Genomic DNA, 72,033 nt, shown 5'->3' with positions numbered 1-72,033 from the left:
GCTTGCCGTCCCGGTTAGCTCAATTGGTAGAGCGACTGCTCCGGTGTGGCGGTGGTTCCGGGTTCGAACCCCGGACCAGGACGAATTTTTCTTTAACTACGAAGTTTCTGAGAAAGCTGTATAGCTTTCCTTTGTAGCCGTATGGCTGCGCTTGGGTGGATGCCAATGAGTAATTACTCCCTTATTACAAATCTACTCCACCTTGGGGGATTCCCCTAAAAAAAAAACATTTGACCAACACTCTTCCCACTTCGAGTTACTGATCAATTCGCTCTCGCCCTACCATAAGCTTGCCGTCCCGGTTAGCTCAATTGGTAGAGCGACTGCTCCGGTGTGGCGGTGGTTCCGGGTTCGAACCCCGGACCAGGACGAATTTTTCTTTAACTACGAAGTTTCTGAGAAAGCTGTATAGCTTTCCTTTGTAGCCGTATGGCTGCGCTTGGGTGGATGCCAATGAGTAATTACTCCCTTATTACAAATCTACTCCACCTTGGGGGATTCCCCTAAAAAAAAAAACATTTGACCAGCGCAGAAAAGACATGAGTGAGAAAAACACCGCGATGACATAGGCGCTCGCAGCACTTCCTAACTAACATTTCTAAGAGAGGCGAAATTGTTTGTACCTTCCACATAAATAATTCTGGCTGGTTTTAAATAAAATATTTCAATCAAAATTTTTGCTGGTTTGTACGAAGTCTTTGACTGTTATAATTTACTGTACTATTGGGAAAGAGCCTGTATAGGGCACAGCATTGCAATATTGCATGGCATCGTACTGGATCCGCAAACAAGTTCTTGTCGTAAACTCACACACAAAAAACTAATAAATCGTTTCAAAAGGTGCTCTCCTCAACACCGAGAGATTCACCTCTCGTGGGGCATATTCCTACTTAACAGGGTTTTATGAAACTGAATTTTGAGGGTGAAACTGAGGGGGAGGGTGAGGCTGAAACTGATAGTTGTCTTTTGCTTTCCCATATTTCAAAAGTGAGTTTCTTCGGACCTTTGCCTGGCGTCATTACTCGCACTCCGAGTTCACAAAACAATATGCTGTCTATGAAGCATTCTGGAACATTAGCCACTTTACTCTGTCCTATTGTATACTAGGGCTAGAGTATGTGTTCGAGTCGCTAAAGTACTTTTTGAACTCACCGATGTTAATTGTGTGCGACCAAAAACGAAGGTGACCGGTATATTAAAAATATTGGAATGTGCGCGTTGCTCCCACATGCTGTTTGCAATTTATTAGACACGGGTTCGATCCCGGCCGACGCGGTCGTATTTTGATGTAGGCCAAATTGTAGAGGCCCGTGTGTAATGTGCGATGTCAGGGCAGGTTAAAGAACTCCAGGGGGTCGAAATTTGCGGAGCCTTTCACAATGGCGTTCCTGATAGCCCGAGTCGCTTTGGGAAGTTAAAACCTCCTAAACTAAACTAGACTGTTTGTGATATGCTTATTTGCAGTCAAGTGTTTCCACGACTTCAATGTAAATTGAAGTTTTTTGTCAGTGTCTGTATTCTTCAATTTCAATGCAATTACACTGGTGATTTTTGAAGTTTACAATTTTTTATGAAATCTGAAATATACGCCGGTGGGACCTCTACAGGAGGACACTACAACAAGGCCGATGGAATATATGCAGTAGAGCTCCTTAACTAGACGAATATTGAAGTAAAATAAGTAGCCAAATTCTTTTATCTCAGGTGGTGAGATTAGGTAATTTATTTATTGCTGAGGAAAGTGGTAAATAGGAAAAATAAAAATGAATTGCTTGCAGGAAGGGATAACCCTTGGAGGAAAAAATTATACGCAGGACCGCGGCAAAATGAAAGGTAACTAAAAGAAATACGTCAGTCTAAACGCTTAAACATCAGAATAAATACATATACCAAAAAGGGAAAGTTCACACGAAAAAAAATTGGATAAATTGCGATAAACGCGGAAAATTTGGAACAGAAAAAGTATTAATATTAGGGCAAATAATAAACACACTACTGGGCGTGATGAAGAAGGCTATAAATACAACAGAGCGCATTGTTAAAGGGAAATGAAATTCACAGAAAAACATTTTTAACACAGCTATGGCAAGCAATATCATAGTGAGAACTCTTCTTAATCGGCAATGTGCTTCGAAATATCTGAAGTAAAAAAACTACATATCTCAAGACTCGTTTCGTTTCTCTTCTAACGCTTCTTATTTATCGAACTGTATCATTAAGCTTTATTACCGTGGCTGAAATCGTGTGAACTGCTTCTGCATAAAGAAATCACAGTCTGTTTATTAAAGGCGAGCAACGGAGTTTTTTAGACATGTGGTTAAAAAACTACCTCAACGCGCTTTAAAACGAGAATATGTTACTTGCATTATTTCGCACCGAATGGACGATTAGGTACATGAAGAAATGGGCCCACCTTCGGTATTAGCGGTCCTCAATTTCGCAATATACTCTCGGCCCCTCAAATATTATATAAAAAGTTTATTAGGTAATTTAAGTGATACAACTGGTGATTATTGAAATATAGAGCATACATAATGTCCGCGTTAGGCCAGAAAAACGAATGTTTACATGCCGCACCACCACATCTCACGTTTCTTTTTTCATCCAACACATTTTCAACCTTAAGGAAAATCGCCCCAGCACGTCATTGAACCATGTTTCCTGGCCTAGTCCTGCAAGCTATCCTACAGCCTTTCACAGGCTTGGTTTCAAGAAGGATGTAAATTTATTACAATCATCGTCATGAAAGCGCCTTCGGACAACAACACTGCCAAATTTAAACAGTGTGGGCGCTCCACGCCGTCCATTGATCCCATGCGTGCTTGCACAATATTTCGCCCTTGCATCGACCCCCTATCATCTCTCAGGAAGCTCACTAATGGTCCTCGACACGCTCAGACATTGCATCATAGAGAGCACTTTCTCGCACGTCCTCGGCCAGTGGCTCCTCGTCGCCAAAGCCGCTTTATTCCGCAGCCACCCTGTGCTCGGCGTGCCTGAAAGCAGCAGGTGCTTCCTCTCTACCCGAGTGGCCGGGTGGGTCCACTCAACGGGAGGTGCAAGCGCTTAAGCAGCCTTTGCGCGCATCTAGGGCAAAAGCCATTCTTTAGATAATGAGCCTTTTTTAGTTCGTCCCATTTTCACCGCTAGAGCCGAGGCATACTCGGCGTGGCCAATCAAAATTTCATTAGCGCTGTGGTTTGTAGGGGAAACCTATAGAACCTTTCTACTATCCTAAAACGCTGATCGAAAGAAATCAGTTTTTATTGCTGTGTGTCACAGAACTTTTTTCTTCCTTGTATTTCCGTTTTATTTTTCTTTGGACCTTCTTTGCAACTAGCTAAAATAAAGTATAAAAGCAGGTGTGTGTGTGTGTGTGTGTGTGTGTGTGTGTGTGTGTGTGTGTGTGTGTGTGTGTGTGTGTGTGTGTGTGTGTGTGTGTGTGTGTGTGTGTGTGTGTGCGTGTGCGTGTGCGTGTGTGTGTGTGTGTGTGTGTGTTTGAAATACTGTACTGAAGTACACTGAAATAAAAAAGAAATTGTTGTCACCTGCGTGGCACATTTTCTGTGAGTTGTTGTAGAATATACCTTTTAATTATTACAAGCATCACAGGAAGAGGTCAGGTGTTTCCAGCGTAACTGTTTGTTCAGAAGGAGAACCAGTAGAACACCACTCCTGGAACTGACACGTTGAGCGCTCGGTTCAGTGGCTATTTACTGATGTCAGGTTTTAGCAGTCAAGGTCGTTTGGGGTGCTAGTCTCAAAAAGCACTACACATCCGGCAGTAATGGAAGTATAAGTGAAGGGAGCAGAGACGGTCGGTGGTAAGCCGGAAGGGGGTTCATGTTTGACTGGGCTGGTTTTTACATAGCTGAGAATTCATGATCATGAGAAATGGATTAACATTATGTTTGTAGAAGTTAAAAGTAGAAAGATGCGCTCACAAGACTGTCTGAAGAAACTGCCTCTAGACATGTTTCATAATGCACTAAGCTTTATAGCCTGTATCGCGTTTTTGGAGCGACTTATACAGTTACGTGACCTCTAGCCGAGCAACTTTTTTGCCTTTATGGCTGCCTCATTAATGCTAGAACCAATATTCGTTCATCTGAGACGAGAAAATATACCATTCTTCCGCAACCTCCTCCAATATCTCGATGGCCACTTCCGCAATGCAAGGAAATAAAGCAAGCTATGTAATTAGCATGCTGGCGTACTGTACAATATATTGTTGTGCTTTTCATCGGTATTCAAGCCGTAACGAAAAAGTGCCGCTGCGATGGCAGTCGCTGCCACCAGTTGTGTTTGTGCGACCCAGGTTGTTCTCGCCGAGCGACCTCAAGCGACCTATCGTTATTTTAACTGCTACCTGCCATGCTGTGCAATTGCTATACAATTCATTGGTCAGGTTGTGAGGAATCCAGAAGGTGGCTCCACCTAGGTGGCGTACCTGCTTCGTAGTTTGCTTCTCACGGTATTTTTCGTGGATATTTAACTCCCAGTCACCGCCGCCGACGACGCAGGATTTTCTGTGACACAAGCTTCATGACGCTATCCCATTAGTATCTGCATAGTTAGTTTATTGTGTAATGACTATTCACAGACAGAAGTTTTTCCATGGCCTACTTCGGAACCAATTTAAACCAGAACAAGGAAAAACCACTTTTATACAGAGAATATCTTAAATCATGTTAGCCGCCAGCTCATCAAAATTCCAACCAGTCTCATGCATACCGTAATTCCGGAGTTTTAACTATGCGTGCCTTTTTATTTGTTAAATGTAAAACGTAATACATCACCCAGTTGTCGGCTGAAGCACTATTATCAACATCTTTTATTATTCTGGCATGCTTCGGAAACCATTCTGAATTTTTAGCTTCGTCCTATACACAGTGCCTAAACATCACGCACGTAGCCCATTTACCTTGGGTGGATTCTTAGGAACGTCAAACACTACAACACGCAGAGATTTTAGGATTTTGATTAAATTAATGCATGGGTGATGAGAGCTTCCCATGCCTCCTATATATGCGATCATCTGCGCTGTGCTCTTTCACGCCTCACATTGCCAGGTTCTGCTTCAAGTCTTCACTAGTTCTCAGCGCCTCTCGCCGTAAAAATGCAGGTGTTCTCTGCGCCATGTAGGCTCGGAACAAGAAACAACACACAGGGGCTTTTGGCTCCGCATCGTTTGTCCGCTTTGCGCTCAATCTGCTTCTCACGGCTTTCTCCGGAAAAGAACACAAGAAGCGGCAAACTAGAGCCTACATTGTTTTTTGCGCGCTGGAAAGCACAGCACGGTTCCAGATCACTGTTATCAGCGCTTCACAGGACACGGCGGCACAACTCCCCGAGAACCGACCAATCCGAGCCGAGCTGCTATGTTGTTCTAGCATCCACTTTACCGTTTTGCGAGCACGGCGACTAGGCTGCTGGAAAGCGCTGGGCATCATCTGCGCAGGTCGAGGGTAATGCTTTCTCTCTAGTCTCGTATGGTAAAGTTTTTTTTTCTTCTGCTAGCTTTGCCCTATTGTGCGGTGTCTGCCTTTCCAAGAGTACCCATTGTTTAGAGAACCTAAAGAAAGCAATGTTTACGCACACCACGGAGGAAAACGGCCGCTCTCGCATAAAGGCTATCTAGAAGAAAGCCGGCTTTATTGTCTTGTTTTCTGCACAGTTACTTTATTCCGGGTTTTTATTTCTTCTTGCCGCTGGCCATTTCAGCAAGCAGAGCTCTCCCGAGGCGCACTTCGTCCGAGCAGAGAACGCCTTTCACCATTCAGCTTTGCCTTCGTCTTTTAGTTTGGTTCTTGGCCCTATAACACCACAGGAAAGAAGCCTTGCAGTTATCCTGCGACCTTCATTCTTTCATTTTTATTACAAACTGATTTCTTATTTTTGTTTATCTATATTCTGTCTGCCGGGATCATTGTAACGAAGGGGATAAGGAATGGATCAGCGCACCCCTCTTTTTTATTACCTCTTGCGTGCGCCTCAACTTTTTTTCGACCGGTAGAGGATAATTCCTTTCTAAATAACCCCTCTTCACGACTCCTGAGAGCAAAATCTGAAAATGACGTCCACGGCTCCCGGCTCCAAAGACTGAGGAGGATTTTGAGGTGTGTCTCCACAGCCTGAACCCGAGATCACTACTGCCTCTGTCATTTCTCACTTGCCTTGTTCTTTCTTCTACACTCGGAGGAAGCAATTACTCCTCTCCGAACCCTCCCTCCGCTCCCCTTTTCATACTTGTCCCAAGTCGTTTGAAATGAACAGCCACGCCCACGATGACAGAGGCGTCGTTCAAAATAGGTGCTGTCCTTGGCTTGGCTCGGCTCGGCTCGGGGCGGGCCCGGCTTCAAGACGGCCGCGAGAAAAAAACGAAGACGAAAATAGGAGAAGGACCGACAGATATTAATTTCGTGCCGCTGACATTCCATATCGAGCGCTGAGAACAGCCTCCTGCGCTAGACGGGCGGTGTAGTGCCCCGGCTGAGTGGCGCCGGCAAGAAAGCGACCGTACGTGAGATGGTGCGAATGGGACGACGGACTGAGGGGGCACAGGGAGGTTTCGAGACGGAAGGGGGAAGTAAAGGGGAAGGAAGGGGGGATATAGAGGGCTTTTGTTCCGAGTGCCCCTTAGTGGCCTGCTAGGTGCGGCGATGGGAAAAGCCGGATCGATATGTAATAACGTGGATCGATAACCGCCCAGGTTTTGTCCCGCAATCTTTATGCAAAAATATAGAGTGCGACCGTACGGGCGAGCGCGGAGAGTTATTGAAGGAGTGATTGGAGTTTGGAAAGAGAATACACGCAGGATTGTTCTCAGTGACTGTGCGAATGCGCGATAAACGTTTCGGGGTATTGAGAAAGATGGGAAAATTAGGGTCCTCACAATCGAGTAAGATGTAGCAGGTCGATCCGCGGACTCCTATGTCATGAGCGCGCGTTTTCATTTCAAAACAGAACATTACAGTGTGCAAATGAAGGGCGAATAATGGAATCATGCATAGTGCGTCATTTATTTTAGTAAATTTTCTGTGCAGTGCAAGTGCAAAAAAAAAAAGGAACGGCATGTCGGTGAGCCAGTGAATAAATAAGCAGGTGATATGATTGCAAGCGAACTCATTGCGGCATTAAAAGAGTTGACTGCTGCGCTGGTTCGTATTTCGACCTTACATGCATCTTAACACTACCGACAGGCCAAGAGGAAAAGAACGAAATAAAAACGGGCGCTACTCAGAACAGATTTACTGAAAGTCCCCCGGCCTGTGGGAATTGCATATCGGCCAGATGGAGTGTTGCGTCCATAATTGAGTGAGGGAGCGTGCAAAAAAATGTGGCTATTAGAGAGGGCATGCACACTGTTGACGAAAACATTGCATGGCGGGCACTGATTTTAAACCGCGTTTCCATGGTGTGAGAATCTTATAGATAAGTAAGCAAAGTACCACTTGTCAAACCTTTTGCTGTTTTTTATCAAAACAGCAGGGTAAGATGGCGGAACACACCTTTTTGCTGTACGGTGGCAGTGACACATCTTTTGTACTGTACAGCGCACAGATAGGAATTTGCATTTACGCCTGGTCTGGTGACTTCCCGCTTCCTAGTTTATAAAAATTAATTTGAGCGGTTGCCCCTCTGCAGGCCTTTTGATGTATGTATGCATGCTTCAGCCTTCAATAAATCAGCTGAAAAAAGCTAATTTATTGGCCTTTTTTTTCTGTTGGCCGATAATTCGCCCTAAATAAGATCGCTGGGACGTTTTTGATGTGTCCCGGAGATAGCGGCGTAAAAATTTCAAAACAATGAGTGAAATGAGTGAGCTTGTCAGTTATATCTGTACTTTGTTATTAGTTGTTTACTGTTAAAGCACTTTGTTAAATCTGATACATGTAATGTCCACCAGCAATGGTCTCATCTAGAGATTGGCAGTATTCCAAATAAATAAATAAATAAATAATAACCTGGCAATCTTCTATCCAATGCAGCGTATGTGAATGATGCAAAATCAGGTATTCAAATTCGACGCGTTTGGTTCTGAAGAATTGGCAGTTCTGGAATAGTATATTCTTGCAGGTAGCATTCCTTAGAAACAAAATGATATTTCGTGGCCCTCGTTGTCTATTGCTGCTAACACATCATCGCTAGTAGAACGTTCACTCACCGAAACATTTCTGTATTAAAAGAATGTTTTATTCGAATTTAGGTTTGAGGTGTTGACAGGCCCTTCCTATCTCATATGTCTCGGGAACAATTATATTTTGAAGCTGTCTTATTGAACAACCCTACGTTCTTTCTAATCGCTACAGTTGCCTGATGTGCACAACCCTACAATGAAGTGTACATTAGTGCGCTCCACCTCCTTTTTTATTTACCACTGTTCTGTCAGCTTTGCTTCATTTCAACAAAGGAATACTTTAAAATAAAAGCTCTTCTCTGCACGCAAACCCCCCATATTTCAGCCTTCTCCGTCTCAAATACATTGTTCTAACACGACGACTTTGTCTTTCAACTTCCACGACTAAAGGTACTTAAAGCATGTGTTTTTACTTACGTTCCTTTGATTTCCAACTCTGAAAATTTCCTGCGGTCAGCATCAGTGAACATACTGTGCTACCTTAATGCGTGCAGCAAACAGGAAATTTGTTAGAAAACTGAGTCTTTTTTCGTAAAGTATTATTTATGAAGATTGTTCTTTTTCTCTGAATTAATATTTTCACTTCTGACAGTATCGCTTCCACATTTACAATGGATACGAGCTGTCGGCCACCTTGTGTTGGAGGAGACGTGCTGAGCAATTGATACCAAGGAAGATAAAGTAATCTCAAAGAGAACACGGCAAGAGGAAACAGAAAATAGCTTTGACGCTCGATCTTTGTAAATAGAGACTGCGAGCCTAAAGGAAATGCCGATTTGTTAACCGGCGGCATAGAACCCAATTTGCTGTCCTTAACACGGGGTGGGGGATAACTGAAGGGTAGAGGAGAGAGAAAATAATTTTCATCATACTGTTCATATGAACTTGCGATTGGGATTGACGCACCAATCAATTCTGATTCACATACGGCTTGGACTATGTGGGACCGCATCATCGTTCACTCCACGGCTTCATTTGATCAGCGAACCTTTTTCATATATTTAAGCAACCTCGCCTTCCATCATTACATACCTTTTTATGCCCTGGGGCAATAAATAAAAAAAGACGAAGTGGTCAGTCATAGAAAGCATAAACAACAGCAAAAACAAAGACCGGAGCTTTCATGTCTGTGGCTGCCGCGAAGAACACTTCGTAAGGCTTTGGTTTTCGAAAAGTACCAAAGTACCAATGCTCCAGTTTCTGTCCAAAGTGCAATGGCTGCACCAGCATGTGTGGCTTCCTGTAGACTTCTAAGCCCACAAGCATAAGTTTCAGTGAGGCCATTGCCATCCGTTCACAATAGTGCTTCCCTGCGAATGCAACATTTATGGGGACCATTTATACCACCTAAGAAGTGGCTCCATAATCTTACAGCTACAGGTTACACAGAGCTCGGACTGCCCCATCCTGCTACCTCTCCGAGAGCATCTGCCCGCCGGTTTCGTCTCGCTCGCCTGGACGCCCTGCCGAAAATCCGCAACACTGATGCGCGTGCACAGGCCTCCTCCCAGGCGACTCGCCCTGCTCCTTCTTTCCTGACTAGCGAGCTCTTCCTTGTCCACAGAACCATCCGTGCAGGACGTGCCGCCAAGCTCTTCCCTCGGTACAGGGGCCCTTGCCGTGTCGCTTCTCCGCTCGGACCCGTGACATACCGTCTCGAATACTTGCCTGAGCATCGCCAGTGCGACGAAGAACGAATCTTCCCGGAGCATATTTCGTATCTCAAACGATATGTCTCCGGTACCCACGATTCCGAGACACTGAGGGGTTATAGGACGTAGCTGCTCAACCGTTACGCTATTGCTGCCTGCATCTACGCGTATGTGGAAGAGCAGACCACAAGCAGCTCTCAACTTTGCCTGGATGGTTCGGCGCCCAACCGAACTTTGACGTCATTAACACAGGTCAATACCTAGAGCGCACCAAGCTACGTGCCGGCGCCGGACCTAAACCCAGAATGCCTCATCTTGGACGTGAAAGATCGCGGTGTTTTCCTCAGCAAATGCAACGCCATAATTAAAATACTGCGGAAATTCCACGCTGGCTGCAGGGGAACCTGCGACAATTGCCCTCGGACGCATCACCCGAGGCGGCCATGCCCACCGCTTGCCTCCCAAGACTAGGAATGGCCTTACGTTGTCCATTATTTTTTCCCGCCTCCTCGTTTGAAAGATGTTACAGGTTACAGCGCACGGCATACGCCGTCCAAGAGAGCACTGCGCCCAAAAAAGACAGAGCACGAAGCGAACCCATGGTGCGAGCGCTAGAGAGATCTTAGAGAAGCGCCGCCGCGGGTCGAGTTTTATCGCCGGTTCTGCATTCGTGGGTGACTTATGCTGGGCGGCCCCGTGAGCCCGTAATAACAGATGCTCGAAAGCGTCCACTGCACTAGGCTTGAATGACACACTCGTAAAGTGTGTGATCAGTAACTGGCTGTTGAAAGCAATTTGAAGTAGAGCGTGTTCGTCTGTATTCGGTCAAACAAGAGATGCCATGCTGAGGCTGTAAAAAACTTGTGCGCATAAAACAGCGTTCGTCAAAGCCCTTGTATCAATACATCGTTATTGGGATAGCACTTGTGGACTTGCACTGCGTGGTTCTGTTAAGACCCCGTAGGCTTATACAGTCGTGCCTAGTTAATATTGACAGTTTGGTTCCCTAGCAAAAGTTTCGATAAAGCTAGTCGTCCGTACGGCCGAATAACGAAGAAAAACAATGAACAATATTTAGAGCCAAAAAAAGAAACGCTTTATGATTACGGGCTGCTTCTGTCCATAGTCAGTGAAGTGGAAATCGGGTAATCTTGAAAGCTTCAGTGTATTATTCGGGTCGCCATTATCTTTAAATCATGCAGTGCAGGTATTAACATATTTGGAGCGCCTAGTGGTCTATGACACGCTTGACAGCTCCTCTTGCTGTGATGAAGCGTCTTCTATTACGTCGATTGCACTCATCCTAAGAACTCCGCACTCAATCGGCTGTCAGCTGCCTAATGTGGTTTTTAAGTAGTTCACAGAAAGCATTTTTTCGCAGCTATCTACACAGTTCGGTAGAGGATAAGACGTGTCTACTGGGCAGCTTGCCACTGTAAAGCATGAAACCACTGCCTACAAAATCGCCATCATTACGGCATCTGCACTTTCTCACGGACTTCGCTGGTGTTCGCTGAACATAGAATGCGGGGGAGATCTGCCAGAGGAACTATGGATTTTTTCCTCATCGCTGGTCATATTAAGGGGACAGAAAAACAGAGGTCCTGATGGGCTCCATGTATTTGCACTTCGTCCATTTTCCTCAAAAAGAGTTTCTGCACTAACGACGCTTAAATGCATTGGAAAAGTCTGGTGCCCAGAAAAATGGACATAATTCGAGTCGTCCATATTAATGGAGAACGGCTGTATGTTCTTTTTCTGGCTGATCATAAGATTCTGCTTATGTGAACAATTGTCCTGTGCGCTGTTTTTACTCGTTACTTCGTTTTGTTGGCGCTTCAATTTTGTACATGAAACATCGCATATTTATTAATTTTTCGACGCTGATGCGTGCACCTTGCGGCCACGTCAGTTTTTCCGAAGCAAGAGCACTCAACAGGTTTTACTCTCTTGTGCTTCATTGCAACCATGCATTGAAAATTTCTTTTTTTTCCATTTGCCATTGAAACACTTGCATGATTGCATTCTATCTCGTAACTCGTTTTTCTTATCTATGTCAATCAGCAATGTTCAGGCGCAACAATCCACCCACTATAGTACCGTCGAGATACACATCGCTGTAGAGCACCTTCACACTTAACACGACAGAGAGAATATAAATGTTACCACGGCTTCTATTTCAGCACGCGATTTACCGTTTTTTATCTTGAACAAGTGTCAATTTAAACTTTCCGTGTCATATCGTCAGCCTGGAGCACAGCCGCTATCAGAATCAAAGTCTTAATTTACTCTCCTCTATTCGACTCCAGGGCGTTTATTTTTCAGACAGCTATGTCTCATGATTATGACGGTTGATTTTAAAGAATAATTACAAAATGTAGTGTGAATTCTTGCATATTTGATGGAAGTTCAATACCGCATGTTATATCTTAAGAGACTTCGCTTATTTACTGTGCACTCTTAGCTTTATACCATCGGAATTAAAAACGTTCACTTTCCTGTCATCCTACTGCCTTTTCCTTCGGGGAAGTCAACCTAATTTGCATACGAATTTCGGCGAGATTGAACTTGCATGTTGTAGCAGTTCAAGGAAACTTTTTCACCGCCCCATCTAGAGGAAATCTGCCGAAAGATACCTATAGAAAGCCTAAATGAAAAAAAGTCGCACTGAAGCTTTACCCACGCTTTACGTATAGTTGGACCTAATGGAAATAATACATTGTGATGGCACGTTCTCAAATTCAAAGTAGAGTCAGAATGAAAAGCTTCCTTCAGCCGCGGTGTTGACGCCTTTGGGTGTGTTTTTTAATGATACTTTTCCGAAGGCATTAAATCGCCGCAAGTTGATGTAAAGTTCGCTTTATTTTTCGTAAAATTCTAATGCAGGCATAATAAAATTTGACCGCTTGTTTCCGGCGCTGTGGTTTTACGGAGAAATGAATTATAAATAATTGAACATGCATTCTTTACATGTATATTTACTAAAAAGAACTCCAATATCCTTTAAACCTAACGCAACACCAGTAAGACGTTCCCTTCACGTGTAGGCTGTCCCGAAGAGCCGAATTTTCCTGCCTATGATCTCTGTTTTTACTTGTGAAACATTACGACCGCACATACTTGTCCACGCACGTTACATAATCATAATACTCGGGGTCTTCTCGAGATCCCAAAAAGAAAAATTTGGCTAATTACTTTTAAAAAATTTCTTAACAGTAAGCCATTCACACATCTTTGTGACTGACTAGCGGATTACAATGCATATGTGGCTTGGCACCTACAAGCGACGGAAGGCCTTCTACTAGATTCATGAACTTGTACATATCGACGAAAAAATAATAACTCCTACCAGGTTAGGGCGAGTACATGACAGGCTTTTAAAGGGGGCAGATAGCGCAATGATTGAGGAAGGAGGAGGTTCATATAGTGAACGAATTCCTTCAGTATTGAGCAGTAAAAACGGGGGTCAATGAAAGTTTTAATTGGAAATATTCTTGCTTATGGTTAGCAAGTTACACATCCTCCTCCCCTTAGCTGCCTGCACTTTAGTCTGGTTTGGCCTTTAAAAACCATGTTAGTGAAAGAGAGAAAGCAGGACTGTAATGGCAGAAACAATTTATAGCACAAATTGAATGCATGAATACGCTTTTATCAACAAAGTGCAAAATTGAAAATTTAGGCATCGGCTATGCCACTGAAAAGGGTGAAAATTTGGGCGTTGGTATCGAGGATCTATGACAAATGGAGCGCTGTGAAAATCTTTAGCGCTGTGAAATCCCTATATGACAACAGCCTCCTCGGCTTTACCATTGATGTCAAAGACTTACATTATTCTTTACCCCATGATAACCTGCCCAGTATTGTTGAAAAATCCATCGATCATCATGGTGCGGCCGCTTTTCAGTATGATCCATATGTATCAGCAGCGCGAACACCACACAGGAAGAAGAAGGAGAAGAAGGTAAAGAGCGCTGACGAACACCACACAGGAAGAAGAAGGAGAAGAAGGTAAAGAGCTTCTCCTTCTTCTTCCTGTGTGGTGTTCGCGCTGCTGATACATATGGATCGCAACCAACTAGCCCGACAGATGGTGTTTTTCAGTATGAATCTGGCTTCTCTGTCCATAGATTTTAGAACTGCCCCTGTTTTATCTCCGCTCAGCCTTTATAACTTGGCAAGGCGCTGCTGATAGCCACACAGAGGGAGTGTGCGTTGGGTCCTGCTTGACCCCAGTACTCAGCGACCTATACCTTGCAGACTGGGACAGGATTCTTCAGTATCGACTTGCCACTTCTTGCCTGGTTAAAATTTTTAGATATGTTGATTATTTTCTCGTCCTTATTGACTGTAGACCTTCTCTCCTTGAGAAAGTTCCATCGGACATTTTTTCAATGTTGAAGGGTGCTTTCTTCCACTAGTGTTGACTAGTGAAGTGCCCTCTGACTCAGAGATCCGGTTTCTCGATATTCGTGTTAAGTTCATGGACGACGATGTTTCCTGCTGTTAATCACCTTGCGCTAACAATCCCCTTCTGCCGTACAATTCAGCCCATTTTAGGCCCGTAAAACGAGGCATCATTAACCCATGCATGCAAATAGCCCCCACCTTAGCAGCTTCAGCTTTCAAGAACAACTTTGAAGATTCGACGAAGCAGGGGATCCTAATGACATCAGTGTTTCAGGGGCCGAAAGCTTGCTCAGAAAGAAACGTCAAAAAGAAGGTAAGGTTGTAGATGAAACGCAAGGAAAGACATCTGTCGTCCCTTACATCCATGGTTTTTCGCACAATCTAAAGAAAATAGGAAAGAATGAGAATGTTCATGTGGTTTTTTCAGCCCCACAGAAACTAGGTGTCATATGCTGAAAAACCTTGCCCACCGACAAACGTCCCCAAAAGGCCGCAGTGTAACACCCGCCACAGGAAAATAAATGTTAAATACACAGACGGCGTCGTGTACAGCATCCCGCTGTCTTCTGGGTAGCAGTATATAGGTCAACCTGGTAGGTGCCCCAAAGAAAGGCTTCATGAACACAATAACAGCACGAAGTCGTTAACGGGCAGTAATCTAGCTTTGCATTGCAAGGAGTGCGGGCGCGTGCTCTTTCGAGATAAATGCGCTCTCGTGGCCAGATGCAGAGATAAACAACTCACGAAATCGTTGAAGCTACACAGGTAGCTGCTGTATGATCAATGTGTTAGCGAGCCTTCTATATTCTTATCCAAACGAGAAATGGAATTCTTACGTTTGTAATGTCTTATCTTTTCAAGTGCCTCTCTCCTATTTCTCTTTTCTTTCCTTTTTGTCTCCCTGTTTTTTGGGGTTTCGGTTGAATTCTGCGGCTTCCTCAGCTTTAACGCATGTTCTCGCCTATCGGCTAAGGTCTCGCTCTCCATTGTCTTGTTGATTCCTTCAGTCGGAAGTTAGCGCTCGTGGTGCGTGTTCTGTCTTTGTCCGTCTCATTGTTTTCGTGCTGCTTTTGTCATGGATGCCACTGAAGTTTTTCTTCCTTTCGTCAGCTAGCTTCCACGCTCAGCGATGGCAAGGACATTTTCTCCATGGTTTTCTGCTAGAAATTTATTAAAACACTTATGTGGGCCCGAAGGCATAGATTAAGTCGCGAAATTTGGACTTTCCCCTAAGGTAACCTCGAGCATTTTCTTTGACACTTTTCTTACCGCGCACTACGAAACCTCTCCTTGCGTGAAAATCACTGTAGCAAAAAACGCACTGCTAAAGTGATTCAGTCTGCGCGCAGCGGAAAGCATAGAGGCACAACTATGATTCTACAGTATATTTCAGGTTTTCCTTCTGACGTTAACCCATTCAAATAAAAAGTGCCCTTACTTCCTACACCATGTTGGAAGAAGCGACATTTTAAAAGACTGCTATCGGCGGCGGCCTCTTTTTACTGTCAAGGTGATTTTTAGAAACTGCATCTACGGTGCAAGCAACATGCTCTTCTTACAGAATCGGCCATAATATATCTTCATGAGCCCTGAGCGCCGAGTGACCACTTGCCGCAGGAGGTGAGTTACGGAGTGGCAGGTGGTGACAGCATGGTGGAGGGCTTGCACGTTCTTGGCTGCATGCAAAGGAAAGCCAAGAACTTTGCACTGCGTGACGACAGGAATGGGAGAGCCAGAAAGGTGGAGAGAGACGAAGTGGTTGTGTGAGCGCTGGTATGAGGAATGGTTGAGAAGGAGGAGCTCGGATTTTTCAGAAGCAGGAGAGAGGCCAGCGTTGATGAGAAAGGAGTCGATGAGATTTAGGCCACGTTGCACGGTGTCCTGTACGTGACCGGAAGAGCCCGACGAACACCAGAGAGTGATGTCATCGGCGTAAAATATATGATGCAGGTCGGGAATTTCAGCTAGCTGGGAGGCGAGAGGGGCCATAGCAAGATTGAAAAGGGTAGGAGAGAGAACAGCACCTTGAGGAGTGCCGCGGGTGAGGTTGTGGGTGTCGGACAAATAGCTGTCGACTCGAAAACGAGCGTCACGTTTAGAGAGGAATGAGCGGATATAAGAGTACATGCGAGAGCCACAGTCTAGGGAGGCGAGTTGGGAAAGGATGTGGGCGTGGCAAACACCGTCGAAGGCCTTGCGAACATTGACGGTCACAAGTGCGTAAATTTGAGTGGGGGTAGGTGACAGAAACATGTGCTGGAGAACCAGAAACATGTCCTGTGCACAGCCGTGGCGTCGGAAGCCGATGAGAGAATGGGGGAGGACTCCCTCGCCTCGAGAAAATTAGAGAGGCGAGTCAGGGACATTCGCTCAAGGGTCTTACCAACACATGATGTCAGGGAGATTGCCAGAGGTTAGAGAGAGATGGAGGCTTGCCCGGCTTTGGAATCATAGAATTGAGGGAGGAGGTCCAGGAGCTTGGCAGGCAGCCGCTGTCCCATGCCACATTGTAGGTGTTAAGGAGGAATTCTTTGGCGCAGTCAGGATGGTTACGAAGTGTGGTATATGTAATGGCATCCTCACCGGGAGCCGAGCGTGTAGCATTAGCAGTCAGAGCCGATTCGAGCTCCCGGAGAGTGAAGGATTGGTCCAGATTGGGGTTAGGTCCACCTGAGTACACTGGGTAGGAGGGTGCCAGAGGGGGCGGGAGATAGAGAGAGGCGAGGTGATCAAAAACATCGGAGGGAGTCCCTTAAGTGCGGGCTTTAGCTAGAATGGGAGCAAGGGCAGGTGTAGTGCCAAGGAGGGATTTGAAGAGAGACCATGTGGAACGCGAGTGCAATGCAGAGTCAAGACGGTCACAAAGAGCACTCCAACGAGAGTGCTCGAATGAGGCGCAGTGGGCGACGATCTCAGCCCGCAGAGCAGTGATCCGGGAGGAAAGTTGGGCATTGTGGGGTTGGCAGCAGACGTAGCGTTGAAGACGTTTACTGCGACGCCATAAACGGATTAAGTGAGAATCTGGGTCTGGAACTAGGTGACAAGAGCGAACACGACGACTACTGGACGTGAGCGCTGCAGTGATGCGCGACGTCCAGACGTCGTAGGATTGAAAGGAGTCAGAGGCGAGATTAGCGCGGAAGGCGTACCAGTCAGTATGAGTGACCGGATGACATCGAGGGATGTGGGAGAGAGAGGTTGACATATGGACAAGAAAGTGGTCACTGAGAAGAGTTTCGGCCGTCACTTGCCAGTGAAAGGAAAGTGAACCCCGAGATAAAGTGAGATCGGGTGTCGTGGGGCGCTGTGAGGCAGTGCCCGCTGGAGTAGGGGTGCCAGGAGTATTGAGAAGTGTGAGGTGGCGTTCCTGGGCCAGACAGTGGAGGAGGACGCCGGGTTTTTGGTTTGAGGGTAGCCCCAGAGTGTGTGAGGGGCAATAAAGTCACCACCAAATAGGAGATGGGAGTTAAAAGGAAGTGAGTGAAGGAACTTGCCCAGGGCGGAAAATAAAGAGGATGAGACAGAGGGGTTGTAGAAAGACAAAAGGGTGAGTGAGACGCGGGAAGAAGGGTGGTAACAGACCACACCAGCTAAATATTTAAGGAGGATGGAGGGTATGTCAAGAGGCTCCACGAGCACGTCGCTACGTACATAAATAGACGCAAGTGGTGTGGCCGTAGTGGCATGGTAGGCGCGGTAGCCTGGGACAGTGCGGGCCGTCCGGGTCTCCTGAAGAAGGAGAAAATGGGGCAGGGAGGGCGGGCGAGTAGATACTGGTGGAGGGGGGTCTTATTATGGCACAGATTTCGGCAGTTCCACTGCACAATCTCAAGGTCCTCGTCGAAAGCCATTATGATAGTGTAGAGGTAGAAGCTCGTGAGGATACGTGTTCCTTCTTTTTGGCCGGGGGCAGTGACTCATGCAGGGATTGGAGCGTAGAAGTGAAGAATTCCAGTTGTTTGAATTGTGCTTGAAGGGTGGTAAGAATATGCAGAACCGATGTCTCTAGCTCAACCAAGCGAGTGTGGTGGGCCTGTGTGGTGGTTCCGAGAAGATCAGCTCTCTCTCCATCATGACTCGCAGCTTGCCCGGCTTTCCCTTACCCGTCAGGGTCAGTGGTTACTGACTCAAGCGGGTATCTCGCCCATTCCCTGCGCCCCGTTTACCTCTCCTATTCCCACCCCGGCTCCCAATCTTCGTATCCTCCCCCTTCCGTCCAACATGTCCCCCGTTTTGCACGCCGGCCGTCGTCATGCGGCCGCACAGCGCCATTCCCCTCTCTTTGATACCCAGAGTGTAGCTTACACAGATGCCTCCTTCGTGGCTCCTCGAGGTTATTGCGGCTACGCCCTGTACCACCCCCACCTCCCCGCTCCTGAAACTCACACCAGCGGGCCGTTTCTACGTCTCCGGATGCATTGTCCCTCGAGGTCCTCGCCATTGCGCATGCCCTCCAGTCATTTGCCCTCCTTCCCTCTCTTCAAGAGTACACAGTCTATTCAGACTCACAAGCCGCAATACACCACATACAGAAACGCTCCCTAACCCCGTCTCTTCAACAGGAGGTCGAACGAGCGGTCCCCGCATTGCAGCCTTCCATCGTTTTCCTCCGCTGGGTCCCTGGGCATTCAGGGATTGACGGCAATGAACTGGCTCATCAGCTCGCCCGCGACACACTTTTCCGGGCACCGTTGGTCCCCTGGCCGAAGCCCTCGGAGGACGGTGCGAGACTCACCCTTCGCCGCACCATAAAAGAGGTCTACCTTGAGCTCCGCCTCGACAAAGCCTTCACCCTCTCCCTCATCCATCACTCACGGTGCCGGAGGCTCGCCTTCTTCGGCACGTTTAAATTAATGCAGTCATCACTCCGTCTCGCCTCTTTCTCTATCGCTATCGATCGGACCCTTCCTGTCCCAACTGCCCCTGTATCTATGCGGACCTTGCCCATTGCCTCTTCTATTTCCCGGCTGCTCAGCAGTCGGGTTCCTACCCCCCACTTTCTTTATTCATCACCACCTGGTTCGACTGGCTTGGCGCTGAAGGGGAGGAAGAACAGCGACTTCTGGTCGCCCAGGCGGTCGACATGCTCAGCCTGTAAATTTTGGCCGAATAAAGGTCTTCTACTACTACTACTATCTTCATGCTGTCGGAGTTCTCTTCTTTTTGGTTTAAATTGGCAGCTGGGAAAATAAGAAGATAGAGAACTCTTGCGGAAGAAAAAAAGATTGGTAAGATTTGCAAGCATCATTCAAAGCATTTTCTGCCTGAACTTTAATAATTCCGCTACTTCTTGCCAAATAAACGGCTATAGAAACTATATCCAAATAAAAATTTACTCTGTCTGGTAAGTCTTTCATGATGAATATGTGTTGTGATAAATTTTGATCCTCGACGGCAACGTGTTGCGGTAATAGAAACAACTCATAATAGAAAGAAGTGGAGATTGTGCAGAGAAGGCAATTTTCTGCTTCGAGAAGTTTTCCAAGTGAGCGCTTCCAAAATCTCCAGAGGCTCAGTCGGCATGGGTAGGGCTCTCCCTTAGTCTGTCCCTTCGTTCCGCGTGCTCTGGCTAGCTGCGCGTTACTACAGCGAAACCACTGTCGTCTTTTATCGTGATATGAGTAGCGTGCTTCCTGCAGTTGGCGGCGTGCAGAGTGGCTTGTGTAGCTAGTATAGTCAACTCTCTAGAAGCTTCGCTCCTCGCTCTCCACATCTTGTTTGTGTTGCGCGCTAACGCAGTGCGGTCACGCATCTAGCTTAATAGGAGTGTCCTTCATAAATCCGGAACCGATGCATTTCTCGACAAGAAAAAGTCGAGAATTAGGACACCGTAGATAAAGTAAGGAGGGCAGGCAAAACACAGTACAGTCAGGGGCCCTACCTCAAAATCGTCGAGCGAACATCCACAACATCATACAGAAGCTATGTTTGGCGTTAGGCTCAGTGCTAACAATTAGAAGTGAGCGTACCATGTTTCAAGCACTCAGCTGACAGCCCGGGTATCAGCGGCGCCACACAGTGGAAAGCCGATCATTTTATGTATACTCGTAGATGAGCGCGATTCCTACCAATTTCGGTCGCTCAGGCGCCGCAGCAACGTTAAAATATAGTTGTGCTGTTTCTTTGTTTTTTGTTCCCATTCCTTTACGTTCCTAAATGCCCAAAGCAACGTTAGAGTAACATTTTCATGAAACCAAAAAAATAAAAAAGACAGCCAACTAACTTGAGGATTTCGCCTGAGCGGTTATGTATTCGTGCAGGATTTGACGAAAAAAATAAGAGCGCGCATTTCCCATCAACACTGTGCAAGATAAGAAAAAGCAGCAATGCAGTATGGTATCCGCCTTCCCGACTCAACGTCACATGCAAATATCTGCGTGGGAGCAGGCTCTTCAAGCAAAACATAAACATGCCGAACTGCCTCTTGAATCGCATCCGCAATAAGCGGACAAGATGCTCGCCTCTTTTTTTGTCTTTGTATCTCTTGGGACTCGTTCGAAGTTCGCGGGTAAATTTGTGCAGCTTCTTAGGCGAACCATGCAGCCGTGGGCCCCAGTCTCCTAATTGCGCTGTGCCTGGAAGGCTTCAGCGTCAAGACAGCGTCCTTTTGTGGATGCATTCAACTTTTGCTTACTGCCTGTCTAAGAAGATTGCAGAGTTTCGTTCCTTGGTACACGGGTACTGATTACAATTCTGCTTGTTCTTCTTTTCAGTTTATTGCTTTCGCCACATGCTCCTTTTCTGTGGTGACGTCAGTTTATATTGATACTTTTCTCTAGTGTGCTGTGTTGCTGTCTGTCCTTCCTAAAGAAGTGACGCCAACTTTGCGCAATGTTGTCTCGTCAAATCAGCTCGCCATGAAAAGAATCGTTGAGAAGACTTCGGGGGTGATGTAATGCAGCATTATTTTATTGCAGCTCTTTTGGGTTCTTTGCAGCGGCCGTTCTAGGTGTCCGGCCCGCTAACAGCGTGGCTTCGACGTTGTTTTAGCTAAGCACGAGTCGAAGCTAAAAATAGCGAGATAAGACGCGTTCTTCCATGCTTTGACGACAAAAAGACAAATTTTTTTTATTAGCATGGGAGTGAGCTCAACATTTTGTCCTATCTACCGCTTTAGCCAGCGGACAAAACACATCTCTTTACTTCTAAAGGTTTTAGCTTTTTAAGGGTAAACTCTCAGTACCTCTCTCATGCATGTACAGTAAACCAAAAATGGAAATGCCAATGCTCATGCTGCCCATCATCAGTTGCGTTTCTTCCGCACAAAGTTTTTTGGTGTTGGTGCCTGGGGTTCACTGCCACGTCTAGTTTATTTAATACCAGCAGTTCCTTTAATACGGATTTCTCTATGTATCGCAAGTTTTTCGGTGCACACTTTGTGTTGACTTCTGGATAAAAAAGTGGAATAAAAGAGAAGCGTAAATATTTCCACTATACCGTCCTGGTTCTCCGCGTGCCTCCTGCATCGTTTGTGTTTCTGTATTACACAGCTACTAAACATTTATTAAAGGCAACCTAAGGTGTCATGAAACGAAGCTATCAGCCAAGTCAGCCTAGATAAATAACTCCCTTTGTATAAAGACGCAGGGCTATCTTTACGTACGCAGGAACCATGGATAATAATCGGAGTGAAAACCGCAAAATAAACCGTACTAAAGACGAGACAGAACTCATCCTGCAAGGTTAAGTTTTATTTATTTATTTACAGAATTCTTCAGGCTTTTTTGTGCGTTTGCACGATGTGCAGAACTGTGGATTTTACTGCCAGCAACAGCAATCATGCATCAGATGGTTATGGTTTATGGTTTATGGGGTTTAACGTCCCAAAGCGACTCAGGCTATGAGAGACGCCGTAGTGAAGGGCTCCGGAAATTTCGACCACCTGGGGTTCTTTAACGTGCACTGACATCGCACAGTACACGGGCCTCTAGGATTTTTCCTCCAAAGAAATTCCAGCCGCCGCGGCCGGGATCGAACCCGCGTCTTTCGGGTCAGCAGCCGAGCACCATAACCACTGAGCCACCGCGGCGGCCAATAATGCATCAGAGTTAATATATTTTCCCAAAGTCTCCAGAAATGCTAACTTGTACAATCAAAATCATTTTTGTCTCAACAAATTTCAGCACACTGCTTCTTTCAATTTATGCATTGCTTGTGAACAATCCAATTCCTGCTTTTTGCATGTAAGCATCCACAGTTTCGGCAGACACGCAGGTGTATTTGCCCGATAAATTGCGGACAGTACAATTGTGATACTCCGCAGCTTGCCGGATTGGAGGGCAGCATATCTGTTTAGGGTTGGTTCGGCTAAGTAGGTGGCTCTGGCGCAGCAGCAGAAGTGAGCGGAAATTAAAAACAAATAGTTGTGTGACTTCAAACGTTAAGACATTTCAGACCGTGGAGGTGTACCTATAGAAGCAAATGGGCCACAAAGAATAAACAGACTCGCTTCGTTCACAATGCTCCCAGTATTGAAGGCTGAAGTTCAGCCTGCAATTACAGCATGGGATCAAAACCTGGAGTACGTGTATATAAGTTGAGATTTCTGTACGAAGTAACAAATGGTTTTGGCAAAAATTTCAATACTTTATACTTATTTCGGTTATCAAAATACGGGACTAGATGTTCATATAAATTCGTAAACTTTCACTGGAACTAATATGTATTTACAGCAGCGCAGATTTTCGTTCTACTGGTATTCCGCTGTAGCTTGTTCGACCTTAAAGAGACCATGCTAAAAATGTAAAACAAAAGCACTGTCATCGCATACAAGAGCTATGTTTTTGTTTTACAAGCCTGAGTACAAAAACAAACATGCTTATAAATTAATGGGGCCAATCAGCACAAAAAGTGTTGATTTTTTTCGCCGTCCAATTTGTCGTAGAAACATATCAACCCTTTCAGCTTTTCTTTTTATGCCACATCACACTTTCATGCAGCACAGCACCAATTTACTCCTGTATTGTGAATTGTTTTTTACTATGGCGCCTGCAAGCTTGCTGTTTAGCGTTGACCGTCTCCTGTTGCATTTTCTCATTTTGATTCTTTTTTTGTGTGTTTTGCGACATCCTTTCCTGTTAACAGCTCATTTTCAGGGACAAGTTTTTCTACAATGTCCCCCCTGCCAACCTGTCATAACGAACTTGTGGTGCTGCAGGTGCTTGAATAAAAAAAAACTGCTGCAGTAGCTGTGGGTTCGTTCTTCTTTACTGCCTGAGGTGTAACCAAGTTCCCGCCGTTCCCGTAATCGGTTTCAGCGCAGTGCACGGGGCTTCTGTGGCACAGGAGTTATACCCCTGTCACACGGGCATTTCGAAGGCCCTCGAATCGATAGTCTATCGACTCGAAGGCGATCGAGCGCTGCTACACGGTCAGTTTGAATGGCCATCGAGTCAATAGTCTATCGAGTCGACGGAGCAGCCCGGAACTCTATCGAGATTTCGAGGGCCTTCGAGCGTTGCCCAAGGTTGCTAGCATTGCTTCGAACGACAACAAACATGGCGGCGCCCTTCAAAGCCGGACCCCTCGCTTCGGACTGAATTCTCGTTGTTGCTGCATTTTTCTATCCGTTTACTGGTCATAAATGGTGCACCGGTCTTTCGCTTCGTCTCATCTTGCCTACAAGAAAACGTATAAGTGATAAATTTGCTTTATTTTTTATTTAGAGTGACGATTCTGCCGCTGCTAGGCCTAAGAGAGTCGGTTTGTTGACAGTAGTGGTTCCCGTTTTCACCACCAGATGGCGCCACTAGACGCTGAGTTTATTTTTGCGTCTCTGCTAGCATACGCTGAACTAAATGTGGGAATGCGCCTGCGTTTAGCGTACGTAAGCGTGTATACGCTTGTGGTACATAGACAGCATAAATTTATGCTCTTTTCTCACTGTATCTGTGTACGCCGCGAGCGGCGACGTGGTGCGCAGAGCGAGAAGCAGCAGAGGCGCGGCCGTTTCAACTCGCACGGGCGTCAATAGATGAGAACATGTCCTAGTTTTTGCGGCGAGCGAATCCGCTTCGCTTGCCGGATTTTTGAACAAGTGTGAACGCGCCTTATGACTGCAAAAAAGTGTATTTCAACATTTAGTTAAGTTTCGTCAATATATTTTTGTTATTTGCGCGAAACCGAACGTGGCGATTGTGGCGCCACACGAGCTTGGCGTAAGACGCGAGAACCATTTCAATGGCCATTGAGATTTGCCGTGTAGCAGCTCCACAACTCCCTCGAGTTCGATGGCGATTGAAAATCTCGATGGCCCTCGACTCGATGGCCATTGAAACTGGCCGTGTGACAGGGATTTTAAACAGAGCGGTCTTCGTCTGCTCTAGCCGAAGAACCAGCGCACCGAACACATTATACTTTAGGCTGTCGTTCTTTTTCTTCGGTTGTTTATGGGCATCGTAAAAAACAATGGGTTCTCAGTTTTGTGGTAAATCGAATGACACCATTGTGGCTGTTTAATTTTTATTTTAATGCATGCCTGTTTTTTTTCGCGAGCGCTTCGAGCTCGAGCGAAAATGCTGGCCCATCACCCTACACATAAGGCCTTGGGTAGTATTTTGTGTATTTGTTTAGAGTTTAAAATCAAATATTTAGTGAAATAAAATACCTAACACCTAACCCTATTTCTGGCTGGCACTGAGGAGAGACTGAATTTTGCCTGTATCAAACGATAACCCCATCCTAAGGCTAAAAATATGCTACATTCACTGAAATAGGGGCTTTTCAAAGCAAGAAAAAGACAAAAATTCAATCCAGGTGTCGCCACTGCCGGCCGGCTTCGAAAGAAGAATGCACGCCCTGGCACATATTTTTCGCACGGATCCCAGAGGCTTGTCGACACCGCCTTTACCTTGAAAACGGTCATCATGGAGTCCTTTGTAATGTAGACCCAAATTAGAACCAGGCTGCGGAAGAAATTATTACGGCAATTTTGTAGAGAATAAATCAGTCCTCCGCTGCGCAACAAATACAAATACAGTCAAGAATAGCCGTGAATCCTTTTTTTGCAAGAAATAGGAACATGAAGAAGAAGGCAGAACACCGACCAAAATAAAAATGAATACTTTACAACGACGTTTCGGCTCCCACACGGGAGCCTTGTTCACAAAAAGGTACACACGTGAAAAGGCTGGCTATTTATGCTTGAAAATGTGTCCTAGGAAGCGGGCGTATGAACTAGGAAGTGCCGCGTCACACGCATACGCCCGCTGCCTAGGACGCATTTTCAAGCATAAATAGCCAGCCTTTTCACGTGTGTACCTTTTTGTGAACAAGGCTCCCGTGTGGGAGCAGAAACGTCGTTTAAAGTATTCATTTTTATCTTGGTCGGTGTTCTGCCTTCTTCTTCATGTACACCCCCGACCAGACGGGTTTCCGTCCAACCCTCGACTTCAAGAAATAGGAACGCAGATTGGAAGCAGCTACCCTTAAGTGTCCCTTGAATTTCTTGTTAGAAGGTACTGTCTGCCCTGCGACTTCGAAGGCTAGAACGGAAGCACGAACTGGTATTGTTAACGATGAAAAAAAAGGTCCTACCCTCATGAAACACCTCTTAGATTGAATGCCCAAGTATTTGTTTTTTTAAGCGTTTCAGTGTACAGTGCTGTGATTACGAGTGAACTTCCGGCCCTTTATAAGACAATGGGACTCACGTTGTCACACTTGCTTGAAGTTCCGGCAAACAGACAGATACATCGACGTTCAATATTTCGGCGTGTTGTATTATTGCCGATCAATGAAACGCACCATTCAGATAGTTTTTTTTTTTTCTTGGCTAGCAGGTCTAGTTTGTATTTCGAGTGTTTTAAAAAGCGCAAGTTTGTAGTCTGACGCGGTTTGGCAGCTTGATGGTCTTTGGGGCCACTTAGATGAATTAATTTCTGTATTTATTTGATGTATTTCTCATTGTAGCCCCGCCTCCCGCACTGTGAAGCCTTGGCGGGGTGAGTTCTCTGATAAATAGACAAATAAATAATTCGTACTTCTCGCAGCACTTTTCTATACAATATATGCTTGCTTATCAAGATATATAGCTGAGACTGGGATACGTACCACATTTAAGGCCTTTTTAGAAGTCACTTGCACAAATTTCCAAATTTTTTTCTACAAAATCGGTGGTTAAAAAGGTATGAAAGTGATGCCATTCGATTTCTAGAGTTATCATCACTTGAGTTCTGCTATTTAGGTCGGTTTGAGATTCCCATACAGCTTGCGCCTTTTAAAGGGTCAGGTGTGTGCTAATCAACGCTGAGCCTGATTGTGTGGCCAACTACCCCAAACAGGTGATGTACACTAAGCAACCTGAAGTCAGAAATTGCTCAAACAAAAGTTTGCACTTCCACTAAAAAAAAAACAAAAATATTCCCTTCTTTCTTAGGCGCAAACTACAACCTCGAGTCTTAGGCATTCCACCGCATAGAGCACGTCTACAAACTTTAACCGTGTTTAACGAACTGAACTTTCGTTTTCAGCAGTACCCGAAGTAAATTGCAACCGAAGTTTTTCAAGCGCCAAACTTGCCGCGGTGAAACCTTTTTGCAGCAGAGTTTAAAAATATTAACACACACAGAAAAGGCATACACCGACGTAAAGCACCGTTCTGTGTACCGTGCGTCTCACGCAATCCTCTCTCGCCGTGGCTCAGAGACGCGCACCTGCCATACCAACGTCCGCGACAGCGGCAGGCAGCTCGAGGAATGCCGCTTCCAAACTTCGATCGCTGCACGGAGACGAGGGAAGGCGGCCTCGAATGGAGAAAATGGGAAACGACGCTCGGAGCCGCTGCGAGCGGCGCTCCAACGCCGGCACACCCCTTCGCTCACTCCCTTCCCTAACTCCTCGTTTCCATCTCCGCTTTCCCTAATCCCTCCTCCTCCTCCCCACCTTCCCTTGCGTTCCGCCGAGCGTCGCTCGTCGCTTTCGGGCCGATCCGGCTGCTCGCTCTCACGGGCTCCCAGGTCGTCGTCGTCAGTCTGGCCTCGATCACCGTCGCCGGCATCCGAAGTTGCTGCTGACCGGCTGGCGACATCTGTTGACTGCGGTCGCCGCCTGTGTTGTGGTGAAAGCGGGGAAGCAACGAATGAAGTTTACAGTTGTGTGCTGAAGAGAAAAAGGTAAATATTTTTTGTTGGCTGCGGTTGCGGCTAGAAACTGAAGCCGCAGGACGTCTCTCCGCTTGAAGATATCAAGAAGAAAAAGAGCGGGAGTGAGGATTGGAAAGCCCACCGCGAACTGGTATTTCTTTCATGCTGACCTCTTTCCTGCTGGCGGGACTTTAGGAAAGCGGATCAGTGAAGAAAAGTGAACCGAAGACACCGCTTAAAACTTCATTTTCCCGGGGAATAAAAACTTTTCTTCACTGAGAGGAAGTTCTGCGGAAGAGAAGCGAAAATCCATAAGACAACAAACCTCGGAAAATCGTCTGTTCTTCTCTGCGAAACATCGAAGTCGACCGAAAAGAAAAACTTGGGAACCCCGAAAAATCTCCAGGAAACGCTTAAATTGCCACTTTACCAGAAGGCTTGAATCCTGCTGCCGTCCGAAAACGACATAGCTTAAAATTGAGAGCCGCCGCTGAATTATTGGCCAAATTTTTTAGCGACCTGACAAAGGTGCGTGGCCATCAAGTGGTGCCTCCTAAAGTGTTCCGTGCATTGCTACGGTCAGTGATTGTCAACGACATTTCGGCGACACAGTGCAACTTTGGTTACAACGAATGCGACTGCTGAGTGTAGTCGCGGCGCAGTGCTGAGCTTTGCACATTCTTAATACAAGGTAAGGGTTGCTCTTTCTTTAGCTCACTTGATCCTTGTTTGCTTTCGCACTCTGTATCCTAAACGAGAAAAGGAACTTTGAGTTTCAGATGTGGAGAGATCAAGATGAATTAAAAACGAATGCCCAAGCATTTCGCTTTCTGGTGGTTGCGTGTTATGTTGCGTAATGTTTTTAGTAAGAGAAAGTGGCCGCCGCTGAAATTTCTGAATTGTACAGAGAATGTGAACATTTAAAAAATTTCTCGTAGAAAGTGATCAGCTGAGAACATGAGCAGGTTGAACTTCAGTGAGCGTTTAAATACTCTTACCTGAAATGCCATGGAAGTCACCACGCCGTTTTAGAGCTGTCATGAACTTTAAACTATATGGTAGGCTATAATGTCGAGAATGTAATGTAATGTAATGCTGTGAAGTGATGTCCTTGCAAGAACGAAAGTATTAGTCATTGCACCTAAACGAGGGCGCTTCGTACCATTATTGAGCATAATAATTATCTCTTTTATGTTCACTAACGTTCAGCCATCGTGAAAATAGATTATACCTGCTGCATAATTACTCGAACAGCAGCAACGGTAGGAAAACAAACTCATGGTTGGTAATAGTTTTTGGACCGCCGTAAAGTAAGCGTGCTAACTAAAGTAACTAAGGTAATGCAGAAAATGCGGCTAGGCAAGCACGGCCACAGTACTAACAGCAACGCGTTTCCGTACTGGCGGTACGGCAGTCTGCCTGTTCTAAAACTCCGTCATGCTTAATTTGCGCAAAGGGGCCCTATTATAATGCCACCTGAAGTCTTGAATTTTAAAGTGCAAAGGGCTTTTCCTGTCTCCCTGAATCATGTTCCTGGCTGAGCAGAGTCTCGTCATTAAGGAGAAAAAGTTAAGTTTTTCTCGCGATATTTTCTTACAGGTGGCGAATTCCATGCGGCACTGTAATTTCATTTCTGACTAAAAGACCTGCTTCCCTAGGTCCTTTGTATCAATGAAATCAAAACTGGAAATTGCTTTTTGAAGAAAAAAAACGAAAGAGCATGGTAAATATAGACTTTCTTCATAGCGCGCACCACCACCACTCACTGGCGCCGTCTCTGCGCATGCGTACATTGTCCTGCAGCTGACAGATGGCGCCGCGTGTCCGCCAGAAAAGGGCACATCAGCCACGCCCGGACCAATCAGTGCTTGCGCACTGAGGGCGCACGCGCTGAAAGCTCGGAAGGTGTGCGCTGGCGGTACGCACTATGCAAAATGAGGGTACACCCTATGCTAAAGCAGTGTACCAACTAGCTCACCTTTCTGCTTTGCTGCTAAGATTCCGTCTCAGTTTTCGGTGAAGACCGAAACCTCCAGGGAAGGAACGGACGAAGGAATACTGAAAGAGAAAGTGAGAAAGAGGTACCACAGTGGACGGCTCAAAAAATTTCTTCGACCACCTGGGAGTTTTTATCCCGCACCGACTTCGCACTGTGCACAGCCGCCTTCTGCGTTTCACCTCCATCAAAATGCGGCTGCCGTCACCGGCACGAAAAGGTCTTTCATTTTCGATCCTCTTCGTGACTATTAGGGACCATTAAGTAGCACTGAATAATTATATAGGCCCGAGGCATAGTGGACAAGAAGCTTGCTTTTATGAAACACAGTGCTCTCAAACATTTCTAAACTTGTTAGCATCGCAGTACAACATTTCACCACACACGTGCGAGTAGAAAAGGAATCGCTTTGCGGTGCACTGCGTACTTAAGTTTAATTATTTTGCTGGCTGGTATTAATCTCTATTGCTTTTAGGAAGCACACGCGCTTTCTCCTTATTCGATACCACCAACGACTCACCATCTTACCCTATGCTTACAAAGACTGTAGGCACGTGGCAGCTTTCATGACTTCGCCTTTTGGAAATAGTTGTATGATATTGAATCCCTTTCGTGCCCCTAGCTTTTTCTTAAGACACGAAACCTTTCATCTATTTCAGTTTTCTATAGACGGTATCAATTCAGAAAATTGATGGGGGGCGTCCAGCGAGTCGGCGCTCTTTCATCGTTTCGTCTTTGATTGGTCCTGACATGTTGCAAAACTGCTCCCCGCAGTACGGCGAGAGATAAGGCACCGCTTTCACAAGAAATCCTCTTGCAGAGCTGGCTATTCTTTAGTGGATTCTTAGCAGGCAAACTTCTAGAGCCCACAGCTCTTTCCTAGGGGGTCAACCACGTGGCTCTATTATTTTAAATAGCCCAAAACACTCATTTCTCATGCGGAATGAAATTCGCCGTATGTTAGGTAGCCCCTTATTAAGAGCTGCAGATCTCAGTGCTTTAGTTGGGAAGACGGCGACGCCAAACGCACGCAATCTGTAGTACTAAGAGATGGCAGCTTGTATTCTACACTGCTACATTTACTGCTTCTTTATCAACACCCTTCACCTGTCTGGCACGCGTGATCCACAATCCCTGCAACACGAAAACGCACTCTGTTTCTTCAAGGCGGCCAGCACTCGCGACACGTATTGGATTTGCGCCTGACATGGCACGCAAGAAAAAGCCGTTGCTTTTTGTCGTTTTATGTTTTTCTTTCTGGGCACCATTTATCCCAAATATGTCTCGAAAAGACAATCTTCAGAAGAATGCTTCTCATTCACTCCTCTATTTTCACGTTCTCGACATTATTTGGGGTACTTGGGTATTGTTCCTGTAACGATCATGAACAGGATTACTTTTGGAATGCTTCTGGTGAGTGCCTCAACTTGCCTTGCGTAAGAATATCCCCGACCGCTGAACCGTAGCCGATTCTTTCGATAACATCAAAGAAAAAACATCGCCATTGCAGGGCTCAAGTCGCGCTTCTAAAGGTGCTCTTTTAGCACTTCTATAAGCGCCAAGAAAGATTCCTAGATGCTTGCGAAACCATCGTAATCAAGTTAGTGTCGCAAAGGCCATGCCGAGATGCCTAGCTTTCAAGTATACAGTTCCCTCTCCCAGAAAGCAGTAATGCCCTTTATATATTTATGTACCACTGACTCAGTTTTAGTGAGGCCAGCAGGAGCCTTTTTTTCTATGCTTTTGGCCGGCAACTGCTGGTCTAATCAGAGAGGCGTAGGAAAGAAGCCGAGCAAACACAGAAAGGAGAGACGGTAAAGGAGAGAAAATTTGTAACTAAAGCATAAGATTTTATTTTTCTGGACTGGTTTGCACATAACAGTGAAGACACAAAGCCAAGGCTTGTATTTAGTAATCGTCCTTTATGTGGGCATCCCCAATTCGGCCCGCGCCAATGCTCTGAGCTTCAGATGGAGAGATCACAGTGGCGTGACGACAGCTAAGCGTCTTTCATGGCGCTTCATTTCCGCTTAAACTACATTTGCTATTGCCTGAATAACTGCAATGTGAAAGCGAATAATAAATAACCTCTGTTATAAATATTAACGATTTAAAGCGCTCCAGAGTACAAAGGGAGAGTTACGTTTGATTTAAAGGGGGTTAACAATTTCAGCTCAACTAACTCAATCCGCTACTGTCCTGCGGCGGAGGTAAAGGGAACGTACCCAGATTGAACACCAGCCATTTGATAAACTCTATTTCCTGAACATCTCCAGGAGGCAGGAACAAGAGTATCTTACCGAGACAAAACAACCATGCTTTCGGCACGATACGATTACCGAGAGTAGTGGTATGCCGACTGCGGCGACTGCTTTATTCAAAACTGATCGTCGTTTCTAGGAAGGCAACGCGAGGTGCAAAAGCGGCTTTTCCGATTGTTTTGAAAATGCGCTCATACAAAGCCATGCCCACTGGGCCATGTTCAATTAGAGAATTCTTCCAGGGTACGCACCCAAAAATGTCTTGTGTTCCCAGACCAGACACTCATGAAGTCAAAGTGTGGCAAAACGCACCGGAGATCAATTTTCATTTTATATACCTCGGGTTTCATGCAGCCATTCTTTCCTTCTACGCATGTTCCGGCATTAGAATGCCCAGTTTTAGGGCAGCAAAACCCGGAATGACTTCTCTAAACCGACATCGATGAATTCCACCATCACTTCTACGATATCTTGATGCTGATCTCAGACAACGTTCTGACCATCTAATCTTGCTTTGATTGCCCCGTTTGCATTAAGTATACCATAGATTATTCGCCTGTACTTGATGTTGGAGGGATTATGTATTAGTTTCCGCTCGCCTGCCATGCTTGTTTTCACTTCCAAGTGCATTTTAATGTATATAGTTATTTTCTGTGCCAGCTATTGATGGTATTAATTACCTTGTTTTTTCTTGTATTTCGCCTTTTTCGTGTTTCGCAATGTATATTATTTACCAATCCCTCTTTAATGCTTCGAGAAAGGTGTTGACGCTAATGAAATGAAGAATAAGTAAACAGTGGCAAAGTTTTCGGCAGTTTCACTCCTCATCCTACCACGATAACATTCCCGCCGGTGAGCCAAGCGAAGAGGCAAGGTTATAGCAATTGCATACGCTGCGCAGTTGGCGATAATGCCACCATTTAACCCAAGGAAAAACGAATACAGTAACCTGCCACTGGTCTACTACTCATCATCTTGTGTTTTCTACGCTGTCTTCTGTGTAGCGATGAACTGACATCCTGCCCAAACCTATCCACTTTTCATGTCCCCAAAGGTCTTGCTATCGGAGAAATTGCAAGCAATGCCGGCTGAAAGAATCTATTGTGAAGGTTTCCATAACTGCATGTGTTTTGATGTAGCTCACACGAAACGCACATAATATATCCGGACTATCTTTAAAGCTTACATACAAAGGGTTGGATAACTAATTGGCTCCCATCGATTCCATCCTCAGCAGTCGGTGTGCAAGCAAATCACGAAGACGTCAAATATAAGAATAGTAGCGATATCATATGGACTATAGACGTTCCTATAATTGCAGGAGCGCGGCTTGTGCGGGACGTTTGGGTGACATGGCCTCCTAATACTCAACAAAACTTGGAGCGCTGTAAAATGCATTTTAGGACCATTTTGAGTAAATTTTAGTTATTCGAGCCTCAGATAAAATGCAGTTTCGATCAGAAAGATACTCATTCTGTAAAACCAGCTCCTCGAACCGAGATCACGAGGATGGGCTTTCAATTATTCCAGGAAGAGGCAAACATTCATTAATTAAGTAAACGAAAGATTCGACTTATGCAAACATATGCAAGCATGATCATGCCCATACAAACGAAAGACCCGACTTATGCAAACACGCGCAGGCACGATCATGTCCATACACGCAAACACACACGCAACGAATGAGCGCGCACAAGCATGCACGCACGCACACACACACACACACGCACGCGCGCGCGCACAAATACGCACAGACGCACGCACACACTCAAGCACACAACTGGGCGCTATCATTCAAGAGAACTAAATCGGGAAGCGATGAGCGCTCATTAAGAAATCAAGGAGTAAAACGCTTTTTGCTTTCCTTTGCTTTGTTCTTCGTCCGCGTCCGTAATTTTCTGCTTTATTACATTGCCTCCCTCTAGAGAAGTTTTCGTCCAACTATCAACTGCACCCAAAAGAAAGTATTTTGAATAATTAAAGCTAAATAGAGCCTCTAGGTCGTGTACATGGTGGAGCGAACAGAGATTAAGACGTGCACATCCGATCACCTCGAGACTTTCGTTATGTTGATTAGATTGCGTCATAAAGACCGCCATTTCATTATAGCCTCGAAGAGCCTAACGACCCTCGCAGACCATGCCGGCACACCTTTTTATCGTGGCTCTGGCAGTCCAATTAGCCGGACGCGCTCATCTTCGGTCAGCCGGTCCCTTTAAACTGCGCCAGATGGGTAGGCACAAGGGAACGCATGAAGGTAACTAAGTTAACCAACAGGTCAAAGGACTAATAAGCGGGCAGGGGAAAGAAAAGCGTCTCGCCACACAGCAGTAACAGAGAAAACCGGCCGGGCGCTGTGCTACTGCTGTGTCCCGTGTGCTTTTCTGCGCTGCCGTTTTATGATTCAAGCATGAACGAATTAGCTCGAAAGCAAAGTTTAATTTACAGGTCTATACTGGTGAATTTTCATAAAACATTTTTCGACACATATTCAAATATACACTCATTTGGCTGATCAGTTTTTTTTTCGTTTATAAAAAATTGCTATTTAGATTATTTTTTGTTTTCTTCGGGCTTTTCACTTTATTGCAAACTGCCTGAGAATGTTTGTCACGTACGTGTTTGTTTCGCAAGATTAGTAAACAGAGGTTAGCGTTTTTGGCTTTACGTCGGCCGGACAAAGTTCTTCAGGGGTTAGCCACCATGACTCGGTGTTTACCGATGAGGAGGCTATCCATGTGTACCCGAACCGCGTTACAGTGGTAGGTCGCGTACCGTCGACTTCGCACGGGGCTTTCCTGTCAAGGATACGGGAATAAGCGCCGTCTTGAATAAGCTCTTGGCGGCCATGTAACCTACGTAGCCAACTCAGTGACCCTGTCGGCCTCTCAGAAGAAGGCCTTCTGTCGCATTAAAGGCAATATTTCATTTCATTTAATGGTTTTGTTTGGCCAGTACAGAGACTGCAAACAAAGGAGAGCAAGCTAAAGGCGCCTAGTAGCGCCTGACAGAGGCTTGCCCTCCCCATGTAAAAAAAAAAAAGTGGCACTACTTGGCAATGGTACAAAATTTCCATAAGTAACAGAAACTAGAAAAGCAGCGGATATATTGACAACGAAACAGAGATTAGTCATGCATAGTGCTAAGCACAACAAAACTAAGAGCAAAACATAACAAAAACAACAACTGATTAGGTAAAAACACACCACAACTAGCTATAACAAAAATATTCAAGAACAGTTTTCTTAAATCTGACCTCGGACATATTTTGTAGTGACAATTCTGTTAAGTATGGATAGGTGTTTAATGTATGAGGAATTATGTGAGTTAGTTTTTGGAACCCATATTTTGTACGGGATTTGGATGCATGGTATTGAGGGTGCCGAAGACTGTATGCTGTTTGGGCAATTAAATTTGTGCTATCAAAAGTCTGCCAGTTTCCTTTCATAAGGTTTCTGATGTAAACAGCAAGCTTCTTGTAGTAAGCAGCCGTGATGGTAAGCAGTCTATGGTAGAGAAAGGAAGGTCCCGTGCTCTCACTGTAATGTATATATCAGTCGCTCGTACAGCTCTTTTTTGTAAAGTCAGTACTTTCACAAGATTGGTTGAGGTAGTCGTTCCCCAGATCAACAAACAATATTGTACATGCGAAAAGACTAGAGAGAAATAAATTTGTAGTTTGAATTTTCGAGGCAGTATTGTGCGAAATTTATTTAAGATACCAACAGAGCGAGCCATTTTAGTGCAGGCGTAGTTTAGATGTTCTGTCCAGAGTAAATGTTCTTCAAAAATGACTCCAAGGAACATTGTAGAGCTGACACGAGTTATCGGAGCTTGTTCGAAGTGAATTTGGAAGTTGTTCGGAACTTCCTTATTTTTGGCTCTAAACAGTATGTACTTTGTTTTCCTGACATTTAGTTCTAACATATTTGATTTTAACCAAACGGACAATTGGGATAACCAACTATTGGAGGCTGCTTGCAAAATATTACTATCTTGCCCTGAAAAAAAATACGTTAGTATCGTCTGCATAGATTATAATGTTGTCTGCTCGACAAAGGTTAACGATATCATTAATATATAATAAGAACTTAATATATTATAAGAATATAATACATATTCTTAATATATTTTCAGAAGCTATAATAAGATATAGCTTTCACTTTCACTGTTTTCCCTGTGAACACGAAGATGCTTTCCAGCTTGGAAGTTTTCTTGCTTTTTTAGAGCCAAATCAATGATGTGATGGGTGAACCACATAGAAGGTCTTGCGATGGTTGTGGGTTTGCGCAGTGAAATAAATAAAAGTTAATCAAACAACAATTGCCGCGACTGGGATTCGAACTCACGGCGGCGCGAACTGTTCCGCTTCGTTGGTCACTGCGGGAGACCATTAGGCTTTTGCGGCATTTCCTTCTGCTCTTCATTGCCTCAGCCGATCAAGCCTAGTGTTAAATTGCAACACATTCACGCGCTGCGCCTTGCACAGCATCTCCTTCATCAAGTAATGCTATTGTGAAACTAATATTCGCGCTTGGAGCAATATGGCGATATCAACCCACTAATGTGCGCTGCAAGCGTTGACATGGACAACGTTGTAGCAGAAACACGGCTCGAGAGCAACACGCGTTGGCGTTTACAACATTGGTGCCCAAACGCGGAACTCGAGCATAGGCCGCCGGCGTACACGGGGCAGCCTGGCACTGACGAAGCAAAAGCTGCTGTCGCGCATAACTGCCTGCCTGGTTCAGTGGACACCTCAATCGCGCTTTAAGCTACGTGGCGATGGCGGCCATCTGCAAAACACTGTATTTAGCACCATATTTTGTGCTTGGCATCGTAAACCGCCAGCCATTTTTTAATTGGGTACTCTCTGTATTGGTGCAGCACGGCTTTATGAATGTACCGGGACAGTGCTCGAGCCACATTCTGCTAAGCTTCCTTTCTCTAATGGTTCACCGGTTATTTGTTCTCCTTGTTACGTTCACGTATCAATCATTATTTCTTCACTTGAACTGGTTCATCATTACCTCACGTTGCACCCTTAATGCACTGTCCTTTGTTTCTGTCCCTTACCGTTAAACTAACCAATTATTTTGTACCCCTCGCGGCGCTGTCGTCAGCTTGATTTCCGGGCCTTTTCCTCAGCATCCAGGTTTCAGCCTGACGGTTATCAGTGAAAAAAAAAGAATTACCTCAAACATTAATCTTCAGTAGTAGAAGTAAGGGGCTATTAATTGCCTGAAAGCACCTTCGAAATGAACTATAGCTGCTGTCTAATGAAATGAAGTTGTGAGAACTTGGGCAGCAACAAAAGTCATTCGCGGTTGCTGGTGGTAATCGAGGCCCCGAAGTACTGAGGCCTACAGCAATATGGGATCAACACTGCTTCGACGTTGGTGCAGGTATGATGCGCATTAAGTGGAGAATTTGTTTAATTCTTACCTTATCAATAATACAAAAGCTACAAATTGTCACGTCCTCTTTCGGTGTCAAGAAATTATCACACTGTGTTGCAGGACCTCAGAGAACGTTTTATGCAGACAGCATTTACACCTGCTACATCTAGCTCCTCTCATAGGGTGCATAATATATAAATATAAGTTCTCGCAATTCTTTGTTGATTACAATGTATTCTTAAGATTTATATATAAACCGCATTTCCGGTATACCTTTCCAAGGAAAGTCAAGTGTTAGTCACCACAGATACGCAAAAAAAAATGTTTAAGTGTACAAACGCGGAAATCATTTTTGTATCTTGCTAATTATTTTCTGCACGCGCCTTACTAAGTATCGAACGCTTTGTTTGTTTTAAGCATTCCAATGTAGTGTGATTTGCGAAATTGTTTCATATAAAATGTTTATTAATTTCCAAAAACATTGCCGCTAACGTACATCTGTCTAAAACATGTGCTTGTATAAAGGATAACTAACTGATAAATCAAGGCTATTCGTGGTCTCGCAGCTTATTATCTTCCAAATGTCTTAAAACCCTGCGAATAATTTAATGGCATTTTTCTGATCTATGATTGCCTATCACAAGAAATAGCGCAATTTCGAACTTTTGTTGCTTAAGTCTGGCGCCCGAGCCTGCCACGCCACCCGAAGATGAGAACTAAACACGAACAAAAAACAAAAGTAAGCACGATATTAATCCTCTCAATAAATCAAGACCAATTTCTCTCGTCCTGTCTCTTTACTTGGAGTTGATGAATGCACCGTGCAAAAAATCGCTTTTCGCCGAAGATATTTTCATAGAAACCCCCCGGCAGTATTCGCCAATTAAAATTATAAAATTTTGCTTTTCAGTACTTGCTTATTAGAGCAGAAAAGTAGAAGTGCGTTAGCGAAGCGGCTCCTGAGGGTAAGTGTGCTGAAGATACGCGGGCTTTGATGAACGCCTGATTAACGTTAGGCGCCTGCATGGAATCAAGCTTAATTTTGAGGCTCGTCACTCTAGACAGCCGAAAGACAAGACGGGAGGGAAAATAAGCACAAAGCACACAGCGAGGAGTCCAGCTTTAATTAAGCAACAGCAAAGCACTTAGGTTCAAGAATATAATTTTTTCCCGTCCGCGGCCGAACACCTGCGGGTGTATCTCTCAGGCGCTGAAATTCATTCCATTCATCTCGCTTCAACAGTTAATGAAGAATCACATGATAAATATTTGTTGGAAAAAGTTTCTCTTTACGCCCTTTCATCTTTTTTTTTTTCTGTTCCCGAAGTCAATGCACGTACTTACCATGACGATCCATAATTTGCCGAGCTGCTTCAATCAAGCAGAAGTTTCCCGCCACCGCCAGTAAACGGAAATTCTTTCTCTCAAGGACAAAGACAAACTCCTCGTCTTGTCTACAGGTTTCTTTTTTTTTAAATTTCAGGATTTTGAATTACAAAACAGGTTTCAACTTCAAGTTGCGCAAAACTCAATATTCCGATTTCACGAGTTGAATACAAGCAATACCATTTATTTTGCCAGCGGCGGCACTTGGTATGAAACTAGTTAACCAGGCGATATAACTGGCAGTAAAGGCAACTAAATTTTTATCGAAAACTGGGACGCAGAAATAGTAAGTGCATGGCTTCGACGCCACGGGGGCTGAACAGTGATAAAGGCTACACAATTTTTGTTTCTGGATTTCTTTGCGCAGCACTGCCACACAAGTATGAGCGATTTTTCTTGAAGGCAGACCTTTCCTACAGCGGTCTGTGTCACCTTTACCATATTTTGCAGTAGCCAAAAACTCGTCTCGATGGAAAAAAAAATTAGGTTTCGAAGTTATCGTGAAGTTTGTGGAAGAAGCAGCGACAGCGAAATCAGCAGCCTTGCTTTCTTCTCGGCCACATTTTCTGCTTTTGTTTGTGTGCGTGCTACAGCTATTTTCGCCAAGCTTCAATGACTACACCTTGTCCCATGCTCTGAGGTTTCATATGACCTAGAATACAATTTGTTGCAGGCCAATCATCTCTAGGCGCATATGCCCACAATGGGCAACAGATGAATGAAACAATTTTAAGTTGCAATGTAGCAAGCCGGCATTCGCTACGAGCGGAAAACCTTGTCCGGAAGCGTGGGAGCCCTACAGATCATGTTATCATGACGAGAAGAGTGGGAGGGAGGGAAGGAGAGAGGAAGGGGGGCCTTCGAGAATGGTACCAAAATATATACACATATGTACATTTTATGATTTACGCGGCAGTGAAAGCATTCAAGTTGTTGCAGAAGTTGGTTATAGTAAATCGCTGACTTCGATTCGTACGTCTCCACAGATATTCAAAGACTACACGAGATATCTGAATAATATTAGCGTGCTTATAGTCATACCAACATTGTCGTTATTATGAATATCATAACCATATACTATGTTATCACCTTGCATAACTCTCGTAGCGGTCCATAATACAGTAAAATCAAGAACAGTAGAAATGCATTCCAAATACTGAGTAAACTAGAGTTCACTCAAAGAAAACTGAAAGCTGTCTTTGCAAAACCCCATCGCAGGAAATTGCGGCACTCCTCAGTTAAGACGATCGACCACAAAAATCCTTTGTTTACACGTCTTCATTTGTCCATTGACGATTTCTCTCTGAACCTTCTTATTGGCTGCTTGCCCTTTAGGTGCAGGTGGTGTAGTCATGGCATGAAAGAGATTCCGCCTTATACTATCGCGCAGTTATTCAAGCGTTCAAAAAAAGTTGCCTGCTATCACTCACTCTCATCACTGGAGTACTTGTGTGAAGAAACAAACGCATTCAGAAAAGAAATAAGAAAAGACGTTTTTTTTTAAGAAGCATAGTAGAGAATACGTTTATTATCCTAGGCCGCTCATTTTGGCACTAAATACTTTATATGGGAACAAAGAGGGTGTCTTTTATTTAAAGGCAATCGCAGCTTCCGTACAACTAAAGTGACTAGATACAACGGCTACTTGCGTCTTTTTTTTTTAGGGTGGGGGGTGAGGGGGGGGGCTAGGGAATGCCCAGTTTTAACTTCTTAATCACATAATTTCAACTTTTTCTTCAGGCTGCTCAAAAATCAGACAATAATTTACAGTGCATAGTCACAAATGTCGTGTCAGAAAAAAAATTACCTTTATTTGTAAGGAAAAGTCAGAACATCCTGCTGAAAAACTTCTTTCTCCTCCATAATCTCATGCTCGCATGTGCTTTCTACACTAGAAGTGACAATATTATACTTCTTTGCTCTCTTGTGAAGTGATTTAAAAGATATTTCTGGATGCACAATATCATCAAATCATACTAAGAATCGCGCGTTTTTGCTTCTTTCTTTAACAGGCTTGCAGAAGAAAGTTGAGAGCTGCTCCCTGTTAATTTTTTATGTTATGAAGCTTGCAACAAATGGCGGAAAAAGGTTTGAAGCTAGTATAGTATGCCAGAAAAACCTAATGCTTCGCTGCTGCTCCTAAGCAGCATTGGGCTGTACAGGGTTATGCCAAGCCCGTCTTGAGATGTGAACATCAAAGGCAGTTCATACATAGGGGCCTAGAAGTGCCGGAGGCGCAATGAATGCACCGCGAAAGACTGAAACGACCTTCGTACCTAAAATTCCAGGACGACAGACCACTCCCTTTTCGAGCAACCATCGATTACCCCAATGACGATAGATTTTGATATCTCTTCAAACGGCAGTTTTCAATCGTCACCCATGGCATGATCTCTAAGAGGTGATTCCTCACGCAAAATTAATAAATGAATGCATAAACTAAGATATGAACTTAAAATCTAATGGTCTCAAAAGCCGGTCACAAATGCTCTAGTCCTCCAGGTAAGCATGGAGAGGACTTCTTCCATAGCGATGGCACGTGAAGTGCTGTGCAGTTGTATTCTGCACCTATCGCCTCCGGCAGGGAGAAAATTTGTGGTTGTGCTGGTTTTTCTGCGCAACCTTACGCTAACCAGTTCAAAACTTCCGTCGCCTTCTGATACTGGGCCGATTTCATTGCTTCTAAAGGCCCTTAATTACTTCCTAATCCGGGTCTTCCGAGACACGAAATCCTTCCGGAAAGTATTGGGCTTTGAAGTTGTAACTTCTCAATCGCACTTTCCAGCTGTCCCCACAGCCCTGTGCCGCGACCCCGCTCTTGGAAGTCGGGGTGCGCCAATTGTCGCCGACTCCGGAAAGAGTTTCTAATTAGCGAGGCCCTCTGTTCCTGGGAATCGACCAGGGCGTGGAGCTGGGAGTCGGGGCCCTCTACACACGGCATTTAAATGGGTCTTACGCACTCCCCTCGGGGAGAGTGCATTTTTCGGCCTAGTTTACGCTGCACTACTGCTGATTAGGAAGGAACGCGTCGTCTACGTCATCATAGCTAAAGTAGTACATTTTCTCCGGATAACTTGAACATTACCCTACGTACCACAAAGCAAAATATTGTACTTTGCTTCTTTTCAGCACATTGCAGCCTGAACAAATTTCTATTGCCTTGCACTTGCAGAGTTTCTGATATGGTATTTTATTGTATTGTCCGGTACGCCATGGTATATAGTACTGCATGGTATTGCATGGAGTGGTATGGTATGGTATGAAGAGGTATGGCATAGTATGGCATGACATGGGATGGTATGATATATGATATGGTATGGCATGGTATGATATCGTGTGGTATGGTATGGTATGTCATGGCGTTCCATGATAAGGTATGATTTGGTGTGATATTCTATGGCATAGCAGGCATAGTATGGCATGGAATGGTATAGCATGACACGGCATGGCAAGGCACGGTATTGTATTATATGGTGTGGTTTGGTTTGTAGGGCCTTCCCTAACCAAGCCATAACATACAATACCGTGTCCTGCCACACCGTACAATGCTATACCATACCGTGTCATGCCACGCATGCCATATCATAGAATGCCATAGGTATGGTACGCTTTGGCATGTTATGGTATGGCGTGGTATGATATGGCAGAGTAAGGTATGGTTCCCGAAGCGGCAAGCGGCCTTTGTGGAATAGGGGGGGGGGGGGGCTCCAGGTAAATTGAACCATCGGTGGTTGTTTGACATGCACTGACACAACACAGCTCATGGCCGATTTCCGATATAGCCTTAATGAAAATGTGGCTACCACGGCCAGGATTCGAATCCTTTACTTTAGAGCCAAACATCAAACGTGCTTGAGCCAGCAAAAAAAAGGCCATGTATTGGGTGTTCTTTGGCCTTAGATGCCGTTGTGCGAAGAAAACCCAGCAATTGGCCTCCCTGTTTCCTTTCCCTCTCTCTGCACAGTTTACTGCCCAGTCTAGAAGGCACGGTAGGGATGCTGGTCAACGACTCAGCCACTCGAGCTAGGTAGCATGTGAATCCAAAAAAAGCCTCTGCATTGAAGGTCAGGGTGAACGTGAAAGGTGCCAGAGAAGGGTTCTTGTGGATGTATGTTTTCGTTGATTTTGTTATTTGTATTGACCAGTGTCTTAATAATTGGTATTACCAGTTTAGTATCTCTGTCCAAGCATTGCCAAAAGCTTCGAAAGAAAAGAAAGGAAGGCTGGGAGGTTAGCCGAAAATATATATGACAAAACATTTTTTTACCAACTCACCGCCTAAGTGCACAGCATCTAGTCGCACAGGTATACCTGAGCGCATAGTGAATTCCTTCATGGTAGCTACGATGTTCTGCACCAAATGATGATCGAGAAGTCTTCTAGCTGCCAAACGAAACAATGAAACGGGTTCAGCATTTCTGGATGCTTAGGAGCTGCAGTGTTAAATCATTTAGTATAGTCTGCTAGCGACATCAAAACTTCAATCTCATATAGGTATAACTACCCACAAAAATATCTATTTTACACAAAATAAGCTTTAGAAAATTAAAAACCACTAAGAATGGGCCTCATCAAAGAGCGACACAAGATTTACAGAAACATTTTCAGCAGTAGGAGATGCACCGTATAGATAGATTCGAGATCATATCAGAAGAATGGCGTGAGGGGCGAATTGGTGCACGATGAAATGAACGGCGGCGCAACAAGGACATTAACAAGAAAGGGACACCACATGCGCACTACTGCCAACTGTTTATTACATGGAAAGGTGGCATATTTAAACATGCAGCTCAGGCATGACACTCATCGCATTATCGCTCAGAAGCCAACACGTTTAAAAAAGCAGCAACGTCAGGATAACAGACAAGAAACCTTTAACCCCTGCAGAAAAAAACTAAGAGATTCTGATAACAGAAATTAGAGAAAAGCAGAGTCATACATGAGAAACAGAAGCAGTCAGAAACCAAACACCGAAAATAAAAATAAAAAGTGAAACAGTAAAAAACAAATGACAGTCGTAACAAAGGCGGAGTCAAACAGATGAAGCAAAAGCAAGCAGAACCCGAAAAACAACACAAAGGAAGACAAAACCTATAACAAAATTATAAACGCCTAAACAAACAACAGACGGCTGCTAGAATGCAGGGTTGAAAAGATGGACAGTACATGACGTCACAAAAAACTATCAAGAAAGGACACTTCATTTCTACGGAGGAAAACTGAAGAGTCGCTAACACAAGTGCTTCCCTTGTTATTGATCATAAAAGCCTCAAGAATTTCACGTGCCACCAGATCGCGGCTCCTACCCAGAATCCATATTCCGTTAAGCACTGGCTCACATTTGAAATCATTACAATGTATAGGGCGAATTCGCGCATGCGGTGTCCCTTTTTTGTTAGCGCCCTTGTTGCGCCGCCGTTCATTCCTTCGAGATCATATGTCGGGATATCGGGTAGCCTGACTTAACCAAGTTGCTTATAAGCGCGACTGAGTGCGCTCAGGAAACTTCACGTATCAAGCATAAGCCCAGATGAAGACAAGTTTTGTCGAAACGTTGTCGAGCAGCCTGAGGTTTTCCCCTCCATTGTTCACTATGCGTTCGTAAATAAACCATCTGCCAACCCTCTGCCTACTTAAATGAAGACTAGTATAACAGTTTTTTGATAGACAAAAATTATGGCAAATCATACGCACGAAAGAAACCGCATGGCACGATAATTTGTAATCTCAAGATGTGCTGTTCTCGTAATCAGTGCAACTAACATCTATTATATGGCTTGCAAAGTTTAGCAAGTTATTTTCTGACTTCTCAGTTCACTACAAGCACAGTCAGTCCTAGGCAGAGCAACACAGCGTCTGGTGACAGCATCGCTTATTTTCATTGAGTTCTATAATCCAACTATCGACCTCCCTAACCCAAACTTAAAACTTCCCATCAGGACTCAGAAAAGGTTTCCACAAAATTTTTATGTTTAAAAGATCGCTGCCTTGATTACCTCGATAGAAGGTCAGGCACGTGCTGTCTGGAAATGTCGGTGCGTCTTCGCCCCACGTGTTTACGCCAGACTGTTTTGCTGCTTCCATTTCTAGTCACGCTATCTGGCGTGCGTCGGGCACCACCGCGCTTCCACAAACAAGATCGCTGCACAGGCGAGGCGTGTCTGCTTTGACCGACGTACCCGTTCGCATTCTGATGACCACGCTTGGTGGATGCTTTGCAGGCTAGGCGCTGCAGCAAGACTCATTTTCTTTTAGTGAAGTGGTGCTTTTTGCTGCGGCCTCGTTTATGCTCGGAGAGATGCCTGCTTGCGTGGGTGGTACCTGACGAAGGTAGCATTTCTCTCCGGGTAAACTGAACTGCACGGACTCTCATGTCCTCAGAACAAAAGCTTTCTTGGTGCTCTTCATCACATCATTTAAAACAGGAACTTCATTAGTATGTACATTAGACCTCTGATCATTTGTTAAAAGCTCAAGTTTTGCAAATGACGGTAATGCTAGAGTTTAGTTCAAAAGCAATACCATAAATGAGAAGGCGTTTATTTTCATGCTGCCGCCGAGCGGTTTCGATCGTCAGTTGTCACGGACACGACTCAACACGCGCTCGTAATAACGCCCCAGTTATATCTTCCGCTTTCTTGGAAATTGCTCGAAAAAGAAAAAAACAAAGACCTGAAATACACTGGAGAAGAAAGCATGTAAGGTTAAAAAACGATAGGGCAGCCGTCTTGCGTTGTAATTAAGAAATTTCTAGGCGGATGTCGGAAGCGATACGTGAAAATGAGGTTTCCAGCCTTGAGACTGCGAATGAATGAGTCTCCTTACCTTACCAAGCAACCTTTAGCACCACTGCCTGTGTCGCACTGCAGCTCGTAATTCCAAGCTTTGAGCTCACGTGAGCGCAGCAAGCTTGCATAGCCTGTCCATTCCTGGCCGTAATAAACTAGCATTGATATGAGCTTGATGAATCATAGAAAAGAGTAGTGGTATGCGAAAATTCTTGCCAAAACAGCGCGAGTATGAAGTGCAAAAGCAGAGAGTAGTACTCAATGGTTTCTTTGTTTTTCTGTGGCGTTTGCTTGCGCTGCTTAGAATGTTCTCTTTGAGACCAACTATCTGAACTAATATCCTAACTCAGAAGTGACTGTTTCCAGCTTAGACTCTTCGTAACGATTTCCATGGCTGTCTAATGAACATCCTGCGACGCTACTTAGTGGTAGCAAACCTAACGTTATTGATTTGTTTGGCGTATGTTTTCCTTCCTCTTGGAATATTGATTTTTTATGCTGCTTCTAGTTTTCTGGATAGTTGTTTTGTGGCGGGGCAGTTTAGTTTTCTTTTAGACGATCTAAAAGATAGAACGACCGCATTGGCGCGACTACACGTGACTAGTCAGTCCGCACCACGCGCGAACGGCGCACTACTTTGCACCCAAGCACTACTTTGCACGGCTGCGCAGAGAGGGAACCACGAATCAGGGATGCGAGGCTCAGCGAGCCGCCCTTCACTCTCCTTCTATTTTTCCTCCTTGCATTCTTTCGTGTCACGCGATACTGCACAACCGGAAGATCAGGGCCAAGCTCTCAGCAGAAGTAACACTAAATTTTTTTTTTACTACCTATTGCAAGCGAAGATCGTTTGAGCTAAATAACAAACTAAAGCGACGTCTTCTATCCCATCTTTCTGGTTTGGTTTGGTTTATGGGGTTTAACGTCCCAAAGCGACTAAGGCTACGAGAGACGCCGTAGTGGAGGGCTCCGGAAATTTCGACCACCCGGGGTTCTTTAACGTGCACTGACATCGCACAGTACACGGGCCTCTAGAATTTCTCCTCCAAAGAAATTCTAGCCGCCGCGGCCAGGATCGAACCCGCGTCTTTCGGGTCAGCAGCCGAGCGCCATAACCGCTGAGCCACCGCGGCGGCTATCCCATCTTTCTACTGCTGAGACCCAAGTCAAAGAAAAGCAGAACCAATATTTGCTTGCTACATTGACAGCAGGAGAGTGTGCAGTCATAATTATCATTACATTAACGAAAAGAACGACGGAGTTTTATATTGCACAAGGATCGTTAACATATGCATTGCGAATATGATGCCGAGGAGAAATAGTGACAATTTTCAGGAAGAACTAAGAACTCCTAATGATGTAATACTGTTCCCTTTCGCACAGTAAACTGTGCTCCAGGTGAATGACGAGGATAGGTTTTTACTGTGCAAAGGCATCTTTGGCAAAATATAGCCAACCATAAGCTGATTGGTCCCATTGTCTTCGTCACCTGCGTAATATGTTCTCCAAGTACACAGCTGCTTGAACAAAAAGGTAAAATTTTGGTCGACAGAGGATTAACTGCTCATTCAAAAAAAGAAAATGATGGAAAATGTCTCTGAGAAGCGCTACCGCTTTATTATCATCGGTGGCCGCCTGAACACTGCAGTCAAGCCATCCTGATGAGGTTTGGTGAAAGCTTGTGAATCGGCGCACTTAGCTATATGACTGGTGACGGGTTCCACGTGTGCTACCCTGACACATCCCAGCAACTTCTGCGCAGCCACTTGCCGTACAGTTGTGACGACAATCTGTCCTCGTGAGAGGCACCCACGTGCCACAGTTATGTCTTCGCAAGCCGCCAATGCGTGTCTCGGTCTCCGAACGCTTCTGCTCGGCACTTGTCTATGTTAGCCTTCTCCTCTCTCCTCCGTCAATCTCCTTACGTGTGACGTCGTATTTATTGAGCGCGACATCAACAACACGCGCTGCAAGAACACACCGGTAAAAGGCTTATCACGGGCGAAAAAAAAGGAACGCAGCCATGCAAACATGCGCTTTGATGTGATGTTCTCCCACGTCTAATCTTGGGTGCTGACAGATGATCGATTGGACCACACAGCTACGGAGCACTCGACTTGTGACCCACTCTGTCGATATATGACGTACTTCGGCAACGGCTACCCTGGGTCAGAAATTGAAATTTTCGAACTTGTTCATGCCATACATGCAACGCGCTATACACTTTACTGACGACTACGTAACAAATCACTTGACGCAAAAAGCGCTTTGCGGGTAGTGTCATTTGTTTTGTGGTCATCAGTACAGTGCATAGCGCGTTGCACACATGATCTACAATACTTTTGGTTTACCCGTCGCGCGTAAGGAAGGGGCTTGCATATATGGTTACTTTTTAATGCATAGAGTTATCTTTACCTTATACTTCCTACGTGCAATTTTATTCCATCTAAATGATAATAATCTTACATCCCTGCGGCACGAGAAATTTAATAACATTTTAATTGAGTAATGTTAATTCATTCTAAAGCCCATTTTTTTACGCGTCGTTATACGGCCATATTATGTGCAAATTATGACTATTGCGATGGACGTAAACTGGCGCAGATAACGTACTTTAGTATGGTCTTCAATATTTCATAAAGTTCACCGAAATCACCTTAAAAATTTTTGCTGCACCTTTGGATGCCCTGTAAACGGCTCGTAAGCACATTTGCAGAAACCTATTCAACAGAAATAGCCATCATAAGTCGAGCCACACTCAAGCCAGGACTCGGGTGGCAGACATATGGCGTACCCTGCGATGGACAGCGCACCGCATCAAATTGATTTCCAACGACGGTAGCGTGGAGTTATTGGTGCCCTTCTGTTTACGCAGAGCTGAAGCATATAAAAAAAACGGCCGCCCGGTTGGCTCGTAGCGAGAGTGGAAATTTTATTTTCTTTACAATGCAATGTGGTGTGTTTCATATTTACCATCGGGGGCAAAAGTAACAAGCCCCCCCCCCCCCCCCCTCCCCCTTCAAGTTCCGGCCAGCGGCAATTGGCGCACAGGCGTCACCTGACAAAGCACCTGCGGTGTCCAGGCGGGCCCAGTGCGCCGGTCTCGACACCAGACGTGTTTTTCAAGGCGGCGCTCGCATGCAGAATGGCACGGGCCAGAACTTGGAGAGGGGCATGTTACTTTTGCTGCCGATGGTACAATTGATTGACTACAAGACTGTATGCTCAAAATAACATTATAATGCCTCTTATAATTTTTCAACTTATTTTCGATAGACATTCTCACCGAGTCTCTGGCGTTAAGATATTACAGTTGTTCGTAGAGCGCAGACGGATATGTTCCACAAACTGATTCGATCTCTAATCTCCATTTCGTCGAATGCCATTACATTTTCTCGAGTGGTAGGAAACAAATATCATTTTGAAGAAATATGTGACGGGAACGAATTCAGAATTTCTTTCTGGCAGGTTTATTAGACCACTTCCTCAGGCCTTTGTTCTATTTATAATTTTTACCACCATCTTAGAGAGAAGCTGAATTAAAAACGGAATGAAATAAAACGGCAAGCATCGCGCGCAGCTTGGCTTCAAAATGAAGGTAACTTCAAACGGCATACGCGGAAATTTTTTTTTCATTTCTGGTACGCAGAGGGAAGAGCTTCTAGGTTCAAGCACAATGAGCTAGTGAGGTTTCTGTCAGGGCCTGAAAGAGAACCAGCTCGTAAGCGCCCCGGAAAGCTGTTTGCGGCCGTACATTCTGAAATTCTAAGTTTCTTCTCCAAGGATCATCATTAGGGAACTTTTTCTGCCATTACATTATGCGCTCTTGGGGGATTTCTGTACTTTATAGCTCAGTTGTTTTCACTTCCCTAGTTAAGGTCGTCGTTATTTCTTTTCTTTAGATTACCATATCAAATACGGAAAAAGTTCGAATAAAAATTGATGTGTCTAGATTTTAGTTCCCGCAAATGTCCCCACAGAATTTCTTTTGCGGCAGTGCAGCCTAACAAAGTCTAGTCCTTTAACAAGGTAGACAGCAAGTGCATTGCATGTAGAAATAAATCGTTACCTAATTTTGAGTCTTATTTGTATATCGTAGGCTACGTTCGGCGGCCCCGGTGCCTCAGTGGTTATGGTGCTCGGCAGCTGACCCGAAAGAAATGAATTCTGTCGCGGCCGCGGCGGTCGAATTTCGATGGAGGCGAAATTGTAGAGGCACGTCTAGTGTGTGTTCTAAGAGCACGTTAAAAAACCCCAGGTGGTCTAAATTTCCGGTGCCCTTCACTATGGCCCCTCTCATAGCCTGAGTCGCTTTGGGACGTTAAACACCCATAAAGTATAAACTGGTAGCCTACGTTCAGAATGCTTCTCTCCTTAAAATGAGAGCTGCTGCGTTAAACCCGCGAAAACATGCAGACCTCTCGCCGGCACGTGCTGAGATAAATTTAGAAACCACAGGCACTCAAGAAGAAGCTCACTGTAAGCAATCTGGAAACCACAACACAGGCGAACTGAACTTATAGTTCGCACCCACTGAAAATGTTAAAACGCAGATAACCTTGCTTATTTAGGACGAGATTTCAGAGTCTAATTTGCGACGAACATCTACAACTGCATCGCAAGAGATAATTCAGCATTTATATTTATAATTCAGCATTTATATCTCATAAAGAGCTTCGTTTAGATGCAAACAGCTTTCGAGTGAGCATTCAGCACCAATCGGTCTCACAGAATTGCATGCCGCACATATTTTTTCAAGAATACATTGGTACTAATAATGTAGAACAGATCAGCGCATGCAACACCGCACTGGGAGACTTTTCGTATGCCCGAGTACATAATAGGAATCATGAAAGAAAATATACAAGGAAACTGTAAGCGTCGTTATATTTATCGTGCCCTCTAGCATTTAGAATTGAGAAAGGAAGTTAATAGAATCCAGCAAATTGGACGCAGTGTGTCAAGGAGCCGTCCAGATAACGTGCGCTCGAGCAAGATTAAAGCCAGTTTGCGATAAATTCGCACTCTAAAGCCAACCTAGCACAAACATTCTGAGCCGTCGCGGTGGCTCAGTGGTTATGGTCCTCGGTTGCTGACCCGAAAGAGGCGGGTTCGTCCCCGGCCGCGGCGGCTGAATTTCTTTGGAGGAGAAATTCTAGAGGCCCGTGTACTGTGCGATGTCAGTGCACGTTAAAGAACACAAGGTGGTCGAAATTTCTCGAGCCCTCCACTGCGGCGTCTCTCATAGCATTAGTCGCTTTCGGATGTTAAACCCCATAAACCAACCAACCAAACATTCTGCTCTTGCAGGAACACCTATGGCACTGAAAACCATTGGAGCTAAACGCCAACACTATAGCACGCAACGACACATATCAACCAGTTGAGCACTGCGAAACATATGCAATTATTTCTTGTTGGAGCCCCTTAAGACGTTACTGCTGCACCAATTCATGCAATCATGTTGCCTATAGTGTAAAAGCATGTTTATGCAAGAGGTCCTGTGGCACATAGGGGCTTTTATTGCCGATGAACTTCGAGCAAACCAAGTATATACGCAGAAGGAACGCAACCACGGTGCAGACGTTTACCAGCAGAAATTCGTGTCATGAATTGGTCAATACTTCTCTGACTGGAGTCGGAATCGAAAAGTGACATCTATACAGTTTTGTTTTACTATTTAGGTAAGCAGCGAAAAAAATATTCTAGAGCTTTTGTTCAGAAAAAAACAGCATTGCATAACAGTGGCGCCAGCAGTGCAAGCAAAACCAAAAAAGTGGTCACGCGACAGAAAGTGCGGAGTTCATTTGATGGCGCAGCATTCTACATGCCTCTTGGAAAGCATACTGAAAAAAAGACATAGTGAACCTAAATTGAATCGAAGATATTGTTGGCGGTCAATTTTGCGTCAGCTTACAGTCGATGACATTTTGCAAACTGCGCTCACAATCTTGCAACACCTTGCGCCAGAAGTAGCTTTCGTGTAAAGCTGCAAATAGCATCTGTCCAACGAAACGTGGGCGCTCCCTGAGTATGGCTCTGTACTGCTGAGCGTACGTACGGAGATGAAATCCGAGTGCTGCTGCTGCTGCAATGCGCGACAGGGTGAAGTCATTGAACTCCCTGCGTTGAAATGTTTACGCTGCGTAATGGACTACGCGTTGCGAAACTGAGTCCATTTTTTCCAGAAGTGTAATGCGCCGTATAGCTCCAGCTATATTTCACGTCACTGCAAAATTGAATTTGAAACGAAGATTTTTTTAGCTCAGTTCATGTATCCTGCAGCGCCCAGGACGCGCTGAGTGTTCACTTGATTTAAAAGTGGGATTTTATTTCGGGATCTAAATATGACATGAGGAAGAAAATCCAAGCGAAGAAAAAAGGTTGCAACTTTTTCCCAGTCTGGCAAACAAAGAAAATGAGATATCACGCTAGTAATCCTTCTTACGTTTAGCCGTCAACTTTTTCTTTGTAACGGTAAAATGATTTTAATTTTTTCCCAGTCGTAGTTCTCCTGGAAATTAACCTATTAATTGTTTCCAGTAATAAACTGCACCACTATCTTCCACGCGCAATGAGAGCTGTTTCTGTGCACGTTAAACAATTTATATCTTCAGCCAGGAGCGGAACGAAAGCGAGCCATTTGTATAAAAATAGAGTTCGCTTTATGTATACTTAAGATTTCTTTTTAATGACAGGTTTCGTGCAAATACTCAACAGTACTGCCGCTTATGGCCTTTTCACCTAGATAAGCTTTTTTTGGTGCCAGTTGAAACAGCAGAAATATAAGAGTGTCAGGAATACGTAGTTATTGAATTTTAAAATATTTCATTTAATGGGTCTCAAATTCGAAAAAAAGCCGCTCAAAGGAAAATGTGTGCGTGGAGTAAAAGAAGCTGTCTTGAATCACCTTTGTTTTTTGTTTGATTATAGAGGAGAACATTTTGGTTTTCCTTGAACACCAAGAAAATCTTCAGAACTTGTAACTTCAAGCTGCCTTCCTAATGAGTTATGCCGCTTTTAAACCTAAGGTACACAACTTCATTTCAAGAAGTTAATTTTGTGCGCAGATATCTAAACCGGGGCAGTCGACTAGTGAGTAACGTAGAACACTAGGATGACAATGTGAAGGCAGATTTCAAACAGCTCTTTTGAGCGTGTATGAAGAATACTATTATTCATATCAAAGTGCCTATTTTAGATTGCCGGAAAGTTACCTTCGAAATATGCGGACATGCTTGCGCCCATTACGAGAAAAATAGTGCAGTAGAATGACTCCGAAAGACGTACCGCAATGAGCGATGAAGACCTAGCGAGTGCAAGACAAGAATATATTGGAGCAGTGCTTTGCTCTTTTTTTTTTGTTCCTTTCTCCAAGCTTATTAAAAAGCAATATCACTGAGTGAGATTAACCGGTTTCAGGCCACCAGCGAGTTCCAAGCATTGGCAGAAATCCTCTTCACACTTTTCTTGTGGCGTAAATTTGGTTGAGGCGCCTTGAGGTGCTAGAAAAATCACAACTCAAACGAAAAAAAAAACAACGCATGCATCACTCATTATATAGACGTTAAGAAATTGTGCAAACACGAGGTGGGTATTTTTTAGACACCGTATATGAAACAATAAGAGGAGAATGGCCCAAAAGACAAACCATTAGCAGTACCGTTTCTGTATACTCACGAATAAATTGCCATTTACTCAGTTTTTTCCATTTCACCGTTGCTTACGTCCAGTGCTTTTATCGTGACGAATCAGTCAGTTACCCTTAAATATAAAGGAGAGATAGCTGGCTGACAAAGCTTAATTCTTTATTTCCGCATCTGTTGGGCAACCCCAGAAAGTATTAAGATAATCACACACCTACATAGAAATGTTCGCAGTTTGCTCATAGAACAAATATCTGCTGCACTTTTCCTATTCCTTAATTTTGAGTTTGAGAGCGCAAACGCAAACATATAGCCGTCTTTGTACATAAATATTTTTTGCTTTCAACTCAACAACTTTGCTCTGTTGGGTGCAGAAAGATTCACACAGATTTTTTTGAGGGGCGAAAAACCGCTAGTGACAAGAGATAAAGAACGACCTGATAATCTGCGTTTTATTAATGTACTCCATTTAAATAACTCCGCAAAACTTGGTTGAAAAAATATGAAAATTTATGAAATGTTCATGTTAAAATATTCGACAACACAGACTATATCGCGTTATTTTTACTCCTCTCCCCTCCTTTTTCACTCCTTCCACCTTCTCTCAAAGGCCCGATGCCCATCAGCAACTTCCCGTTCCGCCATGGACTACGGCGTCTGCATCACCCCAGGCTCGACCAGTCTATCGACGCCATCATCTACGTCACAGTGAGAATGCACGCTACTTTCTTTTTGATAAAGAACGAAATTTGTACCATGCCGTACGATCCTTCTCTTCATATTTCATGTATTTACGAACTTTTAACATCCGTTTTCTTATCTCGGTCGCTTGACTGACTGCCAAGCAGATGCAACTGTATAACAATGTGATGAAGAAGCGGGCAGAGCATATGCTTTCACGTGAAAGATTGGGCGGTCTTTACAGATGATCATGAGCTTTATACATCGTTATATTGCATGTGTGCATAGGTTTACGTCTTGAATTGGGCTGGTAATCGGTGAATACCTGTACCTGTTACCATTCTCTCCAAGTACGGTTTATCCGGCACACTACTGCCCCTTGTAGTTCTCTGAAATTTCGAGCAGTTGTTGTTTTCAACTGCAGATTCGAAAAACGCGAAACATCGCTTTTATGGTGTCTTATCTGGATACTAGTTCTGACCTTGTCTAGCTCTGTTCACTGACATATAATGAATGCCGAATTGAAAGAATAACTTTTTTTGTTTGTTGGAAGAGAATACGCGCTACCTAGTTAATCGTGGCGATGGCATTTGAGTTTCCTTCATTCCTGTGTGTGTTTAAGGCATCATACAAGTCAGGCATGTTTATGGAAGGGAGCGGACAGAATACTTTGACGGCTCAAAGCACCTAAAAAGAAAACAAGCCTCTGAGAAATATTTCATCCTTTGAGAACGACGTAAGTGAAAGTTCTGATTCCTGCAAGCATTTAATAAAGTTTTATTTCTTATTTCTTTTGACCACGTCGAAAGTGCTCACAACTGCAGTTTATTGCAAACTTTCATTGCTAACAACGGTTGTCCTAGAGTTTCTTTACCAAACTGCGAAGGAGTCTCCTTATTAAAAGGAGTTTATGGACTTCCAGTTATAGCTCTTATAGTATTCATGTGGCTCGAACCCCTGTAGCATGGGCACTTTAGCGGTCACTAGTGAACACTTAAACCAGCCCGTACTTTTATGTTTCGCTCCTTGCAATACGAGGTTCTATCGTCTGATTAACGGATGTGTTTCACCAATGAGGTTTTTTAAAGCCTATAATGAATACAGGGCTTTGGTTCCTTCACACAGCTATCACTCAACATCGGGCAGGCTGATAACCAATCAATTACGCCACCAGCTGCAGGCACGCGACGTCGACAACTAGTAGCTGAAGGGCCGACGTGCGAGTTAGAAAACGTTTCAGGTCATTCGGATGTCACCCGGGAGAACATCTGTCAGCATGCTGTACTACACAGCAGAAAGAGAAAAAGCAAGAAGGAACATGGGGAAATTTCGGAGGAGCGTGTTGACATTATGTTATAATGAGGTTCGGGAGCACTATGAAAAGCAAGGCAATTCACATGCACACACAATTCTCATAAATTTTTGAAAAACAGGTGTTGAGGCCGAACCCGACTTTGGTTTTAGATTGGCGTAGGTGTTGAACTAGGAACTAATCATTTAAGCGTATTATTGATTATAAGTCTATCTACAAATGGTATAGACTGATTCAGAGTGCCTATGATAAAAATGGCCACCTTCTGCCCATGTCTAGTAATGAAAAGAGTGCTGCACATTGATTACCCATGCGAACTTATGAATACCAGGGTTTCGGCACGAAATGTTTAAGATGAGCCACAAGCAGGCACCCAACGACCGAACTCTTGTACGGCGTTTAAAAGCGGCCTCTAATGCGTGTACTCTTACCCAAGATGGAGTCCAGAACCTCCCAGGGCGTTTCCTGCCGCACACACCTAGCGGTCTTCCTCTTCTTCGCTCGCTTGGCAGTGGAGACGATGCGAAAGATTTGGCACAGTGTACACGGCCTGCTACGTTACCAGCAACCATAATAGGGGTGGTCTATGGTTTCTCGCCTGTCTTCTTATTCATTTTGTTATTGACAATGTCATTGTAATTATTGACATTTTATTAACGACACTGTCATTACAGAAGTTGAAACAAACAGAAAAGAAGCAATTCCAATCAATCTAATAAGGGCAAGTGCGCAATGCATATAAACATACTGATTACAAGGGACAATAAAAATCTATGCAGTGCGTGCCATATAATTTAGTACAAAAAGAAACAGCGGCAAAGAGAAGCCCATTTCAGGACATGTTTGAAGGAGCGACCCACAGGTATTGCTTGCTAGCATCACTCAGCGCAAGCCGTCCTCTTTTTGCGTGTCTGTCAGGTGGTGTTCGTGCTCTTTGCCGCCATCATTCTGCTCCTGGTCAGCACAAATTGCCGGCGGCTACATGCGACGGCGACACCAGAGTCTCCGCAAGGCCCCGGCAAGGAGCAACAAACGATAGTCCATTTCAAGCAGAGCAAGGCACAGGTCTGCACCGAGACGCTGCCGCTGGACATCGTTTGAGCACAAGAAGGCTGCCGCAACGCTGACTCCATGGTGAGTGCTCACTACTGAAGACCTAGAGGCGTGGACTATACTGGTGAACAGCGCAAAAAGGCGGGACAACCACAAGACAAGCGCTGACTATCAACTGGGTTTATTGAAGGACGGAAGGGTATATAAACGAAAAAACACACAAAGAAGTAAGAAGATAGTGTGAAAATGGCCGTGAAAATCAAAAACTTATGTAACTTGTTGTCCCGCCTTTCTGCGCTGTTCACCTGTATGAATGCATACCAACTCGCCCAGATCTCAGCTTTACTAAAGGCGTGGACTACTTTACCCGTAGCTAGACTTCATCATGCCAAATAGTAGTTAGACAGCTTCGCACGTGTGTTCATAAGCAGAGTCTCATGCATTGCAGCTGATGAGTTATGGCAATCACGGTTTAGCTAGTGTCACAACTGCTTTTTGGCTATTTTTCATGCCTCAATGTAATCACAGACGCTAAGAAAGGAATCAGCGATGCTCAAGAACGGTATAATTAATACTTATGCATTTAACACATATGAGTAAAGGCATGTGTGTTATATTTTAGTGGCAAGATAAGGCTTCTCCAGATTAGGACGCAATGACTCCTTACAATGAATTCAAGCTAAGATCGATGGCAAGGAATGTTGTTATTTGCAAACTCTCTCTGCACCGCCGAACGTAGAATGATTTTTACAGGAATTAATTTTTAGATATGTATGAGAGATAGAAGCGAAAACTCTGCGGGGGAGGGGGGGGGGTTAGGGTTTTTTGGCATTAGGTGAGCTCCCCAAACAGTGTGCAAGAGCTCAGTCCTAAAACTACGAATGCTTTGCGACAACTGCTTTCATGCGCTAAATCCCGGACATTTTAACTCAACACCGAAGGGCTCCAGTGCAGCATTCGAACTTGCCCAAGAACGCTTGAGTTATCAAAGTATAAAAAGACAAATACAAGCAACATGTTAATGAACATGAGCGCTTTTGCTCTCCCCCTTATCTCTTAGCTCTTTAAGCGACATCCAAAGCTGTCAAGGAGTCGTCTTAGAGATTGCAGCAAGGCACCTTCCAACGTTCTTTGTCCTAACGTGTTGCCAACGAAGCGCTAATTAGATTCACGGAAGAAACCGCTGTGCTCGAGAAACTCTTTGACAGAACACTTTCTAAGTGCGCCCCACAACCTTCTTATTGCCGCTGCGAGTGGCCCAGACTACGATGTGTTTCCGGAGCGTCTGTTGCCCCGCTAAGCACTTTCTAAGCACAGACGCCCTCTTTAGCCCAAGTGCTTTCTCCCAAGTGTGTTGGCTGCCCCTCAGCAAGAGCCATTATAAAAGTGGGCCGCCGCGCCTACGTCTCCGGCGCTAATGGATGTCAAGATTTGCTGCGCTCACCCTTCCTTCCACATTCTTTGTTTGCCCCGCCCAGGTGGAGGAAGACGGTAACGAACGATCCGGCCGTCAGGAACCTGTGGGCCTGAATGTTTCATGGACCTTCAACAAGCAAGCTCGGAGCCTCGGTTAAATTGCCACTAGAGCAGTCCTGGAAAAGAGCGTGTGAAATGAAAGTTGTCGAGTTCCTTGCAAGCTGCTCGGTCATCCTTTACGGAATGTTCTTTGACGGCGACATTTAGTGAGAGCAAATTTGTTTGCTGACTGGCCACGTGGCAAGCGTTGGTTTTTTGCAGTTCGTTCGAGCTTTTGAAAAGTGGTCGAGTTCATTTTCTTTATTTTCCTCCAGAGGATGTAAGAAGAACGTGCCGAAAGAATGTACAGATTAACGTCACTGATAAAAAACACTCCGCGGCTCATTTTAAGACGGTACAGTTATGCCACAAGTGGCGCACGCGAGCGTTTTACAAGCACACTTACTACACAAGCCTTCTTTTAAAAACTTCCTTGAAGGAGGAATTCCATGCCAAAACATGGTTGAAATTGGCAGGAAATAGCCGATAATTTAGTGGATTCTTTTTGTTAGCGGTTTCTAAAACAGAGACACTACATACAAGACAACATACAAAGGAAATGAAAAGCTAAGGAAGTTAAGCCGTCATTAAAATGAAGAAGTCGCGTTGCACCAAGAAACACCAAACTAAATTAGTCACTAGCAAAGCGGGAGTTGTGTACACCAATCCATTTGCAAAGTTTTTTATTGACCAAAGGGGAAGGTGTGTAAAGAAACGGATGAGAGCATCGATGGGATGTTCCTTCACTGGCCGGAGGCGGGGAATTTATGAACCATTGTAAACGATGGGAAGAAGATTTGGCGGTACACGACAGTACGTTGTGATGTACGTAGGCGCACAGCAAAAGGAAAGGGACATATTGATGCTTTTGAAAGTCACAAGGCAGGCAACTTGTTAGCACTCCTCCCTGACATTGGCAGTGAGAGAAATCGATTATCTGCGCTATCGCTTGCCACGCCGGCGGCGGGACATAGGACTTAGACTTGTGAGTGACGAGGCACCTGCATGTGCTCAATGAAAGCTACATTCAACCCGGGGTCCCTCTTGCGTTGTCTTAGATGTAGCGTCTGTGTTTTAAAAACCACCAAAACATGAACCCATTACCAACTAGCCCAACTTAACGTCTCAAAGAAATTTAATTGTCGGAATCAATACACATTGCGCTACAATTTTTGTGGGCCTTTAAAGCAATCACTATTGCGGGGAGAGAAGCTGCCACTCCGTCTTTCGATCTAAATCCACACGTAATACAACATAGTGCCCCGCGTTTGTTATACAAATCCTGCACTGAGCATTGGCTTCCCTATAAATACAATTTTTTAAAGAATGAAAGCAACTTGCTCTCATCTCCTCTTGGGATTCGCACTGAACAACAGTTCTGCGCCAGGGGTGCGTAGTTATCGTGGCTGTATCGGACGAAGAAAATTTGTGTTCAAGTGTGCTAATGCTTTCTTTCAATAAGAAGAGGTGAAATTTTAAACAAACCGCACGTATTAAGCACTCCTTTCACTGGTGTGTGCATCTTTGCGGCTAGTAACGGAATTTTAACAAAATTTGGTTAAAAGCCTAACTGTCGTCGAAGCCGAAATGTGAGCAGGCGCAATTTGGCCTGTGTCGAACCATGTATAAAAAACTTTTATTTCTTGACAAAGCCTGTAGGTTCTAAAGCTCTTTGAATGATTACACGTGTTGCGTTTCGTGCTCTGTTTAATCATCTTCATTCAAAATTTGACATGCCGATCATTATCATGTTTCAAGAAAAGATTCTGGTTTGGTTTGGTTTATAGGGTTTAACGTCCCAAAGCGACTGAGGCTATGAGAGACGCCGTAGTGAAGGGCTCCGGAAATTTCGACCACCTGGGGTTCTTTAACGTGCACTGACATCGCACAGTACACGGGCCTCTAGAATTTCTCCTCCAAAGAAATTCCAGCCGCCGCGGCGAAAGAAAAGATTCTGTAATGTTTTGTCGCCTATAGATTATGCGGGGAAGACTGCATTTTGGAGAATGTAAAGCAAATGGCTCAGAGCGCTAAGAACAGTTTTTTCAAAGAGGAAAACAGAATTTACTGACAATAACATAGAAGTAGGAGATAGCTATAAATTTTTGTGAGCAGCAGTGACCATTTTTTACTTAGCAGTCCAGCTGTTCATTACAATACGCTGTTTAAACATGAAGTTTCGTGTGTTGGAATGTATCTATTTGTACAGCCATGCTCGTTATGTCTCAGCTTAGTAGAGGACAATTTAACGATTTCTTTGTTTCATGCCTCATCACCTAGATAAGAGAGGATATTTAACAATGTTGCGAGAAAAACGAAAAATGATGAAGCCTCACAAAGCGACGCAGCAATAAGAGTGCTATACTTGCTTTGTAGAACATATCATGCAGCAACAGACCTAACCGAAGTATCCATTTGCTTTCTTTATGGGCGTTAAATGTTGGCAATGCTTGTGCGGAGAGCCTGTGATTCTGTTTTTCCGGACACCACGCGAGATGTCTGGTATCGCTACGAAACATTTGTCTCTTTATTTGGTCTAAAGCGTTTCAGAATGGTTAAGTGGTCAGTGAGTTAGCGCATGTATTTTGACTCGAAAGGGCGCAAAAACGGGAAAAAAAGATCGCACAGGTGCTTCACTGCTTGTTCGGCCCAGCCGGACACTTACGTATACATACCAGAAATATACGCCATAAAGCTCATTAGCCATTACTATAGAGCCTAAATCTAAGCATGCATTGCTCTAAAAGCAAACTTCCGTCATTCAGTAAGAGAAAACAGCAGCGGGAAACATGTGCAAAACCTAGCTTTTGAGCGTAACAATTAAAGCTCCGGTTCATAAAGAACTGATGTATTAGAAAATGCATCGTAGCAAAAGAAGTCTGTTACATTTGTAACAGAAACCATCGTGAGAGCGTAAAAAAGTAAAAATTAATAGTCCGAACAGTAAAACAAAAAGAAGTTAACAGATGAACAGGAAGAAAAACCCCACCAGAAAATCTACGAAAGTAAAAGCCACGAACACTCCATCTTATCAAGAAACACTTCATTGAAAAAAAAAAACGAAAGATGTGCAGAATGGGATAACTGTAGTTACTTGGGCAAGTTGGTGCATGAAAGAATGTTTGTGTGCGTCTGTGAGTCTTCTTTTGGTGTTGTAAAGCAGTGCACCGTTCTGATATATCTAATCTGTTTCTATAGATTTTTACCTTATAACGAACAACTCTTCCTTATTAATTTTGTCATATTCTAAATGGCAAAATGTAGTCACGAATGATGTGTTGGGTACTCTAAAAACTTCTTGCTTTGCATAAACCTATTGATTGCAGCCCTTAGACGTAGAGTGCGAAAAACTTGATCAAAATTTAGTCTTCGTAAAAATTGATTCCACCGTTATTTGTGCGCATGTTACTATTCGTCCAGAAGCAAAAGACGCGTCTCTTACTGAAAAAAAAAAAACAACAGATTTAAACATCGGACATTTCTGGCCCGCCTCTTGATTTGGGTCAGGTGTGTAAGGTATTTGGGCAGAAATATTTTCTGGCGATTACACCGGTTTGCTCACGTAAAGGGTTGGTTGTGGCGATATATATATTTTGAGGGTACCAGGAGGGAGTTGGATGCCAACCGTGATGAGCTCGGAGCGGGGTCGGGTGGCGGAAGCAGGCTTACGGCTGGCACCGATGGTGCTCCAGCCGATTTCCGGGGATGGAGTGTCGTCTACCGGGGACGCCATGAAGTCCATGTCTGCCGACGAATCGTCAGCCTGAGACGCAATCTGCGGCGCTAGTGCCGGGCTGCAGGCCAGGCGGTCGACATGCTCGGGCTATAAATTATGGTCGAATAAAGGTCTTTTGCTACTACTATATATTTTTTGTTTCTACCTTTTCTATCATTCAAAAGCTCGTTTCCGTTAAAAGTGCCCTCTTTTTTTATTGAGACGGGTTGGTTTTCGATGCAAGGAAATTTGTTTGTTCTGAGCGTTCTTTTAAGGTGTCGCGTGGAAAAGAAAACTGTCCGAAATTCGGAATTCTATTTCACTTTCCCTCACGTGTCATGCATGGCTCTGTACTTCTCTTATTTTATCTAATTGTTGAATAATGCACATATAAACCCCCTTTTGAAGGAATGTGAGAGAGTGAGAATATTTCAGATTGAGAGCACATATGCCCACTAGAAGGGTCTAATTTTTCATCTAGAAGAACGCCTCGTCATTCTGATAAGCTTGCAGTCCACCACTGTCGAGCGATGGTATATTCCGGTACCAAGGTCTCACTTGGTGAACAAACATCTTCTCCCTCTAATTCTGATAGCGACAACTGACCCGGCGCCGCCTCGATACGGGAAAGATGCGCCGATAACAGCGCCGCTGCATACGGTGCCCTCATTGCGGCCACGGTCGGAGACGGCTCAAAATTTTAACCGAGCCTTTGTGTATAAAAAAAAACTAAACGCCGTGGTCGGCAAACGACTTGCGGCGCGGTTGGGGACCGCCCCAGAGTAATTCAGGGTTTTGTGACTCTCCGCTCTCTTTTTGACGTATCTAATTATGTGGCTGTTGAAAAGGTGCCTAATTGTCCGGAAACACCAAGGCTGAGTGACGTTTTCTAACGCAAACGACACTGCAGCTGCTGTTTTTAAACGCACAGTATCTTGCTTACGGGAATAATGCAAGTTGCGTACAGGTTTCTTTGACATTGCAAAATGCGGGAGCCCTACCACTTCTTCTCGCTTGTTTGATATGTTTACTACTTGACATTTACAAACCTTCACGCACGCTTATATGGAATAGTGTGTTTCGAGCTTGGATGTTAACATGGGCGCACCCATAGCGAACCTCGTGGTATGCTGGAAGAGGGTTTCCTGGAGATGAAATTTTTCATGTTGAATTTTACCGTGTCTCCGCGCATAGCCATTGGGCTAGGTTACAAAGAGTGAAATTAGTATGCTGATTTGCCCAAATAGTACTTCTTTCTTCTCAGCATTTTCTACTCAGCACTTGTGCGCATGCTTTTCAGTTCTCAGTTCATATTTAACAATATTCCGTGCGCGCGGTCTCTCGTGTGAACGCCACTGAAGTGCTCAGCACATTTTCTGTCACTTGGTGGCTCAGTTGAGTGTCTCAAGCAAAATTGGAAGGGCTGAATTCTGCGAATGAAATACAGCGATGTTCTGAAAATTTGTAATTTTAGAATCGGGCACGAGAGACAACTTAAACAATATTTGACATTGTGTGAGTTGTTTTTCTTGATTACGCATTAACTTTAACTTTTCGAAGCAGTTAGCTTAGAACTAAATATGTAGGTTGTTGCTCCATGCTGTCATCCTTCAATGAAATCGTCTGCGAAAGGTTGCTCTGATGCACAATTTCAAGCGTACCCTTGATTTATTTACAGATGTCGTTCAATCACATTTGTTCAAATTGCTGTACATATGACAAGAGCTCGTGTCTTAATAAAGAAGATAGATTGTGTTTTGAACATGCTTTTTCGGCGGTTGTTGTTTGCGAGAACCCGCTGGGCGTATTGCATGCAGGCTCACTGGATGTTTTCATAGTTAAGTTTCATTACTCTACAGTTGCGCAAACCGCATGCCCAGTTCATTAAAAAGTCCACTGCTACAAAGTGTGCGAACAAATATAGAGGTAATAAACACCAGACAAAAATTTTCACCTTATTATTTGGAAAAAGAATACCTTGGGTTATTTTTGCAAACGGAGAATTGTTCTTTTGTAACATTGATAGGATAAAACTAGAGAGAATTTACAGATATATTCTGGGCATGCAATTTGAAATCACGTGTAATAATATGCCTGAAAAGCAGGAGTTAGCATCTGCAACCTACGGGGAATTAGCGCTGCTTATCTTCTAGGGTTGTTAGGTTCAAATAGTGCTAAAAACCAAACGAAAATCCTGCCCTGAGCTGCTAATAGTATTCTTGGTCTCACAGAATCTTTCGACTTCGGTGCACCTGGAATGAAACTTCAATATGACCTGAATGTCTGTATTTGCTTTATATATATATAACGGCTGGAACTGTAACGTGTTCCTTCACCCCAGCACGTAATTAGCCGCACCCCAACAATTGAATGATTAGAAATGATTTTGATTTGTGTGCTGTCAACGGTGTGCAGCGTAATTAAAAACTAAAATTTGAGAGAAAATTTAATGCGAACCAATTCCTTCAGATCAGAATTCGCTGAGCAGCCCTAAAGCACTGCGGCACAGCAAATGATAAAAAATAAATTATCTGAAGGCTACGCATAATAAAATGGAAATGGAAAGAAAGAATTTCGCTTCAGTTTGCCGTTCAAAAAAGTAGGAATTTGTACGGATGAACAAAATGTGGCGCTGTTGGCGTTCGTGTAAAACTGTAGTGTAGAACAGTAGAACTGTAATTTATGTAGTGTAGAACTATATCGATACTGGAAGAGGCAGATCTGGAAGGAATCCTTCTATGATAACTCAAGAGGCAGTGCTGTACTCTTCGATGCTAGGTGAGGGTCTCTTAGAACTCGCAGCCACAATAAGGAATTTAACGAAGAGGACACATCTTCTGTGCGTGGTAAATCTGCAGAAAAAATAGAACACCTCATACTCAAATGTGATGGTATCCATTCGGACGTCTGTGCAGGCACAGTCACTCTTCCTGAGGCCCTAGAATTTAGAGATAACAATGGTCATGTAAATAAATCTGCGGTGTAAGTCAGCAAAAAGCGAATGAAAGATTGGTGACTCAAAAGCAGAGAGTTGACATAAGGTTAGAAGGGTAGGAAAACTGATTGAAAAAATAAAGGCGAATTTTAATAACAATTCACAACACAATTAAACAAAAAATAAATAAAAAAATCTGGGTATGGTGTCAATTGCCCCCAACCTGTTTCAAAGCGGACGCCCCTATCTTTCAACCATCCATAAAGCGCACGACCTATGCTCCTTTGTATGCAGCAAAAACGTTGCCTTATCAGAATTTCATACACCTCACTTCCATTTTTACATCCTCACTTTTATTTTCCGCAAGTATGGGTGAGATACGTTTCCAGATTCCGCGCAGAGGCTCATGGGAAAGTCGCCTGCTACCGCTACTTCCGGTTCCAAATTTCTCCCCCTGCTCGCTTGCTTCACGGCAGTCGCTGTGTTAATTCACTTCTTTCACTAATTTATTTCCACTGCAACCCCGCTGATTGTATTACATCATCGCAAGACCAATTAGACGTCGACTCTGTTCTGCTTCGTAGCGTGTTTTCGGAAGTACAACCAAAATTGTGTAAACGGTTGGAGGCTTTCTATGCGTGTGCAGTGCGATGCGTTGAAACGTGCTGTGCGCGCGGTTGCGTGTACGGATAGTGTGCTAGCCCACTGGCAGCTTTTACTCTCTTTGAGGCAAATACATCAATGGCTTGCTAAACTGTGCAAGCTCAGCCTTCGTTGCCATCGTGGTGCGGAAAAAAAACTAATATATAATGACCAACGCGTTAAAATAGTTCTACCGCGCACACAGCCGACTGCCGTGCATACGCAGAATAGCCGGTCTACACTGGACATATTATAACCACGACAAAACACTCGTGCCTTTCGTAATTGCCATTTTCGGCTCTCAGGACGCGTTAATACCCAGCACGCGCTGATTATACGGTGGTGCTGTGCAATACGCAATGTCGCAGCCCAAATAGATTAGTAAATAAACGGTGCACGAATGCACGCCAACTACTATGCAGAAGGCAGTGCGTGGGAGAAATTTGGAACCGGAAGCAGCTGGCAGGTGCTTTTTCATGGTTGTTTGCATTCACTTCGGAAACGCACCTCACCTATTTCGTTTCTTCTTGGAAGCTTGTTTACAGGCCATGGAAATGACAAAGACGCGTGCGTTCGACATAAATTTTTCCCTATGTTGGATTTCTTAAAGTCTGCTTCCTTCCTCGACTCGGCACGTCGATGCCCTCCGTGACTACATTGTGTGGTGTCCAAAACGCAGATGTCGCTTTGTTCGCATCTTACTCGCCTGATGCTTCGGGTGTGAAACAAAAAAAAAATAGGAATCAACGTCCTGTTAATTCAAAGCACTGGCGATGTAGGAGCGCAGCCATCGTAATTAAGGTCATATATCGTTCGAACGCTTTCGCAGAATGGCAGCAAGCCTTTTTTGCTCCTTCCATTTTCAATCAGGAATTGTGAGAAACGTCAGCATCACTCTTCTTGTTGGTCACAGCATCAGCAATTCATTCACCATGTAAGTAGCAGCCGCGTTTTCTTTTGCGCAGTGTGGAGCATCGCATGCTTTCCATAAACTTTGGCAATGATGGACACTGAAAGCCGCCAAGTTCGAGCGCAGTTTCTATGGGTTGGAAGTGCACAAAAGAAGCGATGACAGAAATATCGATGGCCAAGCTACGAACTACAGTTTTCCCTTGTAGAGACGATCCAATTTTTTTTTTGCTTCTGTGTCAATAATCGTGTACAACGTACAACGGTAAATATGCCAAATTTAACGCTGTCGCGAATCGGGATGACGCGTCCCCGACTGCTGGAGGGGAACGCTTTCGCGTGCAGGTTAGAAGAAGAGAACAAACGAATCAAACAAAACAAAACAAAACGAATCCGTGTTTATATTTTAAAGAAAAGGAGCCAATAAGAGAAACGCAAACACCAAGGAAAACACACACTAAAAACGCGTACAACACTAGGGATAAAAAGGAGAGAGTTCACCGGATACAAAACGTCCCAGATGGAGCGGGAATGCCTTGCAGGTAGCACAGATGCGGGTTGTCGACTTGCGATGCGTCGCTGGCGTTGCGTCCAGGAAAGCGGTGGTACAGCAAAGAGGTGAGGAACGGAGATGGACACGGGAGACGCTCACGAACTCCTGTCAGTCACCCCCAAGAACTGGGCAGTTGCAGCAGGAAAACTATAGCCAGGCCCCGTCGACGGCGTCCCGATAGACCCATCCACGGAAGCCATGGCAGCAAAGTGGCGATCGCAGTAGGCCTCGTTGATTCAAGGGAAGTCCACGGCAGCACAGAACCGAAGTCTGACGGCTGCCACCTCCACGCTTGAATGAGGCTCAATTGTCTTGCGTCGATGATCCAACGGAAGTCACTGGCTGCTCGGATCCAACGACTGACAGCTGCCACTTCCACGCTTGAACGACCAAACTTGTGGTGCGGTGTCTTCCTCTACGCATCGGTTTGCTGACACATCAGCCTTCCGCTCCTCGTGACTGCCTCGCGCACACCATACGCACGCGCACGGACGCAACGCGGGGCTGGCACGCACGGCGCTCCGCTGTCCGACGCACAACTGCCGACACCAGATGAAATTTTTCTCTGCAACCCCGGAAGTTCATTGTTGGCCGTGTAGTCGCAGCAATAAGGCTATTTCTATATTTTTATTTATTACTTTTGTAGGGGTGTCTTTATAATGTGTCCTCGGAGAAACCGAGGCACTCTGAGTGATCTTGCAGCGTACTCAGGCTCAGCCAGCGCCGAGATGATGATGATGATGATGATGATGATGATGATGTCCTCAGGCTTAGAAGCGGGGCAACTTGTTTGTCTTCAGGCGCAGCGTAGGATCGCCGCATGCCGGCAGAGGAACCCGCAACAGTTGTTACATCACACTTTGAAATTAATTGTTATTCAGATTGCAAACACGACATAGGAACATAATGAGAGGAAAAAAGCACAGGTTTTCCACTGCTTCACGTAGAAAACCCTGCTTCGCGTAGAGAAACAATCAGAGTACGAACATGACATCAAATGCACAAAAGCAGCCCTGGGACCAGAATGTACTCTCGATTATATTGTTACGGTTACACTTATAAATGCTTCTAATCGAATAAAAGGCTTCACACAAACAAGAAATATCTTCGGGTAAGGAGGGGGGAGGTGGGCCGGTGAGAGGTGGTTTGCTCTTGTGAAGGGTAGAGCTGGCGTTAAGAACTGGGTCGAGTGTGGCGGGTCTGGCTGGCTGGGCGGCTTCATAGCTAGCTGGGTGAAGTGGGGAGGCAGCTGGCTTTCCAATTTTGTCTTTGAATTCGATTTCACTGTCGCTTTTTCGTAACACCGCTACAAAATGGAGACCTTCTACAAGTTGATGGTGGCGCTTATGAAAGATGTAGGCTTCCCTTGACGATGAAGAAGGAACACCGACCAAAGAAAGAACAAAAACAAAAACAGACGTTTCGGTTCCCGCACGGGACCCTTGTTCACATTGAAATGAAGCAGGCAGCTCAGTGGTATTAAATATGCTTGAAAAGAGGGCGCAGGGAGCGTGCGTAGATGGGGTTAAGATTTCCATCGGTGCGGTTGAGGGTTTGGATGATTAATGATTCCAAGTGCAGGCGAGGGCGTAGCTTCTTTTCCGTTGAAAGCACGTGTGCCTGACCCCAGTCGATGTCATGACCTGTAGATACCGCGTGCTCGGCGATAGCATTGGAATCCACTTTTTTGTTACGTACATCGTTACTATATTCTTTTAGCCACCTCTCGAAGTTTCCGGTTTCGCCAATGTATGCGTAGTCACAGTCGGAACAAGGAACCTTAAACGGGCGCCCATTTATAATTTTATTTTTGTAATTTCCTCTTTAATTATTCTCAATTCTTACCCAAAGTAAAACCATTAGCTTGGCGCCAATTTGCCTTCTTCTTTTGGCTCTAATCACTGATCCTTGGCCTATCCACCGTCGTGGGTGTGTGCCATGCCACAAGGCAACACATGCAACAACAATGCAAGAGACCATTTTACCAGACTCTGAACGTTTGGATTAGAGCTTTCGCTCTATAAACATATACTGCGTACCGTCCTCTAGCGTTCGAAAGCTACAGGACGAAAACTACAGGTCAGGTCAGAATCGCAATACATCCGCCACGTGGCGAAGTCCGCTCAAAGGCCCCCTGAAAACACAAGTGAAAAAGGTCATGAATTATCTAAAAAATAAATCTCTTTATCAACTAATGCCAATGAAGGCTGGCTGACACACTGTGACTGCTTCTTTGTGATGAAATAAGCTTCCATTATTTCCCTGGTCATTTTGTTCCGGTGGCGAAACAAAATTTACTCCCCAAGGTCCCAAAAACAGGTATTACACTTTTCTTCCGGACACTCAAAAAACGTCAAAACTGGAATGGCTGTGTCTTCCCTTCGCTCGAGCTTACAGAATTCGTGTTTTGCTTGTATCGAAGAGAGTGTATTGTTACAGGTCCGCAGGCTGAAAACCGCAGGGTTCCCGGATTCTGTCATTTCGGCAACGTGTTAAAAGCTGGTGCGGCTGGTGAGGACAGATTTCGTCAAACCTAAGAGAGGCAAGGCATGTAAGAAAATGGCGGTCATTCCCTACATACACAAAGTAGCACATCATGTGAAAAATGTAGTGGGAAGGTTTGAAGTTGATGTTGTTTTTTCGGGACCATATAAGTTGATCGGGCTTCGCCGTGCCATCAGGAACCGCAGTGAAAAGGTCGTAGGAGTTAGTCGGTTCAAAAGCCGGGTTACACACACATCACCGTTGGTGGATTGCGCATGTTCTGTAGTTTATGAACTTCCACTATCATGTAAAAAGGTCTACATTGGTCAAACCGATCGCTGTATTAAGGTTCGCGTGCGCGCACACCTTAACTCACTTTCAGACTCCAGATATTCACATCTTAAAGATCACTGACGCGATTGCGGGAAAGAAAACGATAAAAAGAAACAAAAAAGTGCCGCCCCTTGGTCACAAAAACGAAAATTTTGTTTCGCCACCGGGATAAAATGACCAGGAAAATAATGGAAGCTTATTTCATCAGAAAGAAGCAGTCACAGTGTGTCAGCCAACCTTCTTTGGCATTAGTTGATAAAGAGGTTTCATTTTTAAATAATTCATGACTTTTTTCACTTGTGTTTTCAGGGGTCCTTTGAGCGGACTTCGCCACGTGTCGGATGAGTTGCGATTGTTGTTAATCTTGATTATGCTGGCCCAATGCTCCTTGCTCTGTTTTTCCACGGGGTTATTGTGTATATATGTTTGCTCCTTTCAATAAAAAAGTAAGTTTCGAATCAGCGCTCGTCTGTGTAGTCTTCTTGCTTCGTCCTTCGTCTTCTTCGTGATGTACCCCACATGGTGATGTACTTTCTCATGCTCAGGCCCCAATTTCAGCCCATTAACTGAACCGAGCACCTTTCCTATTTGTAAAGTTTAAATAGGGGTGTGGGCAGCGGAGGTGAAAAGCGGTCCGCAATTATTAGGCATGCGGTTTGAACGGTAATTCTTCATTTTCTGCAAGGAAGCCCTTCTTTGCAGTGGTGGAAAAGTTACGATGAAACCAGAATCTATGTCCGTGAGATAACCAACAAAAAAAATAACTCCACAAAATGCTAGACCACCCCAATTCAATTGTCTCGGTGACTCAAATCCTTATGGAGAACAAAAACATTTGTCTTCGCCACTTTTTTCATTGGAGCATTCACTACCTGTCCCTGCTGTCTCCTCACCTATCACTGTGTGTTTCACAGGCAAAAACTATATTGGTGCTACTGAGTCTCTCACCACTTGTCAGTGCTAACGAAGGCTTTTTTTTTTCGATGACGACCACTTATCCTCACGGATAGCGACGGTGAGAGGTCAGCTTCAGGACCGACATCCATCGTCTGTTTTCCTCCAATGTCTTCACGCTCGTCTTGAAGAGAGAAATCCTTTCAAAGAAACAACCAAATAAGACAGTAATACTTGGATCCGGACCAAATACAATCGATAGGCTGTCGACGGCGCGTTTTAACGGAAACAGCACAATCAACTACAAACAAAGCAAAAACAAGGCCTTCCCCCACCTCCGCATCTTTCTTCCTTCTAGTTCCACTCCGCTGCTGCTTTCAGAAACAGCTGCGCATTCGGCGGTGCCTTGTTAGCGCAGCGTGAGCGTCCAAGCTCGAGCGGTGGGCGAACAAGTATCGACCAATGCTGCCGCCGCCGCTAACAACGCGGCCTGTTTGGACGCGTGCTTACGCAGCACTCGCCCTAAGCGAAAACGACAAGCTGTCGTGGGTTGCGTCGTCGTCATGCGAGGCGGACGCCTCTCTTTCGCTTTGTCGTGACGCTAATCGATCGGTTACTGCTTTACCTCCTAGCATGCGAGTCGATCCGCGAACGGCCAAAAACTGCGTGCGCGGGTCGTTCTCTCTCTTAGTTCGCCTCTTTGCCTTCTGTACGAATGTTTTCGATCCGGCGATATCGCATGTCTCTCATTTGAAATTGGTGCTTCTTTGCAGTAATTCATTCTCCTCGATTGGATATGAAATACGTATTGGACAAAGAACGATGTAGAAAAAATCGAAAGGGTCTTAACTGAATTAAACCGAGTAGGCTTTCGAAAGCGCGTATTTATCTTGTTTCGCTCATGGTTGTCCTTTTCTAGGTGGTCGGCACGTCTCGCGGCGATATTCGACGTCGGTTAACCTCTCATCGAGGTTAACCTGATCTGGTCTGTTCGCGCTGCAGAGAGACCTTGATGAAGAGGGGCGATGTGCACTGCAATGCGCGAAAGTATATTGCAGTGTTTTTCTGGGCCGAAACCGAGTCCCGGGAATATTTATTATTTCTCCACCTCCACCCTCAGGGTCAGGGACGCCACTACATTCTTGGTTGTGTTTGACCCATTGATGTAGTGCTTTTGCACTGAGAAAGTAGGTGTGACTCGCTCGTTTCTTATTGTTCTTGGTTTTTTTGTTCTGCTGTGTTTGTACAACTAGAGTTGGTGACTCAATGAAACCTCACCCTTGATAGCAGCGCCCACGCTTCCCAAGAGTCTGTTTCCTGGCAGCTTAAGGTATCCAAGATATGGCAAGCGATGCTAGCCATATTGGCTTTCCAGCTTACAAGATTTGTGCATTTGTTTCCCGATCTCCGTTGGCTCAAAAAATTAGTCACTTCATGCGAACGTAGATGCATCTAGCACCTAATGATGCTATATATCTCTGAACTAGCAAATGGCGGGCTTTCTTACTGTAGTGCGGTCTTTTAGCGCCAGTTAAAGGGTCAGTCTACTCACCGAGATGAGTGTATAAATAATGGCATATTCTGGTAGTTGGCACCCTATAACATCAATAACGAGGGGTCTGCGCCCGGTTTAGGCAGGAATTTATATTTTATTTCGGCGTTAAAAGTCGCGTAAAAAAGCATGGTGGCGACCCCAAACGTTCATTTTGTTCAAGAAAGTGGTAGTCTTTTTTTGTAGAAGCATAAGTGAATATACTACGTACCATTTGTATGCCCCCATGTCAGAGAAACGCACGTTTTGTTCTAGTAAACTGTAGAAGGCGTGCCGCTCGCTTTTTCTGTAAATCACATGAATATTTACAGTTACATGTACGCAAAACGCAGGCACATTCCCACTTTTAGTTCAGCGTATGCTAGCAGTGACGCAAAAATAAACTCAGCCTATAGTGGCGCCATCTGGTCGTCAGGACGGGAACCATTGCTTTAAACAAACCGACTCTCCACTTAAGCCTAGGAGCGGCAGGATCGTCACTGTAATTTTTAAAATAAAGCAAATTTATCTCTTATATGTTTTCTTATAGGCGAGATGAGACGAAGCGAAAGACAGGCGCCCCATTTATGGCCAGTGAACGCACTGAAAAAGGCAGCAACAACCAGAATTCAGACCGACGCGAGAGGTCCGGCTTCGACGGGCGCCGCCATGTTTGTCGCCGCGCGGCGGAAATCCAGATGGTTGCCAGATGAGACTAC

The 72,033-nt window shown here is 44.7% G+C and overlaps 1 protein-coding gene across 1 annotated transcript; it reads left to right on the top strand.

Moving 5' to 3' along the window:
• The first annotated feature begins 27,135 nt into the window (after positions 1-27,135).
• On the top strand, positions 27,136-59,081 carry LOC149331138 (uncharacterized). Its single transcript, XM_089555402.1, has 4 exons — positions 27,136-27,972; positions 53,368-53,465; positions 55,669-55,884; positions 57,282-59,081. Exons 2-3 carry the CDS (start codon positions 53,373-53,375, stop codon positions 55,849-55,851), a joined length of 276 nt encoding a protein of 91 aa, XP_089411528.1. The 5' UTR covers positions 27,136-27,972; positions 53,368-53,372; the 3' UTR covers positions 55,852-55,884; positions 57,282-59,081.
• The last annotated feature ends 12,952 nt before the right edge of the window (positions 59,082-72,033 follow it).

This window comes from Amblyomma mixtum, chromosome 8 (genome assembly GCF_055824585.1).
Source record: "Amblyomma mixtum isolate Tamu chromosome 8, ASM5582458v1, whole genome shotgun sequence".
NCBI lineage: Eukaryota > Metazoa > Arthropoda > Arachnida > Ixodida > Ixodidae > Amblyomma > Amblyomma mixtum.
Note: the sequence above shows the minus strand (reverse complement) of the source record. Positions and strands in the feature narration are given on the sequence as shown.

What these genes read in the sequence shown, in the direction of transcription:
- LOC149331138 (XM_089555402.1), top strand. Translation starts at nt 53,373, where the DNA reads ATGCCCATCAGCAACTTCCCGTTCCGCCATGGACTACGGCGTCTGCAT. An exon ending in ACGCCATCATCTACGTCACA is followed by an intron (nt 53,466 to 55,668) that starts GTGAGAATGCAC and finishes CGTGTCTGTCAG; the next exon opens with GTGGTGTTCGTGCTCTTTGC.